Source organism: Prosopis cineraria, unplaced genomic scaffold (assembly GCF_029017545.1).
Source record: "Prosopis cineraria cultivar Desert tree isolate PC_DT_omini unplaced genomic scaffold, ASM2901754v1 PC14, whole genome shotgun sequence".
In the NCBI taxonomy this organism is placed as follows: Eukaryota; Viridiplantae; Streptophyta; class Magnoliopsida; order Fabales; family Fabaceae; genus Prosopis; species Prosopis cineraria.
In genome coordinates, this window is record NW_026555345.1 from 11,189,056 (window position 1) to 11,261,144 (window position 72,089).

Genomic DNA, 72,089 nt, shown 5'->3' on the forward strand with positions numbered 1-72,089 from the left:
CCTGTTCACCAAAGTGAATCAAATCGACGGTCCATGAGCATGAACCCATGTTACTACGCTTAGAGATCCATGGATTGAAATGTCAAGGAATTGAAGATCCTAAAATGGCCCAAGTTTGCTGAAGATAAACATTGAGAGGCCTTACCTAGATCAATATATCCTGAGACACGTAAATATAGGGATCTCTAGGAGACTATATATTACAAAAAGAAAATTTCATGAAGTAGTTTCAATGCCTATCATCACTTAAATGATGAACACTACAAGAAAATTACAAATTAGTGAGAACCTTATTCCCTTGCTATTTAGGCAGTTTAATTAGAGAGAAAATTTTATGAAGTAGTTTCAGTGCCCATCATCACTTAGATGATGAATACTAAAAGAAAATTGCAAATTAACGAGAACCTTATTCCTTTGCTATTTGGGCAATTTAATTAGAGAGAACTATATTATTTCTTGTTATTTAATTCCCTCACTAATTAAGCAAATTAGAGGATCATGTCATCCCTCGCTAAATTTTTTCATTAAATTTATTTTTGAATGTGAAATTAAATTTCCTCATAAAATTTCTTACTAATTAGGGAGGAATAACTAATTCCTCACTATTTATCCTCACTAATATGACTTTTTCTAATAGTACGGAACATCAATTTGAATCATTCAAATTGAAATTGAATAGTCCAAATTTAATATATTTAATAGCTTGTAATTTTAGTATATGCAAAATTTAAAATAAAAAAAATCTCTTAACTATCATTTTTTTAAAAAAAATTAAATTTGTTTTTAAAAATTATCAATCAAAAATTTTAAAATCAATTGTTGAAATTGGGTTTAGACTAATGTTTTCAGAATCGAATCAAATATTAAATTGAAAAAACTAGCAGTTTACAGTTCACATAATCCAACCGAGTTAGACCAATGGTCAAATCGATAACATAATAATTAAATAAAAATAATATTAAGTGTAGGGTTAAGGGTCATCTTTATCCTTAAACTATACACGAAAGGTCACAAATGTCTCTGAACTTAACTATAAGTCAATTTTATTTCTCAACTTTAAAGATTCTCTTTGTCATCACCCTATTGTTTTCTTATTGTTAGGTGACCATTAGTGGGCCCCACATTATATGTTTAAATATTTTTTAATTATAAAATATTTGAGTTGAGGGGCAAAAATTACTCTTAACTTGATAAAAAATATTTAAAAAATAGTAGGACCCACTAATGACTAAAGAACGTTAAGTGTTTTTAATGTCAAGGTGATGATGGAAAAAATTTTTAACGTTGAGAAATAGAATTAATCCATGGTTGAATTCAAGGGCATTTGTGACCTTTTTGTGTACAGTTCAGGGGCAAAAATGACCCTTAACCCTTAAATGTATAATAATATTATAAATTATAATTTTATAATTAACTTGTCAAATATATGTGGATCTTAGTTAAATTAAACATGAGTAGAGTCAAAAGTATTAAATTAGATATGAGTAAACTCAAAAGTATTTATATTTGAATCTAGAGGTGTTTATAGGACAAGACACCGGATGGGAGTGTAAATAAGAGTAAATTTAAAAGTATCTATATTTGAATCTAGGGGTGTTTATGGGACAGGGACACCCCTGTCCCATGTCCCATCCCGAAAAAAAGATCAAGACTGAATTTTGGTCTCATGTCCCGTCCCGTTCTAAAAGTTGTCCCGTCTCATTAGGAGTCAGAACGGCACCAGGACAACATCAAGATATCCTGCCGTCTCGATAAATCAAATAATATCGAAGAAAGATCTGAATAATAATATTCATTAAAATTTTAAATCATATAATTTATTAAGTTTAAAATCAAAACAACACAAGTACATAAATCATAACAATTTAAAATCAATTATTGAATTATATTAATCACAATTATACATTATAATAGCAAATACAAGTGATTTTTAGGCTATAAGAGTAGCAACAACAAGCAAGTTAAACACAACATCAAATCATTATTCTTCTTCTTTAGTAGAGATGTATTAAGCTAATTACTCTTTTAAAAATAAAAGAAAAAATAAGATATAAATAAAATTTATTAAATAGATAGATATAAGAATAAATTATATTAATATAATTAATATATTATAAAGAAAGATATCGTTATGTTTACTCAATATTATTAAAATTATCAATATAAAAAAATTCAATTTTAAATATGAAATTGCAAGTATTGAAATTATAATTGATATAATTAATAGAAGTATAAATTATATTAATATAATTAATATATTTAAAATAAAAAATAATATATATATATATATATATAATATTCGGGACGAGACGGGACGGGAAATCTTGATGGTAATCCCGTGTCCTGTCCCGTCCCGACCCCTTTCCTTTTTGATCCTGCAAAGTCCCATCCTAATTGTTTTCAGGCCGAGACAAGACCCGTCCCGATATTATCCAAAAATATTATTTTCAGGACGATATTATCGGGATGGATCTAAGTTGAACACCCTTATTTGAATCTATAATTTATGAATTATTCAAAAATAAAATTAGCTTTTAGTAGTAACTAATTTTTAAATTTTTTTAGTTTTTTAAATTTTTTAATGTTATGTTTAAAATCGTCTGGTTCTGAAAATCACTTCAATTTTTAGCTCAATAACGGCTCAACTCAAGTCAAATCTAGCTCAATTATAAAAATAATTTTTTGGTCCAAATGGAGCCATTAATAGCTTTGATCGACGATTCGACCATTTGGTTTGATCCAATTTTTAAATCATTGGTTTAGACTATTTAGATTTATTGTAATTTGAAATGAAAATTACATATTCTATTTATGAGTCACTTCTAATATTTTTATTAGAATAAAAAAAATCTTAAATATCATTACTTTGTTTAAAAATTTAACAAGTTTTCAATTTTACCCCTATTAAATATGCATATTTTAAAAATATAATTCCTCTGTCTCAAATTATAAGACACTTTTAGATAAAATCTCACATACTAATAAACTTTATTAAATATACTTAACAACTTTATTTTTTAAAAACGAAAATATAAACTTTCAAAAATACACTTCATTTAATATATTGAAAAGAGAGGGATGAGAATTAAATAGAGAGAGAAAGAGTAATCTTGAAATAAACATATTTAATAAAACTTTAATATTCTTAAAGTATTATATTATATTTTAAATGTTGAATCTTTTTTAAAAATATCTTATAATTTAGGACAGAGAGAGTAATACTTAGCATTATGTAATAACCTTCTCAATATTTAATTGAAGCAAAAAGATAAAGATAAATATAATAATAAGTATCCTTTAGATAGAATTAAAATAAATACTCTCTACTTTATAAATAAGATATGAGGATTAATTAGTTTACAACGTTCTTGACCTAAGCCAATGGCAAAGAAGAAAGTGCATCAGAGTATGACTCAGCAGAAGAGCAGCCACCGGCAGACGTTGATAAATTAGACACTAAATCCATAAAAGCTCTCACTATAAACCCTTCATTTATCTTCTCATTTATTATTAAATACCAACTCAACAACTCCTCCAATCCTTCCCAATCCTTCACTCCCAGAAACTCCACCATCTCCTCCATTGATCTCTTAAAGTCCTCCAAAGGATCTTCTGATTCCAAAACCACCATTATCGGATCACTCTCTTCCACATCATCAACCTCGGATCTTTCATTTTCAGACACAGCTTCGAAGGTTTCCTTGTTGGTCTTGTCTAACATGGATGAGCTTGTGTTGTTGCCATTAGGCTCAAAAAACAACCTCTGATATGAACAACTCAATATTCCACGCACTAACATCTCCAAAGACTGATCACCACCGTCAAAATAATAATAATAATCTGGTTCATCGGTTATTGAAAAACTTACATGGTTCACGTTATTGTCGTCGTCGTCGTTGTCAATGGCTGTGCGGAAAGATAGGGTTTCGAGATGAGCACAAGATGGTGGGGAGAAGAACTGCCATGGATGATGACGGAGCAGTGGAGATGATTGCTTGGTCTTGAACTGTTGAAATATCTCCAAGGATTTACTGTCATAATCGTTGAAGTGATCACCCAGAAGATCAGGTTCTGTTGAGGAGCTTATTCTAGGCTGACAAGTTTGAAAAGGGCTACAGAATATACAGTCGTCATTGTCGTCCATGGCTGCTCGGAACGATAGGGTATTGAGGTGGGCACAAGATGGTGGGAAGAAGAAGTGGCATTGATGGAGCTTATTGGTGTTGAACAGAGATGAAAGCTTCATCAATTTCTTCACCATTGAAACTGATGAAGGCGATCGACGAGGAAGGCGTGACTTTTTGTTTGAGGAGGGTGAATGCATTAATTTTGATCAGCAAAAAGGCTCTGCGACTCTGCGACAATGGTTTTTAAAGCAAAGGACGAGGGAGTGAAGATATTACTGGCCCAATTACACAGTACTTCTTATAGAAGAATTTTGGAACTTATTAATCATCGTTTTTTTTTCAATATTTTTCTCATATTATGAGAGATAATATAATATAAATTTAAAAAAATTATTTAAATGGAATAAAATTAAAATTTTATTTTATTTTAAAAAAATTAATGACTTAATCATCTCTTTTAAATTTTAGTAAAGTAATTAAAAATATCTTATAATATGAACATACAAATCAGGAATATTAATTTTTCAAAAAAAAAACCAATGGATATATGTGCATAATTATATATAAAAAATTTATTTATAAAAGAGTCCCTTTGATCTTGCGTTTGAAAATCATGTTTTTACATCTATTACTCTCAATATAAAAATAAAAAATATCATAAATACAAGAAATCAATGACAAACGATATTTTGTTTCACATATTTCCATTTTATTAAAAAAAATACCAAACCAAAGCAGGGTGCCATTGTATTTGGTTTGGGTGCTCATCAGAGGTGCTTATCACTATAATGAGATTTAAATTATTCAAATTTTGATTTGAATGATCCAAATTTAAACCATTATTATATATTAATTTTTTAAAATAAAATTTTATAAAAATTATAAAATAATTTTAATAATTTTTTATTTTTAATATAGTCTAAATTTAATTTAAAAGATCTAATTTAATATTAAAATTTTTATAATACTATATATTGATTATCTAGATATAGTCCACACAATTCAAATTAACACCAGATTAAATTTAGAATGTGCAAAGGACATCTAAAAAATTAATATATCAATTATAAAAATGTTAATATTAAAATGGACTCTTCAAATTAAATTTAGACTATATTAAAAATAAAAATTTTATTTTAAAAATATAATATATAATAATAATTTAAATTTAGATTATTTAAATTAAAATTTAAATGGTTTAAATTTCATTTGTAACCAGTAACAAAATCAGGTCAGGGTACGGTTAGGCCTTCATGTTTTAGTTGCAAGTTTTAGGTTCATATTATTGAATGGAATTGAATGCTCTTCCTCCCACCGCTCAATGTAACAGCTTTTTCTGTCCTTTTTTTTTTTTTTTGCCAATACAGTTTTCTCTGAGTTGACAGCCTCATTCCTCCTTGTCATTTCTTTTCTTTAAAAAGCAAAAAGACATATTCTCCCTATTTAAAAATAAAAAATATTTTTAATAAAATTTTATCTTTTAATAAAATAATTATATATTTTTAAATTAACTTTATTTTTTTATATTTATTTCTATTAAACACCCTATAATAAATGTAAAATCATTCATTAATAGAAACATTTTTTAAAAAAATAACAAGAATTACACCTTAAAAGATTAAAAATGTCTTACTTTTGAATGGAGAGAATAATTATTAATCCATGTAATCTTATTGTATTTTGTTATCAGTCATTGTTCGTTATTCCACATTGTTATAGTTTTTTCTATCTGTAATATTAGTTTCTTTATTTTTAAATAAAAAAATTTATATACTTAAAGTGCTTGTTTTTAATTAATTAAATCAAGATATGTGTATCTTTTATAAATTATTTATTCTATAATAAATTCTTGTTATTAATATTATTAACACATAAAGTTCACATATCTTTATTTAATTGGACAACAGTATATTAAATATATAAGGAAAAACACATAAGTCTTACCCAAATAAATATGCCTCAATGGATGGTGACGTAACAGTAACAGCATTAAATTAATTATATAATGTGGGCTAAAATGTGTAAAAACTCTCTAAATTTTAAGACAGTTACATATAATTCAAATAAATAACATTTTTTAATTGAATGACATTTTAATTCTCATGAAAAAATAATATAATTAACAATAAGGGATTTTGAAGAATAAAATTAAAAATTATGGAAGTTAATTTTAAACTTTTAAAGGATGATAGGGGTTATATACAAGTATCTCAAAATTTAAAAAAATTGTATGTGTTTTAACCTGTAACAAGCAACTAATGTCATATCACTACTTGACTACACGTCAAACAGAGGTTAAGTTTTATTTTGATCATTTTTACAAACTTCGAACTCCTCTCATTGCTTCTGTTTTGGCTTCGTTTACAATCCCATATGTTTTTTTTTCTGATTTTGAAGCTGCATTGATTGTTTTTTTGGAGTTAATGTTGAGTTTGGAGTTCATTTAGTCGGGCATAGTCTTCAATTTCTTTCGATTAATCTTTATTACCCTATATGTTGTTATTCCCTCTTGTACTATTTATAAGACAAAGAGAAAAGAATTTTTTTTATCTTATTTATAAATTATGTCATTAAATTTTTATCACAAAATTTCTTTTTTAACTCTACGTTAAATATTGGAGAGAAAAAATATATTATTAAAGTATGTATATTTAATATGGGCAAAGTTAAAAATTTATTAAGTTTTAAGATAGGGTTAATAAGTTTTAAGATTTTTCTTAGTACTGATAAAATATATTAAAAGTAACTTATAAATAGGAGTAGATGAGTACTTTTTTGTCTCTTTCTTTCTTATTTTAACATTTAGTACAAGATTTAACATCATTGTTTACATGTCAGATAATTTAACACTGTTAATATAATGTCACATTGTTGTCCTTTGGGCAATGGTGGAGCCAACACTTAAAGTTAAGAGGTACAAAATAATTTAATAAAAAAATTAATATTTTTAAAAATAATAATTATTCTATGACTAAAATTGTAATAACATAAATAAATTGAACATCATTTTTCATTTTAAAAAGATTATATTGAATATGTTGATATAATCTTTTATTGTAAATATGCTTTTCATATTTTATCTAGATTATTAATGTATTATATACTCCCTTCATTCAAAAATTTAATGTATTTTTAACTAAATTTTATTTCCTAATAAAGTAATCACCTACTTTCAAGCTAACTCTATCTTATTATATTTATTCTTATTAAACACCCTATAATAAATATAAAGTCATTATCAATAGGGGCACTTTTAAAAAAAAGGCAATGATTACATCTCGAAAAATTAAAAATACCTTACATTTTTTAACATTCAATTTTTCAAAAAATACATTATATTTTTGAATAGAGGGAGTATCTAATAAGCTTTTGAATTCAAATATTTTTTTATATTTAGTTTAGAGAGTGTAAAATATTAAAAGTTTGGGGTACAGAGTTTCAAAATTTACATATACCACTTGTAATTCAAGGCTGTGGACATATTTAAAGATAAAAGAAGTAATGTTGTGGATGAGAAAAACTATAGAGACCTAGAGTTATAAATATATATATATATATATATATAAATATCAATAACAAAATATGATAAAATTATAAGGATTGATAGTTATGTTTTTTTGCCTTTCTTTATAAACTCCCTCTTGTCATTTCTATGTTTACAAAATACTGTGGCAGCATTATTGTTGTTAGTTGTTGATGCAAAAATTAAAATAATTTTTATGAACTTATGAAAAAAATAAAGTTTCATGATTTAAATAAATCTATTTTCCATGTACTAAATACTCCCCTTGTTTCAATTGATATGATGTTTTTAGATAAAATCATACATATTAATAAAATTCATTAAATACACTTTAAAAATCTTAATATTTCAAAACAAAAATGTAAACTTTTAAAATATTTTTCATTTAATACTTCATTTGTAAAAAAAATCAAAAAGAGAAAATATATAGAAAGGGTAATATTGAAAGAATATTATTAATAAAATTTTATTTTTGTCAAAGTAACTTATATTTTAAAATGTCAAGCCTTTTGAAAAAATGTCTTATAAATTAGGACTAGGGAGTACTAGGTAAATGGAGCAGCTGAAATAGTTTAAACTTAACGTCGTAATTTCCAATCCTCTATACTTATTAGGAAAAATGACAAGTGAGAACCTTGTAAAAATATTAGTATCAAATTAAAAAATTTAGAACTAAAACATGGTAGAAAGAGTACAGAAATTTAGGAACGTCAGTGTTAAAAAGTTTTAATTTAATATTAATATTCTTACAAGGTCCTTATTCATCATTTTCCCTACTGACTATGGTCTATAATGTAAAATATTCTCTATAAATTAATAAAAAAATGCAGGATATTTATATTTTGTAGTTTGAAAAAGTATCATTTCATTTTTACCCATGTATTATATGTCGGACATAATGACTTGTGACATTATGTGTTAGTTGAAGTTTTGATGATGACAAATATAGATGAGTTAAATATTCTTATGCCTAATTGTTTTTATATATATAGAATAGTTAACTACATCTATGGAACAAATGCTTTAAAGTATTTTTACCTATATTGTTTCATATTACATGAGATTTGAAAAAATGATTTGTGTGTATCAAAGTTATTTTATACTATCATATTTTTTCTTATCTTGAATTGATTCTATATTCAATAGTGATTCAAAGTATCATCTTTCATAACTTGAATATATGCATATTGACACTTGGACTAATCATTTTATTCATGATATATCATTTAAGGTTATTTAAAGTGAAGATGAGAGTAAGCATGAAGAGGAACAAAGTTTAAGTCATCATTTGCATGTTACACTCATTATTGAAGAATATAAAGATAAAAAGAAGGATGATTCAAAAAGAGTTTAAGAAGAATAAAGACATTCATACAAACTTGGATACACCTTGAAAGCCTTAGACTTAATAGGTATAATATCATTAGGCTAGAAGTCTTTATGTTAAACTCATTGATTTAGATATAAAGTATTGGCTTAAGATATCTTAAATCAAAACATGTATTTTAGCTATTAAGAGAAAGTGTGAGATATAATCATGGTTTTTATCTTTCATCAAATATGTCTCACAAAGTTTGAAATATTTTTATTACTAACTCCATAAAGTTTTTAAATTTTTTATATTTAGTTAAAATGAAGTTAAGTTGAAAAATTTATGATCACTTGAAGTCTAAGTTTTGAAATGTGAATTGTGCAGAAAATCAATTTTGACCTTTGGTTATGTTTCATGTCATATCTCTCACTAAAAAAATTATTTTAATATAAAACATATTTCATTTAAAAATAAACTCTAACAGCTTTTCAATGATATTTTATCTATTCAAAATTGAGTTATATTGAGAAAGATATGAACTTTAGATGTTGAGTATTGAGATATTGATTCTGCACAAATTTTAGTCTTCACCTTCATCCACTCTTTTGATCATATATCAAAATATACACTGAATTTGAGTGTGAAAATTATTTCATTGAAAACTATACTTTAATATCTTTCCAACAATGTATAATTAGTCAAACTTAGAGTTATATTGAGTGACTTAGGACATCATGAAATTATGAGCAGTGAAGCTGCAAAATCAATTGTGAGAGCAGCAGTCAACCACACGTGATTTAGCACCTGTGCAAAAATTTGTGTGAGAGCACTTCTCAACCACACATGAAAATGCATCCAGAAGCTTATTTTCACATTGAATAGCCTCTGTATGCTCAATCATGTGTGAAACTACCCATCTTACTCGAGAAATGGCCTCCAGAAGCTTTATTTTCACTAAATAAGTTATATAAAGCCAAATCACATATGATGCACTTCCAAAACTCGCTTGATATGTCATTTTTGCTTGAGAAACCTTCAAAACATGCATGATTAGCACTGGACACTCATAAGAAAATGCGCCAACGGCTATATTCACTGTGTAATATCTCTAAATAGTCATTTGATGTGTCTAACACATATTTCACTCCATAAACCTTAAATTTAACACTCCAAACTAATCTTAAAAGGAGATTAACCTCAAAAATAATCAAACTATGAAATTCATGATCCTATTACTCTTGTTATTTGAAAATCATTGTTCTTGAGCCAATATCATTAATATATTTATCATTTGAGTATTAAAGCTTCATTGTATTCATCATTACTTTTAGAGAGAGTTTCGATTGAGTAATTAACATACTAAAAACCTTTGTAAAGGTGAGGAAGAGATTTTTCTTGGAATCAAGAGAGATTGTTCTCTTGAGAAAAGAAGTTTACTAGTAAAGTAAGTTGTTATAAAGGTTCACAAGTGCCTAAATTAAATTTGTAGATGTACTGAGGTGGCAAACATCAACTCAAGCTTGTGTTATACTAAAGAAATCTCAAGTAGTTGCTTGGGAATTGGATGTAGGCTCAAGAGGAGGAGCTGAACTAGGATAATTCATTATTTGCAATCTCTCTTCTCTTAACTCTTTATATTTCCAACAACATTGATTTATACTATGTTTTAGTTTGTAAAATTGAAATTGATTTATCTATATACTTTTACTCAAATATGCATTTAGAGATTGGTTCTAAACATTCATACACATATTGAGCTTGAAAAAATAACTTTAGCATTCTTACTCATAAAGTTTAGAACTTAAATTTGTTTAAGCCTTCTTTTGAACACAATTTTATTGAAAAGTTTTAAAAGAATTGAAATTTTTCCAAACACTCAATTCACTCCTCCTTTTGGACGTTTTGCTATATCTAACATTATATAATGTGAGTTGAGTAATTATGTATAAATTGTAAGTGCTAGTCATAAATAAAGGCAAATCTAGAAAAACAAGTTTAATTTTTTATGAGATCTAAATAATTGAATAATATACATAATATATGTTAGAAATGTGCTACTTCCTCCAGATAAAATATAAGAGATTAGTAACTAATTTACAGTTCTAAAAAAATATTATTTTTTTAGTTGAAATGTTAATTTCTTAAAATTTTGTACATCTTTTTAATTATATCATCATTAAATACCCTATATGAGAGCCTTAATAATAGTAATTAAAATTCTAATGCATCATGTTTTCAAAAAGGGTAATAAATGAAGTAGGTGTGTAATTGAAAAAATAATAATAAAAGTTACTAGATGTCATATATTTTGGATTAAGTAAGACTTTTAAAAGATATCTTATATTATTGTTAAGAGGAAGTATGTTAAAGATAGAAAGGAATACATTATAGAATTCCAATTTTGTTTAATAATAATAAAGACTAATCTTGGATATAGAGGACAAAAGGCCATATCATTATTCATTAGGTTTACTCAATACACAAGAGTTGAAAATTGAATTCAATTATAGCTAAACTGAATTCAATTATATTATACAACTTTTTCTAAAATCTTAACTTTCCTTGTCTATATTGTAGGATATTTTAGGAGAATAATGGTAGACCTAACGAAGATATATATATATATATCACAGATATTCTACAAAGAAACTTTGAAAAAGTTAATTACTTAAGTTTTTGTGAAAGTAAAATCATTTACTTGAAATATAATTTAATTGTTTAGATCATTTTAAAATTAAATCATTAAAATTAAAATTATACAATTTTTTGATGATAAATTATAAATATTTTATATAAAATAAGATAATTCAAGTTAAGAAATTGTATCATAAATCTGTATCGCTTTATTTATTTTTTTTTGTCCTTTCATTAAATTTTATCTATCCATTTAAAAAAAAAGTAATGTTTTGGGTGAGACATCATTTTAAATGGGTGTCTCTTAGAATAATTAAAGAAATGTAATTCTTACTTTAAATGTTGTTTTTCAATATCTATGAATAAAGTTGTTTGCCCAAAAAAAATATCTATGAATAAAGTTAAATTATGATTTGATTTAACTATTTAATTAAATATTTTCTGGCCAAAAATTTAAATTAAATATTATTGTAATAAGCATTCGGAATGTTAAGTCATTCTTTTTTTTTTAATATCGCTAGGTAACTTTGAAAAGTTTTTCTATATTCACATCAAACTTGAAATTTCGTGTGTAAGCTACTATAATTTTTTTTCACTAGAACCAACGTCTATTGGTAAAAAATTCACTCTTTTAAATTTTATTATACTATAGAAAATCTTACAAAACTTCAAATAAAAAAGAATTAATGAACAAAATGAACTTTGAAGTATTGCTCGAAAAACATTCTAAATTTTAAACTTTTAAAATATGCAAAATAGACTTTAAACTTTTAAATTCATAATAAATTAAACTATACTTTTATTTTTTCATTAACTCCATTACTGTTTACCTTGGGCCCCAATTAAATGCTAATGTGGCAATCCTTTTGTTGATGTGTAATTTATTAATTAGTGCCACAAACCTAAAATATTGCCCACATAGCATCTTGGACCCTAAATTTTAAAATTTTGAGCAAATTATTCCCACCGTTTATAAATAAAAAATTTATCATTATGTAGATTAAATTCACCTTAGCATGGTTCACTAAGGTACATACATCGTTGGCCATGGCGAACGATCCATAATTTTGTGAAATAACATTTTTTGTTTTTTTTTGTAGTGTTTTTCAAACGATTAGTATCACATGCTTCTATATACTCCATAACTCTGATTTAGCCTTATTTTAAATAATGTTTATTTATTTAATGGTGAAAACTTGAGATTTCATTGGAAAAGAAATTTAAATATTAGAGAATTTTAATTAATTGGTTAATTTGGGTTTTAAATTCGTTGATGAAATCATCGAATTTCGCATCCATCGTTTGTAAAATCCTATTATACTTAAATTTCTTTTCAAATGAAATCCTAAGTTTTTAACATTAAATAAATAAATATTATTTAAAATAAGACTAAACCAGAGCTATAAAGTATACGAAAGTATAAGATATCAATCATTTGAAAAATATTACAAAAAAGGGCAAAAACATCATTTTATAAAATTATGGATCATTCGTTACGACTGACGATGTATTTACTGTGGCGAACCAAGCCAAAACTAATTTAGTATATATAATAGTTAATATTCTATACATAAACGGTTAGGGTAATTTGCTCAAAATTTCAAATTTCAAGGCCCAGGATACTACTCTTGTAATAATTTAAGATTTGCGGTGATAATTAACAAATGACACATTAGCAGAGGACTATCACATCAACATTTAACTGGGCCCATTGTAAATAATAATGGAGTTAACAAAAGGATAATGATAGGGTTTAATTTAATATGAATTTAAAAGTTTAAAATTTATTTTATATATTTCAAGAGTTCAGGATCTAGAGTGCTTTTCACGCAGTAATTTAAGATTCATTTTACTCATTAACTCAATAAAAAAAGGACAAGGCGAAAGCACACCTTAACGGCTCAACCCAAAAGAACGAAATGGATGTTTAAGGGTTATTTAATTTGTTCTCATTTTTTATTTTTAAAAATTGTTTTATAAACTAAATTTTTAAAATTAATTTTTAAAACAAAATAAAAAATTATTTGATTTTGTTAATTTAAAAACAATTTAGAGTAAAAAATCCGCTAGTGATTAATAATAGTGACCTATGGTAATGATTAACCATAGTTAAAGATAATTCATAATAATTAGATGTAGTATATTTTAAAAATAAAAGGACAAAGAAAACAAAAACATCTCTAAGTTTTTTTATTTTTAAAAGCAAAAAAGTAAGAACATAATGGTAGAGAGGGAAATTATGGGCATATTTGGTTCTTATTTCCAAAAGCCGGTTGTTGTTTTTTAAAACCAAAAATTTTAAAACTCATTTGGATAAGTTTAAAATTTAATTGTTTCTAAAATTATTCTCATTTTTGTTTTTAAAAACAAAAAAAATAAATACGTTTTTTTATTTCTCTTATTTTTAAAATAAATTACATTCAATTAATAAAAATTATTGTCACTTTGACTAAGTATTGTCATATGCCACCATTATTAACCGCGGGCAACTATCATTATTAGTTGATTTTTTAAATTTAAAACTATTTTTAAATTAATACAATCAAACATATTTTTTTGTTTTTTTTTAAATATAATTTTAAAAATTATATTTCAAAATGAAAAAAATAGAAATACAGCCAAACAACCCTAAATTATTTTAATTTCTTACCTTTTTCTCTCTTCTTGTTTATGATAATGATAAAGAGCGAAAATATGAAAAATTAAATAGACATTCTATTTTAAAAAAATCATTTAAACTAATGACACATACTATTTTATTTGATTGGACTTGTGCAATTTTATTAAATACTCTGTCTGGCCTATAATATAAAACATCTTCTAGAAGTTTTATTTGGTCTAGAATATAAGGTATCAAGTAACTTTTATAATTATTTTTTCAATCATATTCCTATTTCATTTATTATTCTTTTTGAAAAAAAAATGATGCATTGAAATTTTAATTATCATTATCATTTATCAAGACACTTATATAAGGTATTTAGTGAAAGTAAACTTGAGAAGATGAAATTTTAAAAAATAAAATAAAATTTTAACCAACATTTTTTAAAACTGTGAATTAATTAACAGTATCCTGTATTTTGGTCCAAAGAAGGAAGATAATGAATCACGTGATACTCCTATTTCTTGCAAAAGTTTCTCAACAACGTATCTTTGAGAAAAGGAAGGTAGAGACAAAGAGCTATGTATGCTTTCTACATTTATTAGCAACTTTATTATATGTTTCACCAAAACATACCACATTGCATGGGTCAAAGGACAAAATATAACCCACCAAAAAAAGGACAAATATATGATACTTTTTTTTATTAAAACAAATATATAATATTTTAATATGTTGAAGACTACACATCGTCACCAAATTTGATGATCAGGTTTCAAATTACTATTGCCATATTTGTCACCTACTCACCTGATTGTTTTTCCAGTTATCATAGTATTCTTTTTAATTCGTGGATTTCGTGCTTCTTTGATTAGTATACATAGAATTTATCACTAGCATCTGAATAATGTCATTTCTAGAAAAGAATAAAAACTTTAGTGAACAAATGTTTATTAGGGATTGGGTTTTAAATGAATTAAAATTTTGGAATTGAGTTGTGACCATTTGAAAGAACTTTTAAATGATTCAAAACTTTGAGAAGCAAAAGATTAATTTTTCCACTAAATAATAAATTTATGTTAACATTTGTTATCATGCATATAATAAAATTTCAAACAATTAAATTTGTTATTTTATTGCACGTCCCACATTTTTTTTAAATATTGATGATGATTATTGAGTTAAGAAACAAAAATATCTATAAACTTTTTTTGCCCCCAAAAACTTCTGTTATCTTTAAATCAATAATAGTATATAAATACCCATTAATTTTATTACAAAAAAGCCAACCCTTTTACCATGTGAATGTGGTACAGATAATAATGATTGAGGCTCTTTAAATATCATTTCAAAGTTTGATACCTAAAAGTATGCATGGTAAGCACCATTTGAGAGAAGACAACCCCTTCATGGTGCTCAAATTATTCAAGAGATTAATCTTATAATCTCATAGCTGCTGACTGTAAATTTAACTTGGAAAATCAAAAATAGGGACCAATCTTCTCCAATATATTAAATTCTATCATTAGAATTTAACAGTTTAATTAATCCTAATTTAACGGATTAGGAAAAATTAACCTTTTATTAAATTAATGAATGTCCATGATATCATAAATTGCAGGTAAAAAAAGTTTCTGCATATTTTTACACCTTTACCCATGATTATTTATTCTAATTCTCTGTTTTGCTTCCATGAGATGGCTATCTAAGTTGCCCTCTCATCAGCAGCCTCTTCAAAGCTCTGCATCATTCTCTTCTTTATACCTTTTCTTTTCAGTCAACAAATTTTCCAGTATAAAAGTCTACTCATGAGCACAAGGAAAAGGATTGGAATTACAAACTTTAAAACCCATTCACTGCTATTAACATTAACATTAACATCAACATTCATGGCCGTGAACTGTAAGACATAACGATATCAAAATCAGAATTGTCATCGTCATCACTGCTCTCATGCATATGATCATCATCATCATCAATTTCAGCATCACTAGTTTCAGTCTCAGAATTGGCATCAACAACAACAGAATGGGAAGTCCAATCAGGGGGGAAAGTCTTCTGCAAGATTTGTGTAAGTTCACCGCCGGTTCTTTCAATCTTCCGTAAACATTTCGACCAGTGTACAGCAGTTCCCATGTCTACAGTCATCTCAGACTCTACCATCTCTGTACATATGGACAAGAGTCCATTGTAAATGTAAGCTTCAGCAAAAGTTGCTCTGGAAAGCAAAGATGTCACCAGACAGTGATACACTGCTTTATCAGGCTTCAACCCAGAAGCTTTCATCTCTTCAAAGCACTTCAATGCCTTCTCTGGAAGAGAAGCACGAGCCCAACCATGAATTACAGTGGTGTAGGTCTTCACATTTGGTTTTATACCACAAGCTTCCATTTCTTGAATAATCTGAGTAGCTCTCTGTAGAAGAAAAACAATGCGATAAAAAAAGAAAGCTGTTATAATATAAACTAGATTTACTTCCAATGCTATGTGTGATAACAATTTTGATAAAATTTAGACCGGATATATATTTGGATGGGGTTGGGGAAGTTGTAAGTGGGAAATTCAAAATTAAAATGATATAAAAGGATATGAAATAGAAGAAATGTATTTAAAAAAATAATAAAAATGAGAATAATAAGATAATAAAAGAAATACGTAGAGCCTGATATAAGAGCTGTACTATTGACCAGGCTTGTCAATGAAGCAACGTTATTCATTAGTTGTAAATAATGCAGCTTGTTAAAGATTTGTGTGTGTGTGTGTGAGACAATAAAGAGGAGGAAAACTTCATGTAGTCATCAGGAAATCATTTCTTTCAAACGAATCCCTAAACCATAAACATCCTAGCAATCTTACTCTTTCTCTCATTTTACTCCAAAATTTAACGTCAGATTTAGCAGTCTGCTGACTTGGATGTTATTCCCATACCAGACACCATTAACACGCATTTAAAAGTAGACATCCCAACCAGTAAATAGTAAGAATTGGAGCTAATTTTTAAATGAAATAAGGGAAGGAAGGAAACAACGAAGCAATTTGATGATTGAAGAATTAAATTAAAAGAAATAATCTGTAGGGAAATTTTTTCCTCTGGGAAACGTGGACTTTGTTTGGAATGGGAACAACATAGGGAGGAAAGAAAACTGTAAAAGAAAATTAAAGGAAAAAGGAATTTTTCTTTTTTTTTTTTTTTTCTTTACCCTTCCCCACTAATTTCTCCATAAAGAAAGGGAAAACTAAAGGAGAAACTTTATGTTAGGGAAGAAAAAGGTCTCTCTCTTATACTTTTCCTCCCTAGTTTTATTTCCTTAAAATCCCATCCCCTTGTTAAGGACCAACATAAAGTTTCCCAATGAAAAAACCTAATAGAGCTTTCAGAAATATTTTAAAATCTAATTCTTACCAGAACAGAAAGTAATGAGAAGCAGAATATCAAGGAATGCTGATGGAAATTCCAGATGTATTTACCATGATTTACAGGGAGACAGCAGACACCTAACTAAATATCACTAAATCCTCCTCCAATTCCTCGGTAACCAAATTCTGACGCTACTTACATTAAATCCGAAAATTTACTTCTAAACAAGAATATTCTTCAAAAGATTCAAAACCTTTAGTTGACAAGATTTAATACTCCAGCTATAAGCTGATATAACAAAAAAATTTCCATGAACAAGAAAGTAGAAACTCTTCTAAGACATGCAAACAGAACTGAAATCAGAATCTCATATAATGAGATGCATGACAAAAGCATTGTTTTCTTGCAATGCCCTTCGTTCATTCTTATAATGCCACATGATGATGAGCGCACACAAAATTTTAACATCAACAACCAATAAAATTATACAATATCAATCAAGTAACATGTACAACAAACATGACATGAGCTAAAGTGATTCAATACAATTGTCATATAAATTGCAGACGATTATGCTTTCAAGTTCAATTATTGCAAGCAAATCATTTAATATCATACCATCATATCCCCAGCTTTAGAACAAGCATTTACAAATGATGTATAAGTATGGACGTCAGGTTGAACCCCTTCCTTTTTCATTTGTTGCAACAGGTCTGCAGCCTCCCAAACATCACCTCTCCGAGCCCACCTAAGCAAGTTTAAGAAAAGATACTTGAATAGGAAGAACAAGCAAGCCGATAAAAAGGAAAACATCAATAAGTTGGATAAGAGTAGATATGCATATGAAAAATGGTCACACACGCCTATAGACATTGCAATGATTCAAGAAAGCAACAAAAATTTAAAATAAATGTGAAAACTTCAATTCTGAGTAAGTTATTCATACCCATCAACCAGTATGTTATAGACAAAGGTATTTCTTGGAATCTTTCTTGCACTCATTTCTTTTGTGACTGCCAGAGCACTCTGCATTCTGCCTGACTTGCAACATGCCTTCAACAAAGCCTCGTATGTATATACATCAACCTCCAGTCCCTCATTCTTCAATCTGGAGAAGTACTCGAAGGCCTTTCCAATGTCACCCAATGATGCATAACCATGCATGATACTCGTGTATGTGTGTTCATTTGGGCTAATGCCCGCCAGATTCATTTCATCCAATATTCCCACAGCCTTTTCCATCTGCAAGAAATGCAACATATTCACACAAAATGGTTCATATTGATAGAAGTTAAGTATAAGTAAATGGGCACATGCTTTAAATAAATAAGAACATTTGGCAATGAGACAAGACTTTCTCATAAGAATTGGCTTACATCTGAGATCACATTTGATCCCTTACTTGTTTGACTTGATTTTAGATATTTTGATTGAGAACAGTCAAGAGTGAATCCTTAATTGCATTTTTGTTGCAAATGATATAGTTCTTATTGCAGAGTCAAGAGAAAATATTAACTCCAAAAAGTTATGGAAATGCACTTTGGAGTCAAAGGGTTTATGCTTGAGTAGAAGTTTAACAGAATATATGTATTGCAATTTTGATAAGAGGTCAACTAATAGTTATTTGGAAATGAGGTTGGAAGGTCAAATCACACCACAAATGGAAAAGTTTAGATATCTGGAAGCAATTATTCAAAATGATGATGAAATTGACCAGGATATTGCACATAAGATATAAGCTAGGTGATTTAAATAGAGAAAGGCTATAGAAGCTATTTGTGATCAAAAGGTATCTAATATGCTTAAAGAGAAGTTCTATTGAACTATTATAATACTAGTCATATTATATGGTAATGAATGTTAGATTTTAAAAAGACAAAGAACATAAAGTTGGAATAGTAAAGACAAGGATGTTAAGATAGATGTACAGACATACACAAAAAGATAAAATCCATAACAAGTATTTATGAGAAAAGTTAGGTATGGCATCTATTAGGAAGAATATGATAGAAAATCATTAGAGTTGATTTGGACATGTATAGAGAGAATGCTATGGGAGTCACTGGTAAAGAGAGTATAATAGATAATGTTGAACCACGTGAAGAAGGACAGAGGAAGACCTAAGAGAATACTTAAGAAAGTTGTTGAATGAGACATTTTGGTTAACAATATCCCCAAACACTTTGTTATTAATAGAGTACAATTACTACGCCTATGTTTATAGCCGGTCCCAAGCCCGGGTAAAAGAGGAGGGTTGTGTTAGGCCATCAACAGCCAATGTAAAAATTTGTTGAATCTATCATGAACATGGACAATAGACGTTATAATGATAAGTGAGTTAGAGCCGCTGCATCGGCGCCCGGATGTAGTGTTAAATGAGCAAGGGCTACCGCGTCATTCTGGACGCACGCGACTAAAGAAGTTAGTCCATAAGAGCAAAATTAGATTTGGTACTTGGAATGTTGGGACATTAAATTGTAAATCTGTAGAGGTTGTAGGGGTTATGATTCAAAGGAAAATCAATATCATTTGCTTGCAAGAAACAAAATGGCGTGGAGAAGAAGCTAAGGATATTCAAGGTTTCAAACTTTGGTATACAGGAAAAGTAAGTGCACGCAATGGAGTAGGCATCATTATAGATAAGGAGTGGAAGAAGAACGTTGTAGAAGTTAGCAGAATTGGAGACAGAATTATTTCTTTAAAAATGATAATTGGACGTGAGACTGTTAATATTGTTAGCGCTTATGCGCCGCAAGTCGGGACAGAAGCCAGTCTTAAGGAATTATTTTGGGAGGATCTGGAGGGGTTGATTCGACATATACCACAGAGTGAAAAGATTTTTATTGGAGGAGACTTTAATGGGCATGTCGGGAGGGAAGTTGGTCAGTATGCGAGGGTGCATGGTGGTTTTGGTTTTGGAGAGCTAAACAAGGAAGGGCAAACTCTTCTTGATTTTTCATTGGCGTATGATTTTAAGATTGCCAACACTTGTTTCAAGAAGAGAGATGAGCATCTCATCACTTACAAAAGTGGAGCCTCAAGGTCGCAGATTGATTTTCTTTTGGTTAGGAACACAGATAGAAAACTTTGTAAAAATTGTAAGGTGATACCCGGAGATGCTGTAACGACACAACATAGGGTCCTAGTCCTTGATGTGTGTATTATGAGTAAAATCCAAAAACGTCGACAAGTAGTAACACCAAGGATTAGGTGGTGGCAATTAAAAGGTGAGAAGCAAGATATTTTCAAGCGAAATCTTTTGGATAAAGGAATTTGGGATTCTCAGGGAAGTGCTAACATTATATGGGAGGATATGGCTAAAAAGATACGGGAGGTTGCAAAAGTAGTTTTGGGAGAATCGAAAGGTTCTGGTCCGAGAGATAAGGAGTCTTGGTGGTGGAATAATAGTGTACAGGACAAAATCAAGTATAAGAAGAACTGTTTTAAAGCCATACATTTGTGTAACAATGAGGAAAATTGGGAGAGGTACCGTATGGCTAAAAAGGAAACTAAGAGAGCTGTGGGTGAAGTTCGTTCTAAAGCTTTTGAAGAATTTTATAAGAACCTTGAGACGAAGGAAGGAGAGCAAAATATTTATAAGATTGCCAAGAATAGGGAAAGAAAATCAAGAGATCTAGAACAGGTAAGGTGTATTAAGGATGAAGAGGGAAGAATTTTAGTTACAGATGATGAAATTAAAAATAGATGGGAGACTTATTTTTCTAAACTTTTCAATGATGGAGAGGATTCATCTAGTAACTTGGAGGATTTAGTAACTGGTGAAGGAGAACAAAATTTATCATTCTATCGAAAAATACGTGATAAGGAGGTAAAGGAAGCTCTTAAGAAAATGGCAAATGGTAGAGCCAACGGACCTGATTGTATATCTATCGAAGCGTGGAAATGTTTAGGTGAAGAAGGGGTGAGATGGTTAACTAAGTTATTTAATGTGATTTTACGGTCCAAGAAAATGCCTGATGAGTGGAGGAGGAGTACATTAATTCCTATTTATAAAAATAAAGGAGATATTCAGAATTGTACTAACTATAGAGGGATTAAACTCATGAGCCACACAATGAAATTGTGGGAGAAAGTAATTGAGCACAGGTTGAGATTGGAGACAAGTATTTCTGAGAATCAATTTGGTTTTATGCCAGGTAGATCAACTACAGAGGCGATTTATCTACTAAGGGGATTAATGGAAAAGTATCGTTGTAAAGATAAAGATCTACACATGGTTTTTATTGATTTGGAAAAAGCTTATGACCGTATACCAAGAGAAGTGCTTTGGAAAGCGTTGGAAAAAAAGGGAGTACGGATTGCTTATATTAAAGCCATACAAGATATGTATGAGGGGGTAAAAACTAGTATAAGAACGCCTAGTGGTCAAACAAAGGATTTTTCTATAAAGATTGGACTACATCAGGGATCATCTCTGAGTCCTTATTTGTTCAACTTGATTTTAAATGTTTTGACGGAACATATTCAAGAGGAAATCCCGAAATGTATGCTCTTCGCGGATGATATAGTTCTTATAGCAGAGACAAGAGAAGAGGTTAATTGCAAACTTGAGTTATGGAGGAGGACATTGGAGTCGAAAGGTTTTCGTCTGAGTAGAAGTAAGACGGAATATTTATATTGTAAATTTGGTAAAGGACTATCCGAAAATAATTTGGAAGTGAAATTGGGAGATCAAATTATACCTCAAGTGGAAAAGTTTAGATATTTGGGAGCCATTATTCAAAATGATGGCGAAATCAGTGGAGATATTTCACATAGAATTCAAGCTGGGTGGTTTAATTGGAGAAAAGCTAAAGGAGTTATTTGTGACCGTAAGGTGCCTAATAAACTTAAAGGAAAGTTTTATCGTACTGCTATCAGACCGGCAATGTTATATAGTAGTGAATGCTGGGCTCTAACGGGACAGCAAGAGCATAAAGTTGGAGTAGCAGAGATGAGAATGTTACGATGGATGTGCGGACATACACGTAAAGATAAAATTCGAAATGAGCATATACGCGAAAAAGTGAGGGTGGCACCTATTGAGGAAAAAATGGTAGAAAATCGGTTGAGATGGTTTGGGCATGTACAAAGAAGACCAAGGGAGGCACCAGTGAGAAGAGTGGAACATATAACTTTGAGTCCGATTAAGAGAGGTAGAGGAAGGCCTAAGAGAACACTCTTGGAAGTTGTTGAACGTGATCTCTTAATTAATAATATTTCTAAAAGCTTAATAAATGATAGAGCACAATGGCGTCTTGCAATCCATGTAGCCGACCCCACCTAGTGGGATAAAGGCTTGTTGTTGTTGTTGTAGAGTACAATTACATCATGTAATCCATATAGTCGACCCACATAATGAGACAAGGCTTATTTTGGTTGTTTTTAATGGATAATATATAAAGGTTTTAATTTAGCATTCCTATCTTGGAGCATCGTTTCAGCCTCAAACTAGCACCCTTCTAAAGCAAAAGCTAGGATTTGCATGGAATCTGTTGCACGCATTGTGGAGAGCCCTCAAACCTTAGAGCAATTTCTCGAATCCCGGAGCATAATTTCAGCCTTGAATAGCAGTCAACCCATCAATACTTCAGTATGTGTTGCGTTTTTTGAAAATAAAAGGCACAACAACGAGAAGTGAGCATAACCAGTAGAAGCAATTGAAATTTGAGAGGAAAAAAAAAATAACGGGAATAAAAACAATTTAGGGAAGGCGGAAGATGAAAGGAGGAGGGAAGGAGAAACTAGAAGCTTGAAAACAAGCATAAGAGCATTATATGTGTGTACAGTGGGAATTTATGACTATTTGTCAAGCACAAGTTACCTGACGCTTCTCAACAAGGCCAAGAATAAGAGCATTATATGTGTGTACAGTGGGAATGCAGCCACTCCTCCTCATCATATCAAAAATATCTAGCGCTCTTCTCATCTGTCCCTCTCTTGCAAAACCATGTATAATGGGCATAAACGTCCGTGTTGTAGGTCTATGCCTCTCCTTCTGCATTTCCATCACAATACGAATAGCACGATCCATATTACCCATCCCACAAAAAGCTCTTATGATATTATTGTAGAGCACTACATCAGGCTTCAAACCATCTTTTGAAACATCTTCAAAAACTGCAAAGGCATTGGCCCAGTCTTTTAACTTTAAGAATCCATTGATCAACATAGAGTAGGTCTTCATGTTATGTTTTATTCCAGCCATTTTCATCATTTTGCTAATCTCCAATGCTTCAGAAACTTTCCCAATCTGGAAAAGAAATTAAGAATACCATATTCTTATAAATCACGTCTTGGGGTCAGAAATAAAACACATCTTGTGGTAGACCAAGTAAAGCATTAAGCAAGCCAATTACAATGTCAGAATTGCAAGAAAAATCACAGATCCACAATATATCACACAAATAACTAGAATCGACCTATTTCAATAGAAAATTTCAGCATGTTTATTCTTATCACACCACAAAGACAGGAAAGAGTAAAACAAATAATTAAAACCAAAAACATGGACCCTTGGACAAGTATGAAGGCCTTGGATAATAAGTAAGCTGAGAAAAAACTCATAACAATGCATCTAGTTGCATCTAAAGCTGACTCAAAACTCGTAAGGAAGTTGACGTTTCAGTGTCAAAAAACTTAGTACCTTTCAGGTAAGAATTTAAGCGAACAGAAACTAATCACATCCATTATACAAATTTTGGAAGGGTAAAATGGCAAATTGGCCATTAAACTACACACCCGGTCACCCAGGAGTATTTGAGACCCAAAACTTGTTTTTGGTGTATTTTCACCCCCAAAACATTTAAAATGTAGCAATCTCCCCCACTTCATAAGGTCCTTTTCTGTGATTCTTTTGATAATTTTCTGTAATGTGAGGTCCTTTTCTGTAATTTTCTAGTCAGCTAACAGTCAAAGTGATGTGGGAAGATTACCACATTTTAAATTTTTGGGGTTGAAAATGCACCAAAAACAAGTTCAAGTCCTAGGCTATAGTTTAAGGGCTAAATTGCCATTTTACTCATTTTAGGAAAACATTGAAATAAGAAAAGAAATTTTCTCTGCCTAAAACCCTGAAACTGGAATATATATTTTTTAAATAAAAATAATTTATAAAGATAAATTGAATTAAATCAGATAAAATTAGTTTATTCACATAGAAAGCAACAAAAGCAATGATCAACAAGAAAATATACAATTGTTTTTTCTTCAGAATGGAAAGAAAAGTCATCATTAATCAGGAAGTATTTCGAACAGCCAAAAGAAGAAGAGAGATCCGAAACCTATCACCGATCCCCACCTCCCTGTAGTAAGGTGAATATTGATCACAGGTACAGAGAGAGAGAGAGAGAGAGAGAGGAATGGAGTGAGAACTTGCAACCTGTCTCTAAACTGAAAAATCAGAAGAACATTCCAGTTGAATTAAACTAAGGAATTGGAAGATGTCTTACCTTGGTGTAAAGATTAATAAGACAGCCATAGGTGACAACGGAGGGTGTGAAACCACATTCCTTGAGGGAGGCAAAAAAAAAAAAAAGTTACCAAGCAATTCAATTTCAATACGTACTCGTTCAAATAATTTAAATACTGCATACATCGAAGTAAGAACACTTTTATAAATTAATGACTTGAACAATAATCACTTCGTGCTGAGAATTAAGATTGAGAAGCATACAATTTAGACACTTCATGTATGGTCCTTCCATAAAGAAAAATAGTTGCAAATCATTTATGATCCTAGCTTATTAAGTACTCAAATATACTGAAGTCCAAAAGCTCAGTCATTTCTCAGTTTTATGTATAAGGGAACTACTCAAATAAAATGCATGCCCAGCATCACTCACTCTGATGCAAGCCAGATTATTGAAACAAAAATTCAGGAAGAGGATGTTCAAACTACAGTGGCTCCAAAATTCTGATAAAAATGTGAAATGTTACAAACTCTTAGAAAGAAAATTAACACTAAAGAATAGAAGAGGCGTCTCAAAAAAAGTCAATTGCAAAATCCATTGCAATGTAACCAACTAAATCCTATTTACCTGCTGAGTGAAATAAATCACAGTAAGATCTCAATAAGTAGGCTTAGGGAGGATCAGAAAAGGGTAATCTTAAGAGATAATGTTGGACAACCTATCTTCATTCTAATTATCTAAAGGTTCAACAGACAGTCCAATGGAGAGCTTCTTTATTTACACTTAATACCAATAGACATGTAGGATATAATGTGCGATAATGATAGATCAATGTCACTGGTTAGTCCTCCCTTACAATTGAAGCTAGGTGGAAAGTTCTTTGGCAGCTATATTTCCATTATATGCTGCATCTTATTAGCGGCTACAAAATTTGTGCAAAAAATTGTTTAGGTATATGTTGGATGTTTATAACTCTGACAGGAGAGAGAAAGGAAGAAAAAGAGAGGGAATGAGAGAAAGAGAGAGAGATAGAGATGATGCAGAGAGAAATACGAGAGAGAAGAAATGAGGATGAGAACAAGCCTGAATATTAATTCATATCACACACACACCTTACAATGACTCCTTATTTCCTTATACAACCGTTGGCTCACTAACATTCCCTATTGCCTATTATACCCTTTACTAACTACCCAACTAACTTGCAAGGCAAAAAAGAAAGAGAAATTATATTAATTTCTAAGCTGTCCGACATTTAAATTGAAGAAGATTATGAACAAGCTTTTACCTTAAGTCTGTCAAACACAATCAAGCATTTTTCTTCATTGTCAATCATAGTATAACCATCCATCATGGTATGATATATGTCAATGGGAGCATCTATTCCTTGTTCTTCCATCTCCCTCACCAAGGCTTCAGCTTTTTGCATATTGCGAGTTTGGCTGAGATATACCCAAGATACCAAAAATCAAAAGAATAAAAAATCAGACAGAGATGATTAATTATCTATAACTCTCATTTGCAATCATAAAATATGTATGGGAAATTCCCCAGTTTGGGTAGAAGTTAGCATCCCCCAATCTTTATAGTGAACCAAAAATCTCTCAATATATACAATAAATGCAGGACGACTTAGGTCATCTTAAAACCTGATTTTATAAATGAACTAAATGACCTTGCAAATACCTGAACACCCTCTCTTAAAATAGAGAAATAGTTTTGAACGTTCCAATAAACAAACACACAATAAATAAATAAATAAGTATATAGATATATATATATATATATATATTTTGTTTGTATGAATGAATTACAATAAATAAATACTCACCAGTGTGCATAAATTATGTTGCTATAAATGATTGCATTCAAGGATAGATGCCTCTCTTTGGCCTCCTTAAACCAGTGATCTGCAGCACTTCCAAAACAAGATTAAATAATGTTATCTACATGATAAAGATGTGACATTTAAATCTTCACTTAAATATTATCAGACCATTCAAAAGACATTGATATATCAAATTATATAAAGAACATTCCACCAGTTGAGGAGCACAGAATTTGAGACAGAGGGATATCAAAGTACAGATAACCATTTTCAACAATATTCAATATAACGATTTAAATGTCAGAAATGAAACCAAAAACCAATCCTTGTTGCCCACTTGACACTTTAAAGAAGGGGGAGAGAAAAAATGAGAGCTCCCAACAATTGATGCAACCACTTAGTTTTTGCAGTTTCTATGATAAAGGGAAACAAAGAGCCTAAATAAAGAGATGAAACTTTTGATTTACATGTTAAAGCAGAAACTCACTCAAACTGTAGTCAAGTGAAACTCCAATTCATCTTTAAAGCATGTGCCTCTTTTCCCCATAAAAACAATAAATAGGAACAATAATCCAGCACCATATTCTGATGACAGTGAGCACTTAACAGTCAAAACATCTCTCTCTCCCCCCCCCCCAGTGAAAACTCGGCTTCTTAGTTATATCAAATTATTTAACCTTGATATTTGAAGCATCAGCATCACAATTATAAAGTTTAAAGTTTTAATTATCTACTCATCCAGCATTCTTTGTTAATTATCTTCTAGAATAGGACTGTTTCATTTCTGCTTCATATCAGAGAAGCCAAAAACATGTGAACAGTTCAATTGAATGAGAACAAGGATTGTGATGATGATACTAAAATATTTCTGGAGAAGTAAAAATTATCAGTTTTAATCATGATAAATGGAAGTCTCGCCATCTTTTTGTGCACTGAAAGTCTACAAAAAAATTCAAGCCCTGCAATAACTTTTTAACTCTAAATCGCAGTGTTTTCCGTTCATTATTGAAGAAAGAATCTTGTTTGCTGTAAGATTTTAGTACATGGACATTGGTTTATTTTCTTCATACTAATCATACCCTGGGCGTCTTGAAATGGCACATACTAAGAAGGTTTCTCACCTGACATAATTACTTGCAACAAAATGATCTGTTCTGTATCATAAAAATTTCTGATTTTTAGATTCGCTTTTCATCTGTTTTTCAGTTCTCTATTTCCATGGCATGTTTGTAAAACTTCCAGTTACTCAAAACATGAAAAATAACTTTTGATGGATCCCTAGAATGAGGAAATTGGAGAACTGTATTTTCCACAAGATTGGCTTTCCAACTATAATTTTGGTCTCCCTCAACTAGCATATGTCTCTATGCTATTTCATATTAAGAGGTTTAAATTCTCTCTCCTCTATTTTTTCATTAATCATACTTGAAAGTAAATCTTATAGCCAGAAACTGAAGTGTAAATTTTGTGATAAAAGATAAAGCAGTGCAGGTCAGTGGTCAAGTATGCTTACTCAGCATCACCCACTCTAGCAAATCCTCCGACAATAATACTATATGTCACCAAACTCATTTCAATGCCCTCCTCCTTCATCTTCCTAACACAAAGTAAAGCTTCTTCCATATCTCTTCCAACTGCATAAGCATGAATAAGACTGCAAGGATTTAACATGCATTAACATCAGAAGAAAAGAAAAACCACTGTGCATCAATATATACGTGAAAGGAGATGGAAAAATATCCAGTTTGAGCTATTTGAAAATCATTACATGGAATTTCTTTTTAAGGAAAATTTTTGAAATGGTAAAGATTTTAATAGTCAAAAGAAAGTTGCAATTTTTTCTCAATAAAAAATTTCTTCGGTTAAACATTCACTACTTAGGAGAAAACACGTGCCCATCAAAACGTCAGCTAGAAAGCTTAAAAAATGATTTCAAAACATCAAATTAAAATTTTACAGAAGCTCTGGTACAGGATTTTATTGTTTAAAAAAATCACCTCGTGTACACATGTGAAGATGGCTCTATTCCTCTTGCTCGCATGCTCTCAAATGTTTGACGTGCACGATGCATGTCCCCTCGTCTTGCATAATACTTAACCATCAAGCCATATTCTTTTCTGGAAGGCTGACGACATAAATACAACAAAATGAAACCAAGAGAAACAAACAGAATGTTAAAATTCAATCTTTCAAACTTATCACTAATGAATTTTTATACATGCCCAGGCAATATATAATCTATAAATACAAGGACAAACATTTTTTTATAAAAGAAGAAATTTTATTTGAATTAGAAGAACATAAAACTGGCTACAGGGTAAGAAATCTTCAAATCACAAAATACAAGTTAAAACAAAATCATATGCAGAAACATAAAGGAAATAAAATAATATTACAAACATAGACTTCTCAATTTTATTACACCATTCACTCTCCAAAAACATATGAAATCACTAATGGAATCATAAATCCAGAGGCAACATCAAATTCTAACAACTTAAATTTGTAAGGCCAGTTAGGAGGTTAATATAGTTAGAGTCTGTTAGTCATTATGTTCATTACATTAGTCAGGGATGGTTTGATAGATATGATTTATGACACTGTATAGATACATGATTCAGTAAATGAATGAACTACCGATCGGGTCAAATCTTTCAAAATTAATTTGAGCACGAGCTCAAACATTCATGGGTCTTCTTTGAAAACATTAAGCTTTTGGGAAGAAATGATCCTAACAAGGTAGGAGAGCCTTTTAACAGAGTAAAATGGAGTTTCATCCTTGCTATCCCCCATGCCTAACTAGATTAAACATACAAATTTATGTTCCGCACTTCTGCTGAATGGATCAAGGGCCACATATTTCAAACTGATAACTTTTAGGTTTCCAAAAAATGACTCATGACTATCTGGTTCCCACAATTTGACTTCGAACTCCAAAAACAAGTTTAATGCAATTAAGATAAATGTCTATATGGACATTTCTGGTACTATAAGGGACACGGTAGAAGATATTGCTCGAAAGCGCAGTAAATATGAAAATAGAATTTAAATGACTTATCATAGGACCTAGGCAGCTGAATTTTAGAGAATATTTAGCATGCCAAAGATAATTGCAAACTACTATAGACCAATAGATGCCACTTTATCTCTCTGCAATGGTAGACAAACATAATGAAAATAGCTACAGGGACTTTAAGCAGACATAAAATCATGTAACCTTGTCAGATTTAAGTGATAGGCTGCCAAAATTGTCTAACAGAGCATACCAAGTTGTCAGATGAACATAACAGCTATATCTTAAGTGAAATAAGTTAATCTACAATTAAAGTAATCGCATGAGGATATTGGCTGCCTCAAAATCTACGAAAGAGGCCTCACAAGTAGAAATGCTTTCATTTAAGATTTCATATAAATTATAATGCATAATCTCTATCATGTTGGTAAAGAATTTACACTTCCTGTCCAAATAGGATATGAACCCAACAATATAAAGTTGTAATATGCCAACAATAAGGCACTGTAAAATGCTTGCATTGATGTTAGCGCATTAAAAGTAAATCGATAGATAGATAGATTCAGCTGTTAAAGGCATACCAACGGGCTTTTTATTTTGAACCTTCTCACCTAAGACCATCTAACTCAGTCGACCATGACAAAATTAAACTTAAACGAAAACTGATTATGATAAATTGCACACCGCATCAGTTTCAGAGAAGTTATTAACGTGAATATTATCTTGCTACCTTTGTCCCAACAAAATCCAATCTGAACGAAATGGGAACTTAGCAAAGCCAATCTTTTCAATTATTGAAAGCTCAGATGATACTAAAATAAGAAAAATAAAAAAATAAAAAAACATTGTGCAACTATCAAAATAAAGTGCGAGTAGACGTAACAATTGAAGGACAAAAGAAAGTTGTTCAACCTTCTTAATTCTCTCGAAGGACCGAACAACAGCCTGCCAGTTCTCTGGCTCAGTCTCTAATATCTTTCTGAATTCTTTTCTAGAGCTCTCCCTCTCCTCATGCCACTTGGAACGATACTCAACTCCCTCGTCCCCTTCCACCCATCGTGCTCTCTCCTCCGCTTTCTCCTTCAATCTCCTTCCATCATCCAACTTCACAGTCAGAATTCTACCGTGGAATTCAACACCATCGAACTCAACAGCTTTCATGGCTGAATTATCCGCAGTTGGACCTCCATAAATCACAAACCCAAAACCCGCATTCGTCTCTGTATTATTATGACCCTTAATCAGAATCACATTCTGTATCGGCCCAAACTGCCGAAAGAACTCAGTAACCTCGTTTTTCTTAACCCAATTGGGCAAGTTACCCACAAATATTTTCCCCTCTTGCCGGAACTGAGTTGCCGGGTTTGAGATATCAGTATCCGAGTCATCAGATTCGGAGTTCCCAGTTTCACGGCTATCCATGTTTCCTGTTTCTTCCTCATCTTGGTCTCGCGGGGGCGAAGGAGGAGGCGGTGGTGGTGGAGAGAGCTTGCTTGTGAGCCAGAGCTTGTTTGTAAGGGAATGCGAGTGGGAATTATTAGGAATGGAAGTAACATGAGCAGAAGAATTGAGGGGATTCTTCTTGAGAGGATTAGACTTAGATGGAGTTAACGGATTCTGCTGCGAGGAAGGAGATGAGGTTTGAAGGGATTTATTGGGGCGGCGTAGCCGGTTGCCGGAAAGCGAGGAAGAATTGGAATAATCAGTAGAATCAGGCGGTGGTTTGAGGCAAACAAACACAGAAGAGGAAGAGGAAGAAGAAGTGGCGGTGGAGGGAATCGGTTTCGCTGCGAAAATAGAGGAAGATAAGGGAAAGGGAGTGCTAGTGGTAGGAATTGCGTACTGTGAGGAAGAGAATGAGAAGGCTTCCATTATCTCTGCTAGATGGAGAATTCTCAGGAAGCATTTCTCAGTTAGCACTGGCCATCCCTCCTGGCCACCGGATATATTTTGTAGTTTTGCTAGCAACATATTTAATATTTAACTATTTAAATTTAAGTACAATAAGAATTAGAAATATTTACGGGACAGAAGATCGGGATTGAATTTTAATTTCGTATCTCATTCTGTCTTGAAAGTCATCCCATCTCATTAAAAATCGAGACGAGATCGGGACAAGATCAGGACGTCCCGCCGTTTCGATAAATGGAATAATATTGAAAAAAGATCTTAATAATAACATTCATTAAAATTTTATATCATATAATTTATTAAGTTTAAAATCAAAACAACACAAGTACATAAATAACAATAATTTAAAATTAATTATTAAATTATATTAATCACAACTATATATTATAATAACAAATACAAGTGATCTTTATGCTATAAGATTAGCAACAACAGGCAAATCAAATACAATATCAAATCATTGTTCTTTTACTTTAGTGAAAATATACTAAGCTAATTACTCTTCTAAAAATAAGTAAGAAATATGTTATAAATAAAAGTTATTAAATAGATAGATATAAGAATAAATTATATTAATATAATTAATATATTATAAAGAAAGATATCGCCATATTTACTTCATGCCATTAAAATTATCAATATAAAAAAACTTTAGTTTTAAATAAGAATTGCAAGTATTAAAATTATAATTGATATAATTAATATAAGTATAAATTATATTAATATAATTAACATATTTAAAATAAAAAATAATTTATATAATATTCGGAACGGGACGGGACGTCCCGATAGTAATCCTGTGTCCCGTCCCGTCCTGAATCCCTTTCCTGTCCCGTCTTGTAAAGCCTTATCCCGATTATTTTCGAGCTAGGACAAGACCCGTTCCGATATAATCGGGACAATACCAAGCTAATCGGAATAGATCTTGACTGAACACCCCTAACAAAAATCACTAGCCACAGGGGAATTTTTCATCTAAAATATAATAATAGAAAAAATAATCTCTAATTAATTCCTTCTAATTTTTCTATGCCAAAATTGGTTTCGAATTAATTTCCTATAATTTATTTTATTTTAATCAAGAAAATTTAATTGATTAAACATTTTAATTCTTAAAAATAAAAATTATTAATGATTAACTTTTCTAAATTTTAAAAATATTTTTAAAATTTATAGAAAATTTGATTTAATAATTTTAGTAAAAAAGAAAATTTTCACTTAATACAACGTTTATTTTTTTTTTTACCAATGGTATTAAATTGTTATAAAATATAACTAATATAAAAAGCAATGAAGAATAAGACAAGACAAGAAGAGGGAGAGAAAACAATTAAAAAGAATTTTTTATTTACTTAGATGCATATACTTTGGACAAAACTTATATTTATAGGCCTTTAACTATTAAAATTTTATTGTAGTGTTGCAAAGAAATGAAAAGATATATTGTAAACACTGTATTTTATCTAGACATTTTTTAAATTTAATAAAAATAATAATAAATAACCAAAATATATATATATATATATATATCAATATAAAAAATAAAATTTAATATTTTTTAGAATTATATTTTCATAAAAAAATCTTTAATTAATAGGTTTAATTTTATCTTAACATAGATAATCTTTTGTTGGTTAGGATCTTATTTCTTTTAATTTATTAAAAATAACCAAAAAATAATAAAAAATACAAAAATAAAATTTAATCCTTTTTAGAATTATATTTTAAAAATAATAATAACAAAATAAAAAAATTCACTTAAATCTTTGAAAAATCTTTTCGAAATTATCCCAACCATTCAAAATATTAGGAATTAATTTTTGAGAGTCAACTCTTCTTGAATTTCTTCCTTTAAATTTTGTTGTCTTTCAAAAAACATATATGCTTGCTTAATTCAAAATCAAATTTTTTTCTAATTTTTAAAATTAATAAACATGATTAAAAAGCAAAAAAATTATGGTTTTTTTTTTAAAAAAGATAAATGATATAAACCGATGGGTTAAACCTTAACCCATTGGTCTCAAAGTCATTTGCTCGGTCAAACGCCACACATATAGGGATGGGAAATCACACACAGAAAGAAAGCTAAAGGAGCAGACAGAAAAGACAGGGAAGAAAAAGAAGACCAAAGCAACACACACATGAAAGCGGAACACACGCAGAGAAGACAGATGCACGAAAACACACAGAAAGAAAGAGTAGAGCAAAAATATGTAGACACAGAGAGCAAATCCAAAATGGCATCCCTTCAATTTGAAAAGCTAGAGACGACCTCAGAGAAAAGCAAGGAATGCCAGAAAAAAAAGAAGCAAGTATGCACAGAGAACACACGAAACCAGAGTCACAGAGGCAGAGAAGAGATGGCAAAGCCAAAGATGAGAGAGCTTTTGACACACACACACACACAAAATGTAGCAGAAGAGAAGGAAAAAAGCAAGAAGTAGAGCAGGTGAGTAATCATTCATCCCTTCTATTCTCTATATAAGTATGAAGAAATTGGCTGAAAAGCAGAGATGGAGGAGACTGAGATGAGAGGGAGAGAGTTTTTTGAAAAAAAAATAGAGACTGAGAGAGAACACTGAGATCAAAGGGAGAAGAGACTAAGATTAGAAAAAAAAGTTCTAAAAAAAGAGAGAAACGAAGAGGAGGAGGAAGAGACCGAGAGACAAGTTTTTTCTAAAAAAAGAGAAACAGAGAGGGAAAGGAAGAGACTGAGAGACAAGTTTTTTTTGGAAAAAAAAAGAGAGAAACTGATTTGGAGATAGATGAAGAGCTGAGGATGGGGAAGACTCAGTGAAGCTCATAATTTAAAAACAAGAGCATTGGAAATAGATTGAAGTAGTGACCAAAGAAGCGGAAGAGAAAGCCGGTTGAATTCAGAAACTGAAAGTGAGAAGACACCCGTTTTGGTAACAATTTTAGGATTAATTTTCATACTCTAAATTCTGATCTCTGATCAAGCCTCTCATGCCACACTGTAAAATTTGGTTTTTGAAATGTTTCAACCTTTTTCTGTAAGGCTTGACTTCAAATGGTTGAAGGATTTTTGCATTATTTAAGCAATTTGTTAGGATATAGATTGGGTTAGATATATGATTTAGATGTTGAAAATGGTTATTTGTAATTGAGAGTCTAATCAAGGCTTGCTGCTACTTATGTTCAGTTCATATCATCCATGGGCATTGCTATGTGACAGTCAAGTCTAGTCCCAAGTTATATTTCTAACTATGATTTAAGGCTTGTTTCACAGTCTAATAGCTAGCAGGTTGTTGAAGGCATACAAAATTTGGACTAAAGGATTATTTAGAGTTGTTTCGCGATTTATAATTTTGAGCTGGTGTATACACATAGGCACGGGCTGGGAGAAATCATTTTTGAGTTTTAAATGTTGTGTGTTTTGACTCATATTGTAATATGTGGCTAGATACTAAACATTGAGAAATCCTTAATGAAATTTTGCTTATTGTCCTAACTGGATTGTGTATGATTTTGGTATGATCCCATTATAATGATGTCTCCAACAATGAAAGAATTAGTGTGATTGTTAGACAGGGTTTTTAAATTGAATTTTAAATATGTTTTTAGCATGCAAGAACATACTAATGTGTAAGAGCATGATTTTCTTCTTTGCATCAATCCTAAGGCCCTTTGCTTGTTTATAATATTGTTACATTCAAATATACCTTATGACACTTTATATCACGATTGTATGCACGTTTATGATGGGCCTATTTGTGTACATTAAATACGGATTTCAAAAACCCACTATTAAAATTAAATCCTTTTTATAAATAATTTATTTAAATTTCATGTGAGATTTTAAGAATTTCCATAGAGATTTAAATTAATAACATTATCATGTAGAATAATAAGTCCTTGCAGATATTGTGACTCTCAATTTATATGAAATAAATAAATGATTTTTGTAAATAATGATATAATATAAAATTTAGAAAATTAATTAACCAAATTAATATATTTAAATTGTAATCATATTTACTGATTATATCTTTAAGTCATGTGAGATTTTTGAATCTCCATAGACTTCTAAAATAATCACATTACCACTTAAGTTAATAAAGCTTCATAGGTATAATGATTAGGATTTCATAAAAACACACACACACACACACACACACATTACATGCCTAATAAATCTAATAAATTAATATATTTAAATAAATTTCATTCTTTTATCGTGTAAGATTTTAGAATCTTCGTAGATATTTAGGATAGTCGTACTATCGTATGAGTCAATAAGGCTCTGCAGATATAACGATTAAGTTTTTTTAAAAAAAAACATATATAATTTATATATTAAATTAATAAAATTAAAAATGTATTTAAATAAATTTAATTGTTTTATCGTGTGAGATATTAGAATCTCCAAAGATATATGGAATAATTATATTACCTATTAGTCAATAAGGCTTTGCAAGTACTGTGATTAAATTCCCAATCATAAAATATTAAAAAAAAATTTAAACCCTTTTTGTTTTATTTATTTCAAAAAATTGAGAAAATAATTAAAATTAAATTACTTTTTACAATTTAAAACACACATATCAAAATTTTAGAAATTATTTTATTTTCAAAATAATGAATTATTTCTAATTAATTTCTCTTCAAAAAAATATTTTCACCAACAATTTTTAAAACCCGAACTATATGGACTTTGATCCCTATCACAGGGCACGTAGGCCTCAGAGTCTGATTTTAAGTCAAGTTCTCCCTTGTAAATAAATAAATATTTCTCACTTAATCCTTATCATTTTTATATCAAACACATGAATAAAAAAGAGATAATTAAAATAATTTTAAAGCCATATTCATATAACACAACAAACTTTAGGTAACCATTCTTACGAACGGGTGTTGTGGGGTGTCTAACACCTTCCCTATACTCAATCGACTCCCGAGTCTATTTTTTTTATTTCGCAAACCATCATTATCCTCTTTTAATTAGTTTTTCAAGATTTCTCTCAAAATTTTAGTGGCGACTCCCGTTCCATCCGGTTCTCGCCCTTGAAGGCTGGAACCTCCTCTCACGTGCCGTCCGGGTCGCATTTTTCAGGTGCGACAGTTGGCAACTTCGCTGGGGACAATTAGAGAGTCAAGCCTATAAGTCTATTGTGCTTAAAATATAATATAATTTTTCTTTTATTAGCATTATTATCCCTTTAAATTTGTGAGTCCCTTATTTCTTCCTCTTTTCATCTTCTCTCTTTCCTTTTGTATTTTATAATAAGTTTTTGGGATAGATAACATGCAGAATAAACCCTAAGATAGAAGACTTTTATTTGTACATATATATATTTATCTCTTTGTTTGATCTGATTAACAGATGAGGGTTGGGTAACATATAGGAATAAGATGATTGGCTTACATGCTCTCATCACACACTGTGCATTTACACAATTTGACACACATATTTTGGGCCCTATACCTGGGTCTGTGAGTACTATAGGTTAGAAGAGGTTAGTAGTGGTTTTCTTGTGGAGTTTTTAAACTCTTGGAGGTTACTGTGAATACATCGCCCAAGCTATTACTTGCTCAATATATTTGGTCCCTGTAGAACTTATGTTCTCAGAGGGTCAAAATTATTAAGTAAGGTCCACCTTCAGGTGAGGGCATCTTGGGAGCCTTTTATCTACAAGGAATATACATCTACTCTTAAGTTACACGGTTTAGACGAAAGCTAGTAGCCAACCATTCTAGCTAATACTTGGTTATGAACTTAAGTTTCCTTGAATAGGACACAGAATGAGAGTATTGATCTTTTATTGCATCATTTTCATAACATTTCATAAATGTCATCATAAAGTATTCGCATTTTTTTTAAAAAAATAACAAATTAAATAATTTCTCTTGTTATTAGATGACTACATTATTTCACTTTTAAAGTTGGAACTTTAGCTATATTTCAGTTTTAGCTGTATATAGGCTAATTTATCCTTTTCTCCCTATGGGGCAATAAGCACATTGAGGAGAGAAGAGATTTTTTCCCGACATATCCATGACTAAAATCATTTTTTTATTTTTTTCCAAAAACAAAATTATAAGGCTAAACCTTTCAACATTAATCATGTAGGGGATTTAAACCTCTCGTCAACTAATTGTTTAATCTATCTCCTTGTGATGCAATAAGTGTCTAGAGGAGTGAATTCAAAAAAAGAAACTAGATAGCTTAATAAAAATTAAGACAATTGCATATTATTAACCTTTACTTTGCTTAATAGGAATAGTGAGCTATCTAGAATCTTTGTGAAATTGCCATAAGGGGTAAATGGCACCCAAAGGTAGTATAAATCTAGATCGCACTGAAAGTTATACTAGGGAAGAGGGATCAAATTATCTATAAAAGTTAAGCTGTTGGAAACCTTAATTGAGTTAAGCCGTCGTATTAAAGGGAAGATCATGCAAGATTTTAAAAGGAAGTATGGAAATATCTTGAATCTTTTATCAGTCACAATACATAATGATGCAATAATGGAATTAAGCTAATATTGGGATGCCTCGTTAAGGTGTTTTACATTTCAAGACTTCCAAATGGCACCAACTTTGAAAGAATACGGAGAAATTTTAAGAATGCCCCTTAAGGAGAATATGGCAATATATCTTTATCCTAGGTATTTTCCATCTCGAGGTATGATAGCAAAAATCTTGGGGATTCCTGAGGAAGAAGTACAAATAGTTTGCCTAGGACAAACAGAGGGAATCTCAAGAGCTGTCATAGAAGCCCACTTAAACGTTTTGGCAGAAAAAGAGGATTGGGTTACGTTTTGTAGGGTCTTTGCCTTGTGCATATATGGAATAATCTTGTTTCTATCATCAATTGGCATAATTGATTTAAAAGCCATTAGTGTATTCTAAATGGTGGAGTATTATAGTGTGAATTTGGTACCAGCAATCTTAGCAGAAACATACTTGACCTTAACTCATTGTCATAATAAAAGGAAAGGAAAGGTCAATTGCTGTATTGCATTACTAGATATATGGATGCTTGGCCACCTTTATGGAAAGATGCTTCCTTTCAGAAAGAAGAATGACTCAGACAATAATCCACTTATGTATTTTAAGGGTCAATTTGTGATTGATGGAATGAGCTACATGGATTGAAAAAGAACCTTCATAGAACTCAGAGAAAATTCCATCCTATAGAAACTAGACTGGTAGTGGAAAGAGGAGGTTATTTATCATTGTGGTGACTTCACGAATGTACCTTTAATAGGACCCAGAGGGTGTATCAACTATAACCCTTCCTTAGCATTAAGATAACTGGCTCATAAGCAAAATGTCCCTTCTAAGGAAGAGGTGCAAGAGTTATACTTTCTACATGGAGAGGATGGAACAAAGTTGTCAAACCAGAATGTCAAAGAAGCATGGCAAAAGATAGGGTACAAAGGAAAGATTGAACTAGGGATACATGTAGTAAACTCAAGTTCAAAATACACTACTTGGTTAAAGAGTATGATTCAAGGAGAAAATCCTTCATTCCCTCCTCAAAATCCCTTATTAGGCAATGACTTGAAAGAAATTAATGGGCAACTAATAGAACGTTTGAAAATGAAGGAAAATGAGTTACAAGAGCTTGTTAGGTCGAAGTCCAAGAATAAAGAAGAATTGAAAAAATGCCAAAATGAATGCATTGAGTTAAAGAGGAAGCTAGCAAAGAAAAGAGAGAGACATAACCTTGAAGAAACACCTGAGACTAAGAAATTGAGAAAGGAAAATGCCAAACTGAAAAGAGAGATGCAAAGTAGTAATGACAAAGCGCAAAGTACCAAAGCGAGACTTGTCAAAATAGTCAGGAAAAATGATGCATTAAAGAAGGAATTACAAGACATCAAGCCTATCGAGGGGATGCAGCAAGAAATCAATACGCTCACATGACAATTGGAGAGGAAGGTGAATGAACTAGCCAAGGTGAGACGAAGTGTAGTTGAGACAGCATAGAACTCTGTTCAGAGGCTTAATCAACATAATGAAGTCTTAAAGGAATGGAAATCACTTTGCCTTGATCAAACAGAAGAAACTAAAGAATGGATGTTAAAATGTAGGTAGATGATTGATTTGGCTAATGATAAAATTCTAGAATTTACAAGAGCATTCAAGCAAGTTGAAGGCATGACTCTTCCTGGGGGAACTCCATTGGAGATTGTTGAATTATTCCATTTATGCCAAGAAATTGTAAAAGAACTCAATAGCATGACAAAGTTCTAAATTTGTGTTAGCATTTGAATTATTGTATGAGAATCCACATGACGCTTTGTGAAATTATTGATTGGTTTGTACTACCATCGTTCGCTTAAAACCTTGAATTTTGATGGGATCCAATGTTCTTCTAATTTAACTGTCAACTTTAAATTCCCTACGAAATAATAAATTTCTAGAGGAATTTAAAGGGTACCAGTGTCTTGAAACCCTTATGCTTACACAATGCTGGATATCTTATGAAACAAACAGAAAAGGAAAAACTTATTAAAATTAATTATTATGTTACACAGGTAAGCCAACATTGCACCTTAAAAGAAAAACTCATCTGACCAAATTCCCACCACTCGAACATACAGCACACAATTGCATATTGTGCTATGGAAAGTTCAAACGTAAATGAGTCAACTGCGTTAAATGATCGAATGTTTGCAGTGGAATCCAAAATGGCTAGAATAAATGACATGATGAAACTACTAATAGAGACTTTAAAAGGGAAGAGTGATAATAATCTGCCATAGAATACCATAGCAAATGAGAATGATAGAGTAGCTAACGGAACAATTGAGCCAAACAGAGGATCAAATCCTAAAATACCCACACTAAAGAAACAAGATTTCGGGATCAAGGTCTTTAACATACTAGATGGTCTTGAGGAAGATCATGCTTACATGTTCCAAATCCTACAAGTGTTGCATAAAGAGAAGGAGTTGAAAGAAGAGCTCAGAGAAATGAAAGATCAATTAAAGGCTCTTTAATGATCAAACGCGTAGGGTTCCTTAGACTTGAAGGAATTATGCTTAACCCTAGAAATTGAGGTTCCTAAGAAATTCAAGATGCCAAGCTTTGATAAATATGATGGTATAAGTAACCCAATTTATCATTTGAGGGCTTATTACACAAAGATGTCCACATGGTCACAAGATGAGAAGTTTTTGATAAACTTCTTTCTTGAAAACTTAACTAGAGCTGCATTGACTTAGTGCATGCAACTAGACCAAATAAAGATTAAAAGATGGAAAGACCTTATGGATGCTTTCATGAGACAATATAAGTTCAATCTTAATACTGCTCCAACCAGAGAACAATTGAAAACGATAACCAAGAAATCATCAAAATCATTCAAAGAATATGCTCAAAGATGGAGAATAGTGGCTTCACAAGTGCAGACTCTAATGGTGAACTCTGAACTTTGCTCGTACTTCATTCATGCATTGCCTAAGCCATTTTACCAACACATGATAGGAACACATGTTACTAATTTTGCTAACTTAATATTAATTAGAGAAAGGATTGACACAGACATACGAGAAGGGAAAATAGCCACTTCTCAAGCTAAAAGTAGTTCATGAAAGAACTATGACAAAAAAAAAGAAGGAAATGTGAATTATATTCAACCTGTGAGACAAGCTCCTGCCAGTCCTCAAGTCCGTTATCAAATAGAGGGAAGGAATCAAAGATGGCCATAATTCAGGTTCAAGCCTAACAAGCATGGGCAGGATGGAGAGAGGAGAAATATCTAATCTAGGGATAATCGCCCATGGCCTAATTTTAGATTAACAAATGTTGAATTGTACCATAAACTTCTGGTAGCCTAATTATTAAGTCCACGACCTTATAAGCTTCTTGGTCCAGCTTACCCAGCATGGTATAATCCAAATGCTATTTGTGAATACCACATGAATGCACCTAGACACTCAATAGAAGATTGTGTGACATTCAAAAGGAATGTGCTAGACTTGGTTGATTCTAATCATATCCAACTTAAAGAAGAGGGAAGCTTTACCATTACTACTAATCCACTTCCAAACCATGAAAAGCGAGCCAACAATATTGAAGAAGAAGATACATTTTTCAAAAGCTCCACAAAGATCGAGATGCCTATGAACAAGCTTTATGCTCTTTTAAAGGATTATGGCTATATGTAAGAAATCCTCACAGATAATGTCGATGATCAAAGACCTAGATATTGTGAATATCATTAAAAGATAATAGGTCATGATATAAAAAGTTGCGAACAATTTAAAGAAACTATTAGAAAAATGATGGTGATAGGGACTGTTTCCGTAAAGAAGGGAGATACCAAGGTGTGTATGGTGGAGAAAAGGTGTATTGAGCTTGTCATTAAAAATCCAAGCCTAAAAGAGCAAGTCCAAATAGTCTTTTTTGTGATCAATAAAACCTCTGTAGATCTTGTACCTTATACTAGACAACTAACATTGACCATAAGCACGCCTTATCCCTTTCTCTATGAAAGTGATTGAGCAGTCTTGTGGAGATATCAAAGCATTGTGAAGAACTATAAAAACTCAATGTTGATTGCTAGAACAAGCAATGAAATAGAAAACCCAGGAGGTATTACTCGAAGTGGAAAGCCGTACTTTCCATCTTACATTAGTAAGATGGTAAGAGAGAAAAATGTGAATGTTGATAGGCCAAAGGAAGATAATCCTTAAGAAATAGAAAAATTTGAAGATGAGTTTCTTTCGAATATGAAACAAAATGATTACAGCATTGTGGATCAATTGAAGAAAACTCCAGTATATATCTCAATACTTTCTTTGATTTTGAATTCCAAAGCATATCGCAAAGCCTTGCAAGAAGTTTTGAATCAAGCCTTCATACAACCTAATGTAACCCTTGAGAAGGTAGCAAATGTAACGAATGTTGTAAAAGCCTCCTCTACCATTTCCTTTTTCGAAGAGGAAGTTATAGAAACTGCTATCCATTAAACCAAAGCTTTGCATATCACTTTGAAATGTGAAGGGTTCATAATAGCAAGAGTATTGATTGATAGAGGATTAACATTAAATGTGTTGCCACTCTCTACATTTGAATCATTATCACTAGAAGCTTCAAGTGTACACAAAAGCAACATTATGGTAAGAGCATTTGATGGATCAAAATGGGAGCTATTAGGATCTGATTGTCCTTCTCTGAGATAGGACCAAGCATGTTTAAGGTGGATTTCTAACTTATGAACATAGACCCAAGCTACATAATACTGCTAGGAAGGCCATGGATTCATTATGCTGGGGCTGTTCCTTCTACCCTACACCAAAAGCTTAAGTTTATTAGTAATGGGGGAATTATAGCAGTTAAAGGAGAGGAGCAAATCATGGTGAGCAACCAAGCTCACTCCCTTATATTAAGGCCATAGAGAAAGATCATGGAGTTTCATTTCAAAGCTTAGAAGTTGAGGGTATTTGTGACAATACTCATAACATCAATTTCGTTGTTGCTAAAATCATGATGAAGAGTGGGTTTATGCTAGGGAAAGGTTTAGGCTCTCATGTACAAGGAATTACGTGTCCAATTGAGGTCTTGGATAATTGTAATCACTAAGGGTTAGGGTATGAGCCTACTTTAGAAGATCCGATAAAGGAAAAAAAAAGTTTGGCAAGAGGCAAAAAGGCCAGTAAAGATTCCACACATCAAAGAAACCTTCCCAGGCCTGTCTGAGGTAATATGTGAACCAATTGTCTCAATGATCCGTTCCAACAAAGACGTAGCATATAGAATAAGTGCCTCAATTGCAATCGATGATTCTAGCAAAGTTCTGGCGAATTAGGAGTTTGAAGAGGCCAATGATGTCATTAGCTTAGAGTAATTGATTCAATTATGTTGTTCCTATTTTCTTATCCATTTTTTGTGCCTAAATTTAGGTAATAGATCTTGGGTATTCTTTAATGCAAACTTTTGATGCATGTAATTTATGAAAATGAATTTTAGTTGCATTCATGTCTATCTCCTTATTCCGCCCTATCTATTTCAGTTTATTTTTCTTCCCCTTTCTTTTCTTTTCCTTACTTTTATTTCATTTTATATTCATTTCTATCATCTAGGGATTTTATTTCTTTTGATTCCATCTCTCATCCAGATGTTAATGAACCCTGCGAAGATGATTCGCTCGTTGCCACTGATATGTATGATTGTGAGTCTAATGATGAAGATGTGATCCAAACTTTTTCTAAGATGCTTGAATTGAGTGAAAAGGGAATATGCCCACATGAAGAAGTGATTGAGGTGATTAATATGGGAGCTAAGAAGCATAAAAAATGATCAAAATAGTAGATAACCTTGAAAGGAAACAAATGATTGAGTTGTTCAAAGAATACATAGATGTGTTTGCATGGTCCTATAAATATATGCCTAGGCTAGACCCAAGCATTTTTTTCTCATAAAATATCATTGCTTCCTAAGGTTGAGCCTAAGAAACATAAGTTAAGGAGAATAAATACAGGGGTGTCCTTACAAATAAAAGAAGAAGTAATGAAGCAGTTAGAAGCAGGATTTTTGGAGGTAGTAACTTACCCACAATGGGTGGCAAATATTGTTCCCGTTCCTAAAAAAGATGGTCAAATTTAAATATGTGTTGATTATCATAATTTAAATAATATGCGCCCGAAAGATGATTTTCCATTACCCCACATTGATGTATTGGTTGATAATATGGCTTGAAGCTACCACTATTCCTTTATGGATGGTTATTCAGGGTACAATCAAATCCAATGGGGAATTTATTGTTATTGGGTGATGTCTCTTGGTTTGAAAAATGCTGGGGCAACTTACCAACGAGCTATGGTAGCACTATTTCATGACATGATGCATAAAGAAATTGAAGTATATATAGATGATATGGTAGCTAAATCAGCAGAGAATGAGAGTCATGTTGAAGTCCTTAGAAAGCTATTTGCGAGATTGCGTGAATACCGGCAAAGATTGAATGCTAATAAATATATCTTTGGAGCTCTTTCTAGGAATTTATTAGGGTTTATTGCAAGTCATAAAGGAATAGAAGTAGATCCAGATAAAGTGAGAGCAATTCAAGAAATGCCACCTCCCCAAACAGAGAAAGTTTCTTGGGATGATTGAATTACATTGCTAGATTCATTGCCAATCTAACAGCTACTAATGAACTGATGTTTAAGCTTTTAAAGAAAAATTACAAGGAGACATGGGATGATAATTGTCAAAAGGCCTTTGATAAAATCAAAAAATATTTGTTAAATCCCCCAATTTTGGTCCCTTCGTCACCAGAACGTCTATTAATCCTCTACTTAGCAACTTTACCTCCCTCAATGGGAGCAATGCTAGGTCAACTTGATGATTTTGAAAAGAAGGAAAGAGCAATTTATTTCTTGAGCAAGAAGTTTAATGATTGTTAAGCTTGTTATCCAATAATCGAGCGAACTTGTCGTGGACTAGTATAGGCAACTAGAAGGCTAAGGCAATACATGCTTTACTACACTACGTGGCTAATATCACGAGTGGACCCACTCAAGTACATCTTTGAGAGCCTATACATTGTAGGTAGAGTATTGAAATGGTAAGTTGTACTATCTGAATGATATAAAGCATGTGATGCAAAAGTCAATCAAGGGTAGTGTGATAGCAGATCACTTGGCCAATAATCCTTTAAGGGATGAGTAACTATTAGATTTTCAATTTCCTGGTGAAGGCATATGCATTGCAGAAGTAGGTTGTGATGAAGGAAATGATGAAGAGCATGAATGGGAAATGTATTTTGATGGAGCCGCCAACATGCATGAAAATAGGGTAGAAGCGGTACTTGTTTCACCAAAAGAAAAACAATTTCCAGTGGCCATTAAATTAGAATTTGATTGCACTAACAACATAATAGAATATAAAGCTTGTGTTAATGGTCTTTGAGTAGCTATTACCCTTAGCACACGATGTTTGAATTATTTGGTGATTCAGCTCTCATTATTCATCAAGTAACGGGAGAATGGAGAACAAAGGATGTAAAATTGATTCCCTATCAAGAACTCTTAACAGATTTGATTAAGCAATTTGAGGTTGTTAGCTTTCATTACTTGACTCGAGATAAAAATCATTTCGTTGATGCTTTAACCACTTTAGCAGCAATGATTCAACTTGATTGTGGAGTCTATATCCAACCCATTCAAGTATAAGCTAGAAGCTTTCCAGCATACTGTCTAAATATTGAAGATAAAAAAGAACATCCTTGGTTCTAGGATATTAAGAACTATATCACTAAGAGATCATACCCAACTAGAATGACTGAAAATGAAAAGAAAATCTTTCATCATTTGGCTATGTCATTCTTTATCAATAAAGATATTCTGTACAAGAAGGGTTATAATGGTACCTTACTTTGTTGTGTGAGTTCAGAAAAAGCAAAGAAAATTATGGTTGAGGTACACGAAGGCATATGCGGTACATATGCAAATGGTCACACTATGGCCAAACAGATTCAAAGATGTGGCTACTTTTAGTTAACAATAGAGAAAGATTGCTTTGAGCATATTAAGAAATGCCACAAATGTCAGATTTATGCTAACAGGATAAATGCTCCTCTAATTCCATTACATAATTTAGTATCACCTTAGCCATTCTCAGTGTGGGTAATTGACATTATTGGTTTAATTAATCTAAAAGCTTTAAATGGACATCGCTTCATCCTTGTCATGATTGACTATTTCATTAAATGGGTAAAGGCAAATTCATTTGCTAGCATCACACAAAAAGTGTTCCTTAAGTTCCTAAAGACAAATTTTTTTATTGAAATAGGATTCCTGAAAGGATCATTACAGATAATGGTCCTAATCTTAATAAAACGGAAGTTAGAAACTTTTGTAAGAAGCTCAAAATCAAGCATCATAATTCAACCCCATATAGACCTTAAATGAATGGAGCAGTTGAAGCAGCCAATAAAAATATTAAAAAGATCATTGGAAAAATGACAATAACTTATAAGGATTGGTATGAGATGCTTCCCTATGCTTTACATGGTTATCGTGCTACTGTATGCACATCCATAGGAGTAACCCCATACTCCCTTGTTTATGGGATGGAAGCTATCACACCCATTAAGATAGAAATTTCATCCTTAAGAGTATTGGCTGAGGCAGATTTAGAAGAAAATGAATAGGTATAAACCCAATTTGAGCAACTCATTATGATTGAAGAGAAAAGGCTTACTGCAATGTGTCATAGACAACTATACCAAAAGAGAATGGTAAGAGCTTTTGATAAAAAAAACTTCACCCATGGGAATTTAGTGTTGGTAATCTTATACTCAAAAAAATATTGCCTACCTAAGAAGATAATAGAGGCAAATGGGCTCCGACCTATAAGGGACCTTATGTTGTCAAACATGCCTTTTCTGGAGGAGCGTTAATCCTAACTGACATGGACAGTCAATAGTTAGCAAAGCCTATTAATGCGGATGCTGTCAAGTGTTACTTTGCTTAAAATGAAAAATAAAGAAGTGCTCACTAGGTTGAAAACCTGTAAAGGCAACCTAGACAAAAGTTAGAGCCAATAAAAAAATGAAAAGGAAAGAATAGCTCATTGGGTTGAAAATCTATAAAGGTAACCTAAGAAAGAGTTAGAGCAAAGAACAAGCAAAGCAATGATAAGAAGAAGAAGAGTTCACCAAGACAAAAGGATGTCTTAGGAGAAGAAAGGAAGGCATCAGAAGTTAAGTATCTATGTTTGGAAAAGTTGATTCCATCATCCCTCACACCATGCATATCAATTGAAGCTCAGTGATGCACTTGTTGGGGTTTTGAAAAGCTAAAGGAGAGATATGTGATTAAGTAGATTCACACATCCCATTTGCGCTTAGGCCATTTGTACTCATGAACCTAGATATTTCCATTTCTCTATGAACTTTTGCATTAGAGAATGAATTTTTCCACCCTTGTTCCTTTGAGATCATCTTTCTTCTCTTTTTGTGTTATCATATTCGAATTCATATCTCATATATTATAGCAGGTTCACATTTAAGGAATAATATTTATTGATACATTTACTTGATGTAGAATGTTAGTATCTTTATTCTTACTTTTCGCCCTTAAGGTATCAAGATCATCATGTAGGTGTAAATTGACAACAAGAGCATGTGTGCTATCAGTATTCGATCATAAAAGTTGATCTCATTAGCTTTAAAGCAAGATTAAGTGACGAGAATTTGGTCATTTAAATTTTCTAAAGAGGGGCAACGGCATATTATGATACTACACCTATTAATGAATAAAGGTTAAATAATGGACTTGGAGGTATTACCTTGTGTTCGAAATGATTTGTTTGATATGCACAAAAATTTTCAAAAAAAAAGGAATATATATTAAAACAGTTTTCAACATCAAACTTTCCAATAAAAAATTTCGCAATACATTTGCATTATCCATACATTTGCATTGGGGCAAATAAACGTGTATTAACTTTTGCATTTATCACAAAAAAAAGAGAAGTCTCATAAATTGAGATGAATAAAGGTTCAAGCTTTTTTGCATTGCAAATCATCCATTCATGGTATATTTTACATATTTTTAACACCCATTTTAATTAAGGGCAAATAGAAAAATGAAAAATCATACATGGCGCATTACTGCATTGCATTCCTTGTCATAGAAATATGCCACATTTGGATTGGAGCAAGGTAAAAATAATATTAAAAAAATAAAAAAAAACATGAGAAAGTAAGAGAAGAAATAACAAACCTCACATGTGAGTTTCTCATATTTGCCATGTGAGATGAAACCCATTCTCACACCCCTAAAGCCCAGTACCGGCTGGCATGATTCTTTAAAGCCCTGTAACGGCAGACACCCTCAAAGCCCTATAACGGCAGGCATCCCCAAAGCCTAATACTGGCTGACACAATTCTTTAAAAGCCCTGTAACGACAAGCACCCTCAAAGCCCAGCACCGAGTAGCATGATTCTTTAAAAGCCCTATAACGGCGGGCACCCTCAAAGCCTTGTAATAGCAGGAACACTTAAAACCCAGTACTGGCTAGCATGATTCTTTAAAAGCCCTGTAATGGCAGGCACCTTCAACGCTCTGTAATAGCAGGCACCCTCAAAGCCTTGTAACGGTAGGCACCCTCAAAACCTAGTACTGGCTGGCACGATCCTTTAAAACCCTATAACAGTAGGCACCCTTAAAGCCCTGTAACCACATGCACCCTCAAAGCCTAGTACCGACAGGCACAATTCTTTAAAGCCTTGTAAAGGTAGGCATCCAACTAAGTCCCTTAGAACATAAGCAATTCATCTCTATTGAGGTTTTGTTTTGTTTATTTCCTAAATCACATTTCATTTTAAACCCTTTGTTTTATTTTATTTTGTTTTATTTTGTTTTTTGTTTAGTTGTAAGTACCTAAGAATCTTGCCTCTCCAAACAAAATACATGTTTCTTTCTTCATTCATTTCTAAGATAAGAATATCATCTTATGAAATTTTCACTTAGAAATTAAATGAAGAGGGGCATCTAGTTAACATATATTTTGTTTGAATCGTTTGTCATTTATTTACAACATTTTTCTTTTTATGTTATTTTATCATTTCTATTTGCATCACATTGTTAAAAAAAAATCATGTCATTGTGTTTGTTATGTAATAGTCTCGCATTTAATCAAATCTTGTTATGTCAAGGGTAATTAGGTCTTTTCATACGTATTACATGGCCGACCAAAATACATGTTCTATCTTTACTTGTTGCTTATATAAGAATTCAAAAACACACTTTTTTTCATATATTCATATATGATACAAGTAAAGAAGGGCAACTGTGAACATTGTATTTTGTTTATATATTTTTTAAATTTAATAAAAATAATAATAAATAACAAAAAATATGTATATAAAAATATAAAAAATGAAATTTAATCCTTTTTAGGATTATATTTTCATAAAAAAATCTTTAATTAATAGGTTTAATTTTATCTTAACCTAGATAATTTTTTATTGGTTAAGATCTTATTTCTTTTAGTTCATTAAAAATAATAAAAAATAATAAAAAATAAAAAAATAAAATTTAATCCTTTTTAGAATTATATTTTAAAAATAATAATAACAAAATCAAAAAAAAATTTCACTTAAATCTTTGAAAAATCTCTTTAACATTATCCTAACCATTCAAAATATTAGGAACTAACTTTTGAAAGTCAACTCTTGAATTTCTTCCTTTAAATTTTGCTATCTTTAAAAAAAAAATATATGCTTGCTTAATTCAAAAATAGGTTTGCTTTCTAATTTTTAAATTTAATAAACATGATTAAAAAGCAAAAAAATTATGGTTTTTTTAAAAAGAGATTAATGATATAAACCGATGGGTTAAACCTTAACCCATCAGTCTCAAAGTACATTTGACCAGGTCAAATGCACACATGCAGGGATGGGAAATCACACACAGAAAGAAAGCCAAAGGAGTAGACGAAAAAGATAGGGAAGAAAAATAAGACCAGAGCAACACACACACACGAAAGTAGAACACACGTAGAGAAGACAAACGCATGAAAATGCATAGAAAGAAAGAGCAGAGTAGAAATACATAGACACAGAGAGCAAATATGAAATGGCATCCCTTCGGTTTGAAAAGCCAAAGACAACCTCAGAGAAAAGTAGGGAATGCCAGAAAAAAGAAGAAGCAAGCATGCACAGAGAACACATGAAACCAAAGTCATAGAGGCAGAAAAGAGACTGCAAAGCCAGAGACAAGAGAGCTTTTGTCACACATGCAGAAAATGCAGCAGAAGAAAAGGAAAAAAGCAAGAAGTATAGCAGGTGAGTAATCATTCATCCCTTCTATTCTCTACATAAGGCAAGAGAATTCACTGAAAAGGAGAGATGGAGGAGATTGAGATGAGAGGGAGAGAGTTTTTTAAAAAAAGAGACTGAGAGAGAATGTCGAGATCAGAGGGAGAAGAGACTGAGATCAGAAAAAAAGAGTTCTAAAAAAAGAGAGAAATAGAAAGGAGGAGGAAGAGACTAAGAGACGAGTTTTTTCTAATGAAAAAAAGAGAAACAGAGAGGGAAAGGAAGAGACCGAGAGATGAGTTTTTTCTAAAAAAAGAGAAATTGATCTGGAGATAGAAGAAAAGCCGAGGATGGGGAAGACTCACTGAAGCTCAGAATTTAAAACAAAGAGCGCTGGAAATAGATTGAAGCAGTGACCAAAGAAGCAAAAGGGGAAGCTGGTCGAATTTAGAAACTGAAAGTGAAGAAGACACCCATTTCGGTAACAATCTTAGGATTAATTTTCATACTCTAAATTCTAATTTCTGATTAAGCCTCTCATGCCACACTGTAAAATTTAGTTTTTTGAAATGTATCAACAATTTTCTGTAAGGCTTGACTTCGAATAGTTGAAGGATTTTTGCATTATTTGAGCAATTTATTAGGATACAAATTGGGTTAGATATATGATTTAGACATTAAAAATGGTTATTTGTAATTAAGGGTCTAATCCTGGCTTGCTGCTGCTTATGTTCGATTCATATCATATATGGGTATTGCTGTGTGACAGTCAAGTCTAGTACCAAATTATATTTCTAACTATGATTTAAGGCTTGTTTCACAGTCTAATAGCTAGCAAGTCGTTGAAGGCATACAAAATTTGGACTAAAGGATTATTTAGAGTTGTTTTGCGATTTATAATCTTGAGCTGGTGTATACACATAGGCGCAGGCTGGGAGAAATTATTTTTGAGTTTTAAATGTTGGGTGTTTTGACTCATATTGCAATATGTGGCTAGATACTAAACGTGGAGAAATCCTTAATGAAATTTTGCTTATTGTCCTAACTGGATTGGTATGATTTTGGTATGATCTCGTTATAATGATATCTCCAACAACGAAAGAATTAGTGTGATTGTTAGACAGGGTTTTTAAATTGAATTTTAAATATGTTTTTAGCATGCAAGAACATACTAATGTGTAAGAGCATGATTTTCATCTCTGTATCTGCTTGTTTATAATATTGTTACGTTCATGTATACCTTATGACGCTTTCTATCATTATTGTATGCACATTTATGATGGGTCTATTTATGTACATTAAATATGGGTTTCAAAGACCCACTATTAGAATTAACTCCTTTTTATAAATAATTTATTTAAGTCCCATATGAGATTTTAAGAATCTTCGTAAAGACTTAAATTAATCACATCATCGTGTAGGATAATAAGTCCTCGCAGATATCATGATTCTCAATTTACATGAAATAAATAAATGATTTTTGTAAATAATGATATAATATACAATTTAGAAAATTAATTAACCAAATTAATGTATTTAAATCATAATCATATTTATCAATTATATCTTTAAGTCATGTGAGATTTTTGAATCTTCATAGACTTCTAAAATAATCGCATTACCACGTGAGTTAATAAAGCTTCGTAGGTATAACTATTAGGATTTCATAAAAAAAATATATATACATTACATGCATAATAAATCTAGTAAATTAATATATTTACATAAATTTCATTCTTTTATCGTGTGAAATTTTGAAATTGTTAACCTCTAGAAGTTCATGTTATTTCATCACATTTTCCTTAGATTCTAATCCATTTTAGTTTAATTATATATGTTTTTATTGCCAAAATTAGGAAAATGTGCATTTTGTTTTGGGCTTGTGTTCTTAGCTTTAATTTAATATTTTTAGCCTAATTTCATGTTATTTTGATTGAAGTTTTGATTAGAAGTATTTCTGGAGCTTTGTGGATGTTTTTGGAAGGCATTTGGATGAAGAAATCAAGAGAAAAATGAATGATTTTCATTAGCTGTAAAAACAGTGCAAAACTACCAAAGTCGTCCCAAAGTCGTGACTTTCGTTCGCGACTTTCTCTGCTGTCAGACAAATGCTGCGTTTCATTTATTAGAAATTAGTTGGCTAGGTTATATATAAGCTGAGAGCTTGACCCAAAATAGATTCCTTAAACTTTTAGACACTTTTGGAGCTTGGTTGTGCTAGGGTTTGGGCATTGGAAGAGTTGGGATCAAGAGATTGAAGCTTTGAAGACATTTAGAGCTCATTTTCTTTGATTTTTCTATTCCTCTTCCCTTTCCTCTCTCGTAATCTGAAATGGGTCCACTTATTTTGTATATTTGTAGCTTGTGGATGATTATGAATGGCTAAACCCTTTGTTCTAGGATTATTTGGAACCCTTGTACGGATTAACACTATATTTCTCCTCTCTTTTTATGATTATTGATATAAATGTGTTTATTTTACTCTTTCCTTAATGCTTCTACATGATTGGCCACCATTTAGATGTTGGGTTCACTTAATTGATGCTTGAGAGGGATAGGTTAAGTGTAAAACTTGGGTAATATTGTGCAAGAACTTGATATTTGCATGTTGAATGGATGGTTTTGCTAGTAAGATAAAGATATACTTGCTAGCCTTACATAGCCACATTAGGGTTGGTGTTTAAAATTAAATTTTATTAATTATAACAAGAGATTGGGCAATTAATTTAACTAAACACTTGTTCATGACTTGAGAGAGCTTGTCCAAGTATTTTTAGAACCCTAGGTTAGCACTTATTTTCGTTAAAAGCATTTATGAGAGGAAGTAATTTTGGTGTTATGAAATGCAAGGAGGATAAATAATCATAGGTCCTAAATTGTATTGAAAATTTATGAATCACTCACTTTTCTTTATTTTTTAGTGTTGGTTTCATTTGTAAAATTATTTCACCTAACTATGTGGAGCTTAATTTGATCAAATTTGCTTAGTCTTTTACTTGATTATAGTTTTCTAAACAAATCCTTGAGGGAACAATACTCTACTCATTTTATATTAATTGCTTCGACCCATACACTTGCAGTGAGCAACAAGTTTTTGGTGCCGTTGTCGGGGATTTACTTTTGAAAATATTATGGTCAACCTTAGACTAGTGATACTAGATTTTGCTTGAGCTTTGTAGATATTAGTTTTAGATTTTTATTTTGTCTTTGTTTAGTGTTTTTGTTTTAGTTTGATACTTCTTTAGTTGTTTTCTTCTTCAGGTACCCATTTGGCATATGCAAGTCATAGGCCTAGAAGGATGGGAAGTGATACTTGAAGGATTAACAATTTTTGAAGAAGCCGAGTCTCCTAATTCTGAAAGAACTCCTGAAACTCAATCAGGAAACATGGCAGAAGACCAGTATGACACCACCTCAGTCAATGACTTTGCTAACTGGAATCTGAGGGGTACTCAATCTTGTATTCGAATGCCGGAGTTTCAAGCACATACTTTTGAGATCAAGCCCGCCATGATCACAATGCTTCAAATGAATGGTGTATTTCATGGTCTATTCAATGAAGATGCTAACAAGCACTTGATGTCTTTTGTGGAAGTATGTGATTCTTTCAGATAAAACGGGATGCCTAAAGATGTCTTACGCTTGTAGTTATTTCCAATTTTTCTACAAGACAAGGCTAAAGAATGGTTCAACAATCTTCCCGAAGGTTCTATTGGTTCATGAGAGGATCTTGAGAATAAGTTTAGAGCCCGATTCTTCTCTGATGATAAAACGGTGGAAGCTAGAGATGAATTTCTTAGCTTTAAGCAATATCCAGATGAGCATCTCTATGCAGCTTGGGAGAGATACAAGATGTTGATGAAGAAATGCCCTAATCATGGGATGGACAAATGGGTAATGATTCAGATTTTCTGTAATCGTCTGAATCCATCTTCGAAGGCCATAGTTGATTCTATCACAAATGGGGGATATCAAAATGTGTCTGTCAATGAAGTTTTTCGCTTCTTAGACCAATTGTCTGTGAACAACACTCAAAACACAGATAGAAAGAATACATCAATGGTGACTAGTGCAAAAGATGATTCCTCTTCCCAGATTGTATCCATCTTGAAAACAATGAACAAGCATTTTGATGTGTTGGAATCTCAAATGCAAAGGGAAAATTCTCATAATGTGCATGCTGTCCAAGCCATTCCAATTGTGTGCAATCAATACAATGATATGCACATACCCAATCAATGTCCTCTTTATATGACCACTAAGTTTGTCAACTATATGGGCAAGTTTCAAAACCTTTACAACAGCCCTTACTCTCAAACATACAACTCAGGATGAGGAATCATCCTAATTTTTCATGGAGTCAAGGGAATTCTTCAAATCAGCCTTCATCCTTTAATGTCAAGCCACTTCACCCTTCGAGTTTTCAAGCTCCACCAAAGCCAATACCAGTTAAGGAAGAGGAGTTTAGAATGGAAAAGATGTTAGCATAAATCTTGAGTAATCAAGAATCTGCAAGAGTTGAAACTAAGGCAACTCTTACTCTTCATGATACCGCAATCAAGAATCTCGAAGTGCAAATGGGACAATTGGCTTCACAAATGAATGCTATGTCAAGAAGCAATCTTCCTAGTGACACCATTCCAAATCCTAAAAGGGATAGTAAGGAGGAGTGTAAATCAATCACTTTGAGAAGTGGGATGCAATTACCCGAAGTTCTTATGCTAAGTGCAAGTGGTGTGAGTAGTGGTGCTACTAAGGTGGTTGTTGATAATGAAGTGATTAATGAAGAAATTATGGTTGAAGAGTATGGCAACTTGAAGAATAATCAAGAAGAGAAAAAGAATAAAGATCAAGCCAAAAAGGTTGGTGATAAGAACAAGCCACAAGAGGCCAAGCCAAAGTATGTGCCTCCACTACCTTTTCCTCAAAGGCTTAGGAAGTAACAAGAAGATGGCCAATTCAAAAGATTTCTTGATATGTTCAAGCAATTGCATATCAACATTCCTTTTATGGAAGCTTTGGAGCAAATGCCCAAATATGCTAAGTTCATGAATGATGTGCTCTCTAAAAAGAGAAGGTTCAATGAGATTGAGACGGTTGCTCTAACCAAGAGTTGTACGAATATCATTAAGCAACTACCTCAAAAGTTGAAAGATCCTGGTAGCTTCTCAATTCTGTGTCATATTGGAAATAAATTTTTGGGTAAGGCATTATGTGATCTTGGTGCTAGTATCAATCTTATTCCTCTCTCTATTTTCAATAAATTAGAGTTGGGTGAAGCTAGACCAACAACCGTGACTTTGCAATTAACGGATAGAAGCTTGGCTTATCCATGTGGTGTTATTAAAGATGTTCTTGTAAAAGTGGATAAATTCATTTTTTTGGTTGATTTCATTGTCCTTGATTGTGAGGTGGATTGTGATATTCCTATTATCTTAGGAAGACCATTCTTGACAACTGCTAGAACCTTGATTGATATTGAAAAATGTGAGCTTACTATGAGGGTGGATGATGAGCAAGTCACCTTTAACATGCACAAGTTGATGAAATCTCCTAATGATCTTGAGCAATGCTTCTTTGTTGATATGCTTGATCAAGTTACACAAGAAGAATTCAATGAGGCATTTCGTAATTATTTTTTAGAAGCCTTGTTACTAGGAGCTCAATTAAAGACTCAAGATGGAGAAAAGTATATGGCTATCATGAATGCATCACCAGTTTATCCTAGAAACCGTGTCCAATTTGAATCTCTAGATTTATCATCTCTTGATAGACCATCTTTGAAATCCTCTATTGAAGAGCCACCATCTCTTAAGTTGAAGACATTACCTTCTCATCTTCGGTATGTCTATTTAGAAGCTAACAACACTTTGCCAATGATTATTGCTGCAGACTTGAATGAACAACAAGAAGAGCAACTTGTGAAAGTCTTGAAAGCTCACAAGAGAGCTATTGGGTGGACTATTGCTGACATAAAGGGTATTAGCCCTTCAATTTACATGCATAAGATTTTCCTTGAAGACAATCATAAAACTTCTGTGGAACATCAAAGAAGGTTGAATCCTATTATGAAGGAAGTTGTGAAAAAGGAGATCTTAAAATGGCTTGAGGTGGGCATTGTCTATCCTATCTCTGACAGCTCTTAGGTGAGCCCAGTTCAATGCGTTCTAAAAAAGGGAGGCATGACTGTAGTGGCTAACACCCACAATGAGCTAATTCCTACCTGCACTATTACTGGGTGGAGAGTATGCATGGATTACCAAAAGTTAAATGCGACTACTAGGAAAGATCACTTTCCTCTTCCCTTTATCGACCAAATGTTTGACAAATTAGTTGGAAGGAAATTCTTTTGTTTCCTTGATGGATATTCAGGCTATAACTAAATTGCCATAGCTCCAGAGGATCAAGAAAAAATGACATTCACTTGTCCTTATGGAACTTTTGCTTTCAAGCACATGCCTTTTGGGTTATGTAATGCACCGGCCACTTTTCAGAGATGTATGATGGCAATTTTCTCTGATATGATTCAGCAAACTATGGAAGTCTTCATGGATGACTTCACAATTTTTAGGGATTCATATGAGGAATGTTTGATCAACTTGGCCAATGTGTTAAAAAGATGTAAAGAGACCAATTTGGTCTTAAATTGAGAAAAATGCCACTTTATAGTTAAGGAGGGCATAGTTCTTGGCCATAGAGTCTCCAAAAATGGCTTGGATGTAGATAGAGCCAAAATTTCGGTGATTGAGCAACTTCCTCCACCTACTAATGTTAAGGATGTAAGGAGTTTTCTTGGTCATGCGGGATTTTATCGCCGCTTCATCAAAGACTTCTCTAAAATAGTTAAGCCTCTTTGCACTCTTCTTGAGAAAGATGCTGAACTTAAATTTAATGATTCATGCTTGAAAGCATTTGAAGAGTTGAAGAAAAGACTTGTGTCTGCGCCTATCATGATGGCTCCTGATTGGAGTTTGCCTTTCATTGTGATGTGTGATGCTAGCGACTTTGCTGTGGGTGCTATGCTTGGCCAAAAGAAAGAAAAGGTGCCTCACCCAATTTACTATACTAGCAGAACACTTGATGATGCTCAAGAAAACTACACCACGACTGAGAAAGAGCTTCTTGCTATGGTGTTTGCTTTTATCAAGTTTAGATTGTATCTTGTGGGTACTAAGGTGATATTTTACATTAACCATTCAGCTTTAAAGTACCTATTCAACAAGAAGAAGTCTAAGGCAAGGTTAATTCGATGGGTACTACTTCTACAAGAATTTGACTTGGAGATTATTGATAGGAAGGGTACTGAGAATCAAGTGGCGGACCATCTTTCTAGGTTGAGTACTGATGCTCAACTTAAATGTAATGTTATTATTGATGAAGCTTTTCCTGATGAGCAACTCTTTAAGGTTGACAATATTCAAACACCGTAGTATACAGACATTGTCAACTATCTTGTTTGTGGCATCTTGCTCTTTGATTTAAAGTTTCATCAAAAGAAGAAGTTTCTCCATGATGCTAAGTTATATTTTTTGGAAAAACCCTATTTGTTTCGACAATGTGCCAACCAAATGATTAGAAAGTGTGTTCTTGAGTGTGAGCAACAAGAAATTCTAAGATGTTGCCATTCTTCTGACTATAGAGGCCACTTTAAAGGTGACAAGACAGCATCTAAAATTTTGCAAAGTGGTTTCTATTGGCCTTCTTTATTCAAAGATGCATATGACTTTGTTTTAAAGTGTGATAGGTGCCAAAGGATAGGTAATATCTCTAAAAGGAACGAAATGCCACGCAACAACATGTTTGAAGTAGAATTGTTTGATGTGTGGGGCATAGACTTCATGGGACCATTTCTTATGTCTTTCAACAATCAATATATCCTTGTTGCTTTAGACTATGTCTCAAAATGGGTTGAAGCGATAGCATTTCCCATTAATGATGCTAAAGTAGTGCTCAAGTTCTTGAAGAAGCATATTTTCACCCGTTTTGGAGCACCAAGAGCCATTGTGAGTGATGCTGGTAGTCATTTTTGCAACTATTAATTTCAATCTCTCTTGAAGAAATATGGTATCAAGCGCAAGGTTGCACTTGCATACCATCCACAAACTAACGGGCAAGCTGAGATTTCTAATCGAGAAATTAAGAAGATACTTGAGAAGACGATAGGAGTGGCAAAAAAGATTGGTCCACCAAACTTGACGATGCATTGTGGGCTTATCGAACGGCTTACAAAACTCCTATAGGCGTGTCTCCATACCGGTTAGTTTTTGGGAAAGCATGTCATCTTCCGGTAGAGCTAGAACATGATGCTTATTGGGCTATTCAAAAGCTCAACTTTGATTTTAAGGCTGTGGGTGAAAAGAGACTTCTCCAACTGAATGAACTTGATGAATTTTGGTTAAATGCCTATGAGAATGCTAGGTAATACAAGGAGAAGATAAAGAGATGACATGACAAGAAAATTTTATGCAAAGCATTTGAGCCAGGCCAAAAAGTACTCTTGTACAACTCTAGATTGAGATTATTTCCTGGCAAACTCAAGTCTAGATGGTCGGGACCGTTCAATGTGGTCCAAGCATTCCCTCATGGTGCTGTTGAGCTAGAAAGCAATGAAGGAGAAAGATTTAAAGTCAATGAGCAAGGAGTGAAGCATTACTGGGGTGGTAAGGTAGACCGTGGAGCAATCACCTTGCCCTTATTTGATGCCTCTTGAAGAAGAGAAGAGTCGGGCTGAATGACTATAAAACAAGCGCTACTTGAGAGGAAACCCAAGTTCTAAACCTTATCTTTTATTTTTTTTTCTTTTGTAGTTTTGTTGTTTTGGTGAAGTTATGTGTGATCTTTTCTCTTTTGTAGGTTAACAAGAAGATATGAGGAAGTATAAGCCTTTGGAGAAGCAAGAAATGTGGCCAAAGAACAAAAGAACATAAAAGGAAGGAAAATTTTAGGGAAGTCAAGCTATTTAAGTTTTTTTTATGCTTATAAACTTGTTTGGGAAATTATTTTGAGGTTATTGAAGTAAATGCAATTTTTTGTGGTTTGATTCCCATGAAAAATGGCTCTTTTTAGGAGTTGATTGCACTTTAATTGAAAAAAATTGTGTATGGTTGATAAATGATGGTTAGAGATTGATTTTGGAATGAATTGTGTGCTTGGAAGAGGTTTTAAGGGGTGAACAAATCAGATTTTTGAAAACAGAGTGCTGCAAAATTTTGCTGTCAAAAAAGTTCTGATAAAAGTCATGACTTTGAGCTCATGACTTTGAGATTCCAGAGCAGGTCAAAGTCATGACTTTCATTTCAATCTTAAATCCAAAGTCACGACTTTTATCTCCTCTGGACCTGTTTAAAAAAATTTGGATTTTCTTTTTCAAAAAAAAATAAATAAAATAAAAATAAAAATAAATATATGTATATATATATATATAATATTAATAATTTATTTTTTCTTTTCTGTCCTTCTCTTTTCTTTCCCTTATGTGTTATGTTTTATAGTATTTAAAAATAATATAATATATATATATATTTATATAGATATAATATTAAAAAAAATTTCTTCTTCTTATCCTTCCAGTTCTGCAACTGGTTAAAAAAATAAATAAATAAAATAATATTCTCCCTCTCCTCTCCATTCCAACGTCTGTAGCTGATCTTAGTTAAAAAAAAATTCATCAGCAGTGGGCTTTTGACTAGAGCTAACCTCACGAGCGTTCTTTCTTTATTTCCCTGTCCAGTTTTGTCATTCCCTTCACGCTCTCCTCACTTTTGTCCAGTTTTGTCATTCCTTTTACTTCCAGTCACCGTTGTCCCCTTGCTCCTCCACTACCAACATCCATAGTATCCCTTGCCATCATGCATTCTGTCTCTCTTGATCTCTCTCCGGTTCTTCTCCATAGCCCACGACGTACCCTATTTCTTCTCGTTCATTTCCTCGTTCTCTGCCATTTTCATTCAAACCAGAGCCTTCATCCTCACTATAAACTGTTGTTTCCTTCCTTTACCAGCCATCATTTCTGTTCAAGCCATGGAGTGTTTCTTCTTCGAGCTTCAATCTTAGCTCAGAAGAATCTTGTTCCACAACCATTTCCATTCAAGCTACACTGTTCTTGCCTGTCTGCTACTGTAGCTCCCTCTCCGCCATAATTATTCGTGGAAGCTCGAGGGTGTCTCTTCGCCATTCGTCCTTGTTTCTCCTTCCCAAGGTTCAACCTTTGCTCCAGATCTAAATACCATCGCCTTCCTCATCTCTGGCCTACTTGTCTGCTATAGCTATCACAGCTTTTACTTTGTATTCTCCTTGTTTGGCTATTAGCTTGAGCCAGTACAGCTAATTCTCTTCCCACATTTCACAGCATTTCCTTTCCTTGATTCGAAAAATCCTGCTGTGTAAGCTTATCATTTTGTTTCTCTTTCTGTGTTTTGCTCTTTATGATTACTTCAGATTGCATTTTCAGTTTTAAATGAAATTTTATATGGCAAATGGCTAGAACTGGTCTGGCTTGGGATTTTATGGCTATGCAAATTTTAGTATTAAATGCCCGTTTAAAGTATCATTAAAGATTATTTTCCCAAGCAATCATGAAACTTAAGAATGATTCATCAATCTATGGCTAGTTAGATTCATGTTTTGATGCTAGGGTGTCAATTTTAGAATTTTTGTGGTCTTGACAAATTGCTTAAATATATGAGCTGCTGTTCATTGAAAATGCTCAAGGTGATACTATTGTTAGTTTTTAGGTCTGGAAATTTATTGTGGCTGGTTAAATTCTTTAAATAGGATAGGATTGAATTTGCTTTGCTGGATATTTTTCATAGTTGAATTAGACCTATTGTAAAATGGCTGTTGGAAGATTCAATTTGCTTGAAGCATGTTTTGTAAGTTCTATAATTCAAATTGATAAGAATTATGCAATCATGTTGCTGTTTGATTCAAATTGCTTGTGCTCAACACTCACTGTCATGCTTCTTAATGCTGGACTTAGCTTTGCTCTTCATGTTTTGAATCCTTAGTTCAAATATGTTATGTGGAAGCTAGACCTTGTTTAAACATGTTATGTAAAGTGCCATTTTGTGCTAGCTTCATTTAATCTTGCGTGCTTTAAGTTTAAACCTTTATTCTTCCTTATACTAGCTGTTACTCATTGGTATTGCATTGAGTGCTTTCTTGTAGGCAATGGGTAAGAAAAGTGTCCCTCTTTCCAAAAAAGCTAAGGTCATTGAGGTTGGTGAAAATTCTAAGGGATCAGGATGGGATAAAGCCTGATTTGCCACTGCTGCGATTCAAGATTATTTTGAGCAAAATTTGAAGGAGAGAAAAATAGTTCAAGAAAGACCCTTCCCTTTGAGATGGTCTAAGCAATTTTACGATGATTTGTATGATGTGTATCATGCTATTAGCCTCATCCGTGAATAAAGCCATGCCTCTCAGCCACTTGTGGAAGCTTTCTATGCCTACGCTGCTTGTAAGGATACCTTATGATGTAAGGTACAAGGCAAATGGGTAGAGATCACTGAGGAAACATTTCAAAAGGTGTACAACCTTTCTCCTATAGAAGAGTGCCAATATACCATTTACAAGAATGATAGAACATAATTGCCATTTGATGATATAGTTTGAGTGCTATGCCTTCCTGATAAAAATATTTGCAACATGACACTCATGGCAATCCCAAAAGTACTCTGCGTTGTAATCTAAACAGGACAACTCATATATGGTGGCACTTCTTAGCATCTAATGTGATCCCAATGATCCATATGAGCGATGTGACTGTGGATCAAGCTACCCTGTTATATACCTTGATGATGAGGCAACCTGTTAACTTTCCAAAAATCATGTTTGACTACATGCGGAAGTTGCCTAAAAGCAGATATCGCAAGCAGGCATTCGGGTTCCCATACTTGATTACTCAAGTGCACTTAGAGAAGAAGGTTCCCACTTATCCGAAGGATCTCATGCTCCCTCCTTTGCCAAAGTTCAATTATAGAGAAATTCGATGTGTTGAGGGACTAAGAAGGGTACCAGATCAAGCTGCGGATGGTAGGAGGCATATTGATCCACCTCATGTTGTTCCTACACTAAGAAACCTCATAGCACTCATCCAGAATATGCATGAGGGCCTCCAAAGCTAACTGGATCAGATTGACTTCAGGCTCTACCATATTGAGCTATTCTTGCATCAGAGATTTCAGATAGACTTGCCAGAGGAAGAAGAGGAGGCTAATACTGATGTTGGCCAAGACTCGGACAATCACACTGACTAGCTTCACCCTTCCTTACTTTACTGCCTTTTATTTCTGTTTTTAATTCTAATTAGCTGTTGATTAGTTCTTTTTGGGTAAATATGGTTAGCCATGATCTTCTAATATCTTTTGTGCAGGGCTAACTTTGATCTTTTTATAGCTAATATGTGATACCTTGACTAATCTCTTGCAACTAATTACTCTATGATAACTTGTGTACATGCTGGTGTAGTTAGTTGTATTTTTGGACTGCCTATGGATATATCTCAATTATACTGTTACAGGTTTCTAATTTTTTGTGCCTCTCATGCACCTCTTTTTAGTTGTTAAGTTGCATGAGAGAGGGCCCTTATTTTACCCTTTTTGACAGTATGGACATTGTTCAATTTAAGTTTGGGGGTGAGGGTATTATTTTGGTTGATTTGACATGAACTTCAATTTTGAAACTTAGCTATTTACTGTTCCTCTCTTCTAAAATTTGAGCTAGATTGAGAAATTATTTGTTAAACAGAATGCGTGATCCAATGATAGAACATGGCTTAAACTGTATGTTTTATAGGAAGTTGTGATAAATATTTTAGCATGCTTGATTTGCAGGGTTAAGGCTTGCTTTCTAATAATTTGTGAAATTTTCTTTTGTACTTTTGAATCAGGCAATGATTTGAATACCTCTATTAGGAAATCTTGTGGCAAGTTAATATGCATTTTCTTTCTCAATTGAGAAACTCTAGAACCTAGCTTTGAATCTCTTGAGGCATTTTAATCACTTTGCATGATATTAAAATATGATTTGGGCATTCTTTCAATTGCATTTGAGCCTTTCAAGCCCACCTATTACATCATTTCCACTTGAACCCCTTTTTGAGCCTGGAATTGAAAAATCTTATGTATTTTCTGTTTGAAACCTACATTAGACCCTAGCCTCTGCAACTTGAAAAACCATGAACTACCTTACTCTTGAGATAAGTGATAAAAAAAATTATGTGCTAGTAGGGAAAATTGGTTTAGTTGTTTAAGAAGGTGTTGTTGTTGTAAATTTGGGTGTGAGAAATGAAAATGAAGTTTGGAATTCTAATACTTGTGCTCCTGAAAAAAAAAGTATAAAAAAATAGCAATATACATGAAAAAAGAAAAATTGCAATGAAAAAAAAAGAGAGTATCAATATCAATAAATTTGGTGTACAAAGAGTGGTATTTGGGATAAGTTTGGAGGAAACTATTTGGCTAGCAAGGATGGAATAGTTGGCTTCTCATTGTCATTTATCTCAAGTTCTTTGAATTTCATTTATCCTTTCATTTCAATTAGCCAAAAACCTTCGGCCACACTACAAGCTTATAAAGTCCCATTGATTTTGAATTATGTGAAGTGATCTTTTAGTGGAGAGAGAAAAAGAATTTAGGCATATGAAGTTTTGATATTGAGCTTGTTTCATGCATATTGAGTTGTTACATTTTGACTTGATAGTTGTAGGAAAATCATTCTCTGGTCTCACACACACACATTTCTAAATTGTTGGAAAGCATAATCTTAATTTGTGAATTGGGCATTCCTTTATATTTCACTGCTATCCTCTTTAATATATATTTGGAGCAATTAGTGAGGATATTTTCATGCATGCTTAGTAGATGAATAATTGGTCAATCTAGTTTTTTATTACTTGTTTTACTTGAGGACGAGTAAAATTTAAGTTTGGAGGTGTGTGTTAACCTCTAGAAGTTCATGTTATTTCATCATATTTTCCTTAGATTCTAATCTATTTTGGTTTAATTGTATATGTTTTTATTGCCAAAATTAAGAAAATGTGCATTTTGTTTTGGGCTTGTGTTCTTAGCTTTAATTTGATTTTTTTAGCCTAATTTCATGTTATTTTGATTGAAGTTTTGATTAGAAGCATTTTTGGAGTTTTGTGGATCTTTTTGGAAGGCATTTGGATGAAGAAATCAAGAGAAAAATGAATGATTTTCGTTAGCTGTAAAAACAGTGCAAAACTGCCAAAGTCGTCCCAAAGTCGTGACTTTCGTTCGCGACTTTCTCTGCTGTCAGAAAAATGCTGCATTTCATTTATCAGAAATTAGTTGGCTAGGATACATATAAGCTGAGAGCTCGACCCAGAACAAATTCCTCAGACTTTTAGACACTTTTGGAGCTTGGTTGTGCTAGGGTTTAGGCATTGGAAGAGTTGGGATCAAGAGATTGAAGCTTTGAAGACATTTGGAGCTCATTTTCTTTAGTTTTTCTATTCCTCTTCCCTTTCCTCTCTTGTAATCTGAAATGGGTCCACTTATTTTGTACATTTGTAGCTTGTGGATGATTATGAGTGGCTAAACCCTTTGTTCTAGGATTATTTGGAACCCTTGTATGGATTAACACTATATTTCTCCTCTCTTTTGTGATTATTGATATATCTGTGTTTATTTTACTCTTTCCTTAATGCTTCTACATGATTGGCCACTATTTAGATGTTGGGTTTACTTATTGATGCTTGAGAGGGCTAGGTTGAGTGTAGAACTATTGTGTAGAACTTGATATTTGCCAGAACTTGATATTTGCATATTGAATGGATGGTTTTGCTAGTAAGATAGAGATATACCTTCTAGCCTTACATAGCCACATTAGGGTTGGTGTTTAAAATTGAATTTTATCAATTATAACAAGAGATTGGACAATTAATTTAACTAAACACTTGTTCATGACTTGAGACTTGAGAGAGCTTGTCCAAGTATTTTTAAAACCCTAGGTTAGTACTTATTTTATTAAAAGCATTTATGAGAGGAAGTAATTTTGGTGTTATGAAATACAAGGGGGATAAATAATCCTATGTCCTAAATTGTGTTGGAAGTTTGTGAATCACTCACTTTTTTTTATTTTCTACTGTTGGTTTCATTTGCAAAATCATTTCACCTAACTATGTGCAGCTCAACTTGATCAAATTTGCTTAGTCTTTTGCTTGATTATAGTTTTCTAAACAAATCCTCGAGGGAACGATACTCTACTCATTTTATATTACTTATTACGACCTATGCACTTGCAATGAGCAACAGGAATCTCTGCAGATATTTAGGATAGTTGTATTATCGTATGAGTCAATAAACTCTGTAATAACGATTAATTTTTTTTAAAAAATAATATATATAAATTATATATTAAATTAATAAAATTAAAAAATGTATTTAAATAAATTTAATTCTTTTATCATGTGAGATATTAAAATCTCTACAGATATATAGAATAATTGTATTACCGTATGAGCCAATAAGGCTCTATAAGTACTGCGATTAAATTTCCAATCATAAAATATAAAAAAAATTAAACCCTTTTCTTTTCTTTTCTTTATTTCAAAAAATTGAGAAAATAATTAAAATTAAATTACTTTTTGCAATTTAAAACACACATATCAAAATTTCAGAAATTATTTTATTTATAAAATGGTGAATTATTTCTAATTAATTTCTCTTCAAAAAAAATATTTTCACCAATAATTTTTAAGGCCCGAACTATGTAGACTTTGATCCCCATCACAAGGTATGTAGGTCTCAAAGTCTGATTCTGAGTTAAGTCCTCTCTTGTAAATAAATAAATATTTCTCACTTAATCCCTATCATTTTTATATCAAACACATGAATAAAAAAGGGATAATTAAAATAACTTTAAAATCATATTCATATAGCACAATAATCTTCAAGTAACCGTTCTTACGAACGGGTGTTGTGGGGTGCCTAACACCTTTCCCACACTCAATCGACTCCCAAATCTATTTTCTGATTTCACAGACCATCCTTATCTTCCTTTAATTAGTTTTCTAAGATTTTGCTCAAAATTTTGGTAGCGACGCCCGTTCCATTCGGTTCTTGCCTCGAAGGCCGGAACCTTTGCTCACACGTTGTCCGCATCGCATTTTTCGGGTGCGACATATATAATGGAGCATTATGTAATCTTTGAAAATTATAGGATATTAACTATAAGAAACTCCTTCTGAGCCATTCATTAGGATATTAAAGATAAAGAAATCTTAAGATATATGAGTTATGAACGTTCATAATATAATATTTATAATACTCACATTGGATGTCCATAATAAATATTATGCCTCATTAAAACCTTACTAAAAAAAACTCAATGGAATAAAAATCTAGTGAAAGAAAAAAAATACCTAATATTTTTGAACACTTATTAAAGTTGCTTCAATAAAAACCTTTTCAAGAAAACATAATAGAGCAAAACCTTGGAAAAGAAAAAGGAGTACAACATGTTATTTACGCCCCTTAGTAATAATATCACTTCACTCCCCCTAGTGACACTATCACTTTATATTTCTGAATCTACACATTTCAATATCATACATTAACTTCTCAAATGTTGAAGTTGGTAGCGTTTTAGTAAACAAATTTGCAAGATTGTCACATGAGCAAATTGTTGAACAATTATATCATTGCTCTTCAAAAGATTATGAATGAAAAAGAATTTTAGAGAAATATGTTTTGTTCTATTTTCTTCGATATATCCTACTTTCAATTGAGCTCTGTAGATTGTATTATCTTCATATAATTTTGTTGGAATCTTTTGTTGCAAAAATAAATTGCTATTATTTATGTATGATTTGATGAGATAGTAGTTAAAATTTGTTTTGTTGAACATTAAGATATTGTTGCACCTATACAAGTAAACAAATATCTTGTTTATGATACACCTTTTATGTGATTTTGATAGGAATCCTGCATTTGCATAACCAATAAGTTGTGATCCAAATTTATTAGAATAAAATAATCTCATATTAGTTGTCCCTTGGAAATATCGGAATATGTATTTAACTCCATTCCAATGCCTTTTTGTTGAGGAAGAACTAAATCTTGCTAATAAATTTACAATAAATGCAATATCAAGTCTTGTTGAATTAGTAAAATACATTAGTGCATTTATAGCACTAAGATGTAGTGCGTCACACCCAAGAAGTTCTGTCTTTCTCTTGAAGGCAAAAGTGATCTTCTTTTTTTCAATTAAGAAATGTTGGAATCAATAGGTAGATTTTAAGACTAAGTCGTGTCAAGGACACTATCTTTAAAAGCTATTCCACTACACTAAGTTGTTCACACAGTAGCTCCCCAGGATTGAACAAAGTCATCCTACAGAATAACACTACTAGAAAAATTGAATTTAGCAAGGGACGAATCCCTTGCTAAATGCCATTTTTTATAGCTAAATTGCATTTTAGCTACGAATTTAGCGAGGGACAAAATTACCGAGGAATTGTATTTTCCTCACTAAATACGTAGCTAAAAAATGGTTTGTTAAATTTAGCGAGGAATTATATTTTTCTCACTAATTAGTGAGGGATTTAGCGAGAGATTGAATCCCTCGCTAAAATTAGCTAGGGACTGAATCCCTCACTAAATAAGTTTATATTTAAAAATAATTATACCACATTGCCCGCCATGTGTGATGTCAACTCAACAACCTCATACTTTGTCAACCGCCATGTCACCTACCATCTCGTGCCCTATTACCCACTACATGTGCAACAACTCATGACACGTCATTGTCCACCTTGCGCCATGTCACTTGCTCCTTACCATATCATATATTCATCATGTTTATGCTAAAGCTAAGGTTTAAACCCTTGACCTCATACCTTCCAAGCTTTATGCTCTCCTTCTTTGCCAGTTGAACTGAAAGGCACCTACAAACATTATATGATAAGTTAAATATATATATATATATATATATTAACTACATAAATATATCAAATAATATATTATAAAAATACACACATATACATATTAAATTTTATTTTCAATTATTAATATGTTAAAAATATTTATATTTTATTTAAATTATTCTTTATATTATATTTTTAATAAAATATTATTTTATTAATGAAAATCAACTTAAAATAAAGAAAATATTAAATAATTTTATTATGAATATTTTAGCTATTTTTAAATTTAATTATTATTTTTAAATGAAAATAATTAAATGTATAATTAAAAGTCATTATCAAAAGATAATTTTTTTTGTAGTAATTAGCTAGGGATAGAATCTCTTACTAATTATCTTATTTTAGAGAGGGATTGACAGTCCCTTGCTATTTTCCTCACTAATTCTCTTATTTTAGAGAGTGATTGATAATTCCTCGCTAATTTACTCGCTAACTTGATATTTTAATAAAATATTATTTTATTAATGAAAATCAACTTAAAATAAAGAAAATATTAAATAATTTTATTATGAATATTTTAGCTAATTTTTAAATTTAATTATTATTTTTAAATGAAAATAATTAAATGTATAATTAAAAGTTATTGTCAAAAGGTAATTTTTTTTGTAGTAATTAGCTAAGGATAGAATCTCTCGCTAATTATCTTATTTTAGAGAGGGATTGATAGTCTCTCGCTATTTTCCTCACTAATTCTCTTATTTTAGAGAGTGATTGATAGTCCCTCGCTAATTTACTCGCTAACTTGGTATTTTAGAGAGGAATAGATGATCCCTTGCTAAATTTCCTCGCTAATTTGCATTTTTCTAGTAGTGTAAGAAATGCCACAGAACAACAAAGAATAGTAAATCTACTTAGCAATACAATACAAAGGAGAAGCTTGAGAATTAAAGAGCTGAGCCCCAGACACAATACATTCCCAGACTATATATAGGCACAGCACATGGACGACCTTGTCAAAGCATTTATAGAACATAATAGCACATAAAATCCCTTTATTTGGATGTTTTTGAAAGTTGAGAAAGTAATGGCAATTAAATATTATTTAAAGCCATTGGCCTATTTTTTGTTAAAAAAAAGCCATTAACCTATTTAAGTACTAAATAAAAAAATCCTCATCAATAATATACTCCATAAACTTACAATTTAAACACAACAAATGGTAGTTTTTACGAGAAGCCAAGGAGACAATAAATTTAATAATTTTGTAAAAACAAATTTAATGAAAGAACCTAATGCCTCTTCAACTCACATGCAGGGGGTGCTCAAGCCCACTTCTCCTCCAAACCTATTTACTAACCCACCTTCATTCTTTAGCATATAAACACTAGGAGCTCTCATCATGTAGGTAATTTTGGACTTCTTCTTTTGACACACACATACACAATTACTACAACAACCCTTACACGTGTCAAAAGGACTTACTATTATTTGAATTATTTACATGGGAGATAATCACTTTGAATTTGGTGTCTTTCGACTTGAACCAAATCTAGATCTAATCACTTTGAATTTAGTGTCTTTCGACTTGAACCAAACCTAGACCAATAAAGCTTAGTATATAAAAAGTCAATGTAACTTTGTTATTGAACCAATAGATCTAGAATGTGTATTAGAGGTCTCATTAATTGGATTATATCCCTACAGTATTTGCTGTTAATGATGGTTTTGCACGTTATTAGCTGTACGCACTCCTGGTTTTAACGAATGCTCTAGAGGTTTTGCCAAGATCTTATAGGAGCAACCCCACTCCACATTTGTATAGATGTTTTCATTAAGTGTATATGCAATGAATACAACATACATAAAGACTATGAAAAACATTTAGAGCTTTTACTCAGCCTTTGATCAATGCATTCTAGTACTTTCTCATGTCATAGAAAAGGACAGAAAATTTAGTGCTGATAAAACTAACATGTGACTTGTTCTCACCCATTGAACATTCTTCATGGAATTTCTAATAACAAAGATTAGACTACCATCATTGTTAATTTCAAATTGACATTTTAATAACTAAGTTCTTCCCTAGGGTTTAATTTATAGATCCATCAAATTTACATTTGATTTCACATAATCGATTGAGATAACTTCCTCTTTTAGCATGCTTAATTGTATCTCAAACGATGTTAACCTGTGCCATTGCTCTATTTATAATGGCTATTGCTTTCTGGCAATTACCCAAATCATTGATATATCCTATATCAGTTTTACTCACACAAGAATATTCATCGAGAAGTGTCTCAACTACTCAGCATCATTATTAGCCAACCTCAAAGTAGCAAATTCTGGCTCACATAATATTTTATTTGGCTATCAATAAATTTTTCCTCATCTAAATATAAAATTTAGTTAACGTCATTATATTATTTTAATACAATATAAATCCATCATTCATGGTACCAATACTTATGATACCCCTTAAATAATCAATTATCTCATCCTCTTATGAGATTACTTAAAATACTCAATTTTCACGCAAGATATGTCATGAGATTAATATTATTAATGCAATAAATTTTCAAAAATTTGTGCATATACAAATTGAGCAACAAAAATATATCAATTTTTTAAATGATATATTAGTATAATAAAAATTCATTGACACTAAATGTCAGTTTTACACAATAAAATAATTGTTAAGAAGATCTCTAGCAACTTAGACTCCGATCTAGTTTTAGATTAATGAGCTTCGACTTCACTGTGGTCCTATCATTATAATTTGATTTCATCACTACTATGAGTGGATAATCACATGTGGATTTTCTCACATGAATTTATAATTCAATTAACATCCACATATTTTATGTAGCGAGAATCATAATTCAAAATTTCATTTATTTCACATGGAACCACAACACTCATAAACAAATCATTATTACAATAATGAATATTTACGTCAAGATAAATAGGTCAAGCACCTATTTAAAATACATTTATCTACATTAGATAAATGATTAAATTTTATACCATCATTACAATGTTTGTTTCAAGCTAAGCCACAAGTTTCATAGTTAACAAATTTTGTCATAATACAAATAATAGCTTCCTCTTAATTAATGTTCCTCCAAATCACAATAGAATAATATTGTGGTATTTATAAAATGAGGCTAACAACTTAGTACCACATGTATTTTTTTAATTAAAGAAAAAATAATTTTTACTAGATACCCCCATCCTTTTAAAATATTTCAGTCATATGTAAAATATTTTTTTACCAAATCAATAATAGTTCTCATCAAATTGGAATCTTACCATGCAATCTACTCCCGTTCCAATTGAATTAGAATTTCTCATAACATTAATTATCATTCTAATTTCACAAATTAAACCCATAAAATAACCACATAAATATGGGCACATAAAATTATCCATTCATGTATTAAATTTATTCTCCAAAAATGTCACCTAACCACACATTTAGGTATCATCATGTTCATTAAACATAGAAATATTTTATTTCCAAAATGGAATTTCATTCAATTTGCAGCCAAATTAACTAAATAAATAGATTAGTCTTGCCAACGTGCAACAGCAACGGAGACTTACAAAAGCATTGATCCAACGACAGTTTCATCCCCTTCAGTGGTGGTGCCACGTCTAACTACGGGGTAAATGCACCTTCTTAATTTGACTAAAATTACAAGTATATAATAAAAGATTTAATATTTTACATAATC

General features: G+C 31.7%; 3 protein-coding genes and 1 non-coding gene across 4 annotated transcripts; 1 reads left to right on the top strand and 3 right to left on the bottom strand.

Annotated features, from left to right (window-relative positions):
* Nucleotides 1–3,361: 3,361 nt before the first annotated feature.
* Nucleotides 3,362–4,219, bottom strand: LOC129292581 (transcription repressor OFP13-like). The gene has a single exon (XM_054930153.1). The coding sequence runs from the start codon at nucleotides 4,142–4,144 to the stop codon at nucleotides 3,374–3,376; it is 771 nt and encodes a 256-aa protein (XP_054786128.1). The 5' UTR covers nucleotides 4,145–4,219; the 3' UTR covers nucleotides 3,362–3,373.
* An 11,788-nt stretch (nucleotides 4,220–16,007) lies between these two features.
* On the bottom strand, nucleotides 16,008–31,736 carry LOC129292649 (pentatricopeptide repeat-containing protein At5g04810, chloroplastic). The gene is made up of 10 exons (XM_054930240.1): nucleotides 30,722–31,736; nucleotides 28,794–28,921; nucleotides 28,310–28,450; nucleotides 26,800–26,886; nucleotides 26,257–26,410; nucleotides 25,008–25,067; nucleotides 23,381–23,809; nucleotides 18,503–18,798; nucleotides 18,175–18,304; nucleotides 16,008–16,613 (listed from the first exon to the last, which is right to left on the bottom strand). Exons 1-10 carry the CDS (start codon nucleotides 31,679–31,681, stop codon nucleotides 16,086–16,088), a joined length of 2,913 nt encoding a protein of 970 aa, XP_054786215.1. The 5' UTR covers nucleotides 31,682–31,736; the 3' UTR covers nucleotides 16,008–16,085.
* Nucleotides 31,737–50,443: 18,707 nt separating this feature from the next.
* LOC129292321 (uncharacterized) lies at nucleotides 50,444–55,408 on the top strand. Its single transcript, XM_054929893.1, has 6 exons — nucleotides 50,444–50,492; nucleotides 51,463–51,518; nucleotides 53,727–54,059; nucleotides 54,192–54,665; nucleotides 54,770–54,945; nucleotides 55,210–55,408. The coding sequence occupies exons 1-6, from the start codon at nucleotides 50,444–50,446 to the stop codon at nucleotides 55,406–55,408; spliced, it is 1,287 nt and encodes a 428-aa protein (XP_054785868.1).
* Nucleotides 54,244–54,349, bottom strand: LOC129294015 (small nucleolar RNA R71). Its single transcript, XR_008589258.1, has one exon. It is a non-coding gene; the product is annotated as a small nucleolar RNA R71 (small nucleolar RNA).
* Nucleotides 55,409–72,089: the final 16,681 nt, after the last annotated feature.

Bases quoted from the DNA above. Each gene is read 5' to 3' on its own strand.
- LOC129292581 (XM_054930153.1), bottom strand. From the start codon at position 4,144: ATGGACGACAATGACGACTGTATATTCTGTAGCCCTTTTCAAACTTGT.
- LOC129292321 (XM_054929893.1), top strand. From the start codon at position 50,444: ATGCAGAAAATGCAGCAGAAGAAAAGGAAAAAAGCAAGAAGTATAGCA. The intron at 54,060-54,191 runs GTATGTGATTCT...GGTTCATGAGAG, and splicing joins ACTTGATGTCTTTTGTGGAA to GATCTTGAGAATAAGTTTAG. The intron at 54,666-54,769 runs GTGTGCAATCAA...CCTTTACAACAG, and splicing joins CTGTCCAAGCCATTCCAATT to CCCTTACTCTCAAACATACA.
- LOC129292649 (XM_054930240.1), bottom strand. From the start codon at position 31,681: ATGGAAGCCTTCTCATTCTCTTCCTCACAGTACGCAATTCCTACCACT. The intron at 18,799-23,380 runs GTAACTTGTGCT...CATTTCTTGCAG, and splicing joins GCCTTGTTGAGAAGCGTCAG to ATGGAAAAGGCTGTGGGAAT. The intron at 18,305-18,502 runs GTATGAATAACT...AAACTTGCTTAG, and splicing joins TATAACATACTGGTTGATGG to GTGGGCTCGGAGAGGTGATG.